This window comes from Camellia sinensis, chromosome 2 (assembly GCF_055761805.1).
Source record: "Camellia sinensis isolate YWXY chromosome 2, ASM5576180v1, whole genome shotgun sequence".
Taxonomy (NCBI): domain Eukaryota; kingdom Viridiplantae; phylum Streptophyta; class Magnoliopsida; order Ericales; family Theaceae; genus Camellia; species Camellia sinensis.
Window position 1 is genome coordinate 148,181,720 of NC_138962.1, and position 72,089 is coordinate 148,253,808.

At 38.1% G+C, this 72,089-nt stretch overlaps 1 protein-coding gene across 1 annotated transcript; it reads left to right on the forward strand.

Moving 5' to 3' along the window:
* The first annotated feature begins 26,964 nt into the window (after nt 1-26,964).
* Nucleotides 26,965-57,654, forward strand: LOC114291210 (putative disease resistance RPP13-like protein 1). The gene is made up of 5 exons (XM_082915783.1): nt 26,965-27,114; nt 30,787-30,816; nt 31,655-31,746; nt 49,985-54,199; nt 57,143-57,654. The coding sequence occupies exon 4, from the start codon at nt 49,992-49,994 to the stop codon at nt 54,180-54,182; it is 4,191 nt and encodes a 1,396-aa protein (XP_082771909.1). The 5' UTR covers nt 26,965-27,114; nt 30,787-30,816; nt 31,655-31,746; nt 49,985-49,991; the 3' UTR covers nt 54,183-54,199; nt 57,143-57,654.
* The last annotated feature ends 14,435 nt before the right edge of the window (nt 57,655-72,089 follow it).

Below are 72,089 nucleotides of genomic sequence, written 5' to 3' on the forward strand. Positions count from 1 at the left end.
AGTGTGTTTGAGATCCGCAGTTTTCTGGGATTAGCTGGGTATTACCGTCGGTTTGTGAAAGATTTCTCCAGGTTAGCGTCACCGTTGACTAGACTAACTCGGAAGGGAGTCAAGTTTGTGTGGAGTGAGACTCGTGAAAAGTCGTTCCAAGAGCTGAAAGTTAGATTGACCACCGCTCCGGTGTTGATTATTCCGGAGAGAGGGTTGGGTTATGCGGTTTATTGTGATGCCTCACGAGAGGGTTTGGGTTGTGTGTTGATGCAGGAGGGGAAAGTGGTAGCTTATGGCTCACGTCAGTTGAAAATACACGAGAAGAATTACCCCACACACGACCTAGAGTTAGCAGCAGTGATCTTTGCCTTGAAAATCTGGAGGCACTACCTTTATGGTGAGAAGTTCGAGGTGTTCTTGGACCACAAGAGTTTGAAGTATCTATTTACACAGAAAGACTTGAATCTGAGGCAGAGGAGATGGATGGAGTTCATCGAGGATTATGATTTTGAGTTGCATTATCATCCGGGAAAGGCCAATGTTGTGGCCGATGCCCTTAGTAGGAAATCCATTAGTGATGTAGCTTGTATAGCCATCCGGGAGTGGGAGATGTTGGGAGCACTTGGGGAGTTTGATTTGCTACTGGCGAATCGGTTGAGGCTGCGGCCTTGTTTTCTGTTGTTGCACAGCCTACACTTGTGACCAGAGTGTTAGAGGCACAGGGAGGTGACCTTGAGGTAGAATCCCTTCGAGAGAAGATCTCTAGTGGGAAAGTTGAGAAGGGTTTGACAGTGTATCCCGACCTGAGTGTGAGATACCAAGACCGTTTGTTTGTACCGGAGTCTTGCCGTGAGGAAGTACTCCGAGAGTTTCACCATTCGCGCCTTGCGGTACATCCGGGAGGTACTAAGATGTATCAGGATTTGGGTCGCCAGTTTTGGTGGCGGGGTATGAAAAGAGATGTGGCGGTTTTCGCATCGAAGTGCCTTACTTGCCAGCAAGTGAAGGCCGAGCATCAGAGGCCAGCAGGTTTGTTGCAACCCTTGCCTATTGCCGAGTGGAAGTGGGAGCATGTCACTATGGACTTCGTTGTAGGTCTTCCGAGGACTCAGCGGGGTAGTGATGCTATTTGGGTGGTTGTAGACCGGTTGACTAATTCGGCGCACTTTATTCCTATGCGCGTGAGAGATTCGGTGGATCATCTTGCCGATTTGTATATTCGGGACGTAGTGAGATTGCACGGGGTCCCAGTGACGATCATCTCAGATAGAGATCCTCGTTTTACCGCCAAGTTGTGGCAGAGTTTGCAGAGTGCCTTGGGCACTAAGTTGACCTTTAGTACGGCTTATCATCCTCAGACTGACGGGCAGTCCAAGCGTACTATCCAGATCCTCGAGGATATGCTTCGGGGTTGTGTCCTGGACTTCAGTGGGACGTGGGAGAGGCACTTACCCTTGGTAGAATTTGCCTACAACAACAGGTTTCAGTCTAGCATCGGTATGGCACCGTTTGAGGCCTTGTATGGCCGACCGTGTAGGTCTCCAGTATGTTGGGCCGAGGTGGGTGATGCACCTTTGTTGGGTCCGGAGTTGGTTAGGGAGACGACGGAGAAAGTTGAGCTTATCCGTAGGAGGCTTGTTACAGCCCAGAGTCGGCAGAAATCTTATGCTAACCGTAGGAGGAGGCCTTTGGCGTTTGAGGTAGGTGACCATGTCTTTCTGAAGATATCACCTAGGCGAGGTTTGATGAGGTTTGGGAAGAGTGGGAAGTTATCCCCTCGGTTTATTGGTCCTTTTGAGATCCTTGAGAGGATTGGCGAGGTTGCTTATCGGTTAGCCTTACCGCCGCAGTTGTCCGGAGTGCATGACGTGTTTCATGTGAGTATGCTTCGGAAGTATGAGCCAGATCCATCACATGTGTTGGATTGGACCGATTTAGAGGTAGATGAGGATGCCTCGTATGAGGAGAGACCGGTTCGGGTCTTGGATAGGCGGGATCAGGTCCTGCGTGGCAAGACCATTCCTTTGGTGAAAGTCTTGTGGAAACATCACGGAGTGGAGGAAGCCACTTGGGAACGTGAGTTGGAAGTCCGTGAGAAATATCCGGACTTGTTTGTTGATATGTAATCTTGTATTTAAATTTTGAACTATTGTTGAACTTAAGAGCTTTTATATATGTCTTAAGTTGTGAAACATTGAAAATGTTTTGGTTTATTGGAAGGATGTTTTGGAACTTGCCTCATATGGAAGTTGAATGTGACACTATATGTGTTGAATGTATTGTTGAAATTGGAAAGATAATGCGTAATGTTAATGCATGTTGAAAGTACATATGTTGTTTACATATTGTGAAATGCCTCTTGTTAAAGGGAGGGGGTGACCGGTAATGGGTCGAATTGTTGAATGTTAAAGTGTAACATTATTTAAAATGGAGGAAAACCTGTTTTGAAAACTTGTGCTTAATTTCGGGGACGAAATTCTTTAAGGGGGGGAGGTTATAGCGATCCCGGGTTTACCCTTGTTGAACAGTGATCCGGACATGTGTCCGTGGATGTTGGTAGTTGTTTATTATCTTGTTTGCATCCTCTTAACTGGTATATTGAGTTATAGGATGTGTTGGGCAGGTTTGTTTCAGGTTGGTTGTGTTTGGGAGCCTAGTGTTGCTGCCCAGATTTTTGGACCTTCGCTCGAGCGAGGAGTTTGTCGCTCGAGCGAGAGTTGAGTTCGTGTCTGGTGGGTCGAGCCAGAGTGGCTTCGCTCGAGCGAGCGATTGCGTTTGGTTCTGGACCTGAGAGTTGCATTGCTTGGCTCGAGCGAGCTTTTCTTGGCTCGAGCGGTCTGGTTTGTTCTTCGCTCGAGCGAGAGGTCTGTCGCTCGAGCGTGCTTCTGGTTGCAGACCTGAGGGTTTGAGTTGTTGGCTCGAGCGAGCATTCTTTCGCTCGAGCGCACTTTTGAGTTTTTGGCTCGAGCGAGACCTTCTTGGCTCGAGCGAGAGTTTTCTGTGTCTGGTCGCTCGAGCGACAAAGGCTTCGCTCGAGCGAGCGTGTTTTATATCAGCGGACAGTAGCGTTTTTGAACATCACTTTTTCACTTCCTTCTTCTTTTAAACCCTTGATCCGAGACTCTCTCTCTCTAAACTTACACTCTCTCTAAGATTTGATCTCCCTAGAGTGTGAATCTAGCCTAGGGCCTTTGTTAAAAAGATAGAGGGCGTTGAGAGCTTTGATTTAATCTGAAAAAGTTTGGAGTTGGAGCACGTTGATCTTCGAGTCTTCATCTCCTTTTTGGCTTAAACTTCGAGGTAGGGATATCCTACTCCTCTCTATGGATTTTGTCTTTAAATTTTGGTATTTTGAGATGTTGGGGTTGGTTTGGTAATTTTGTGAAAATTTGGGGCTTTTGTGTTATTTTACAAAAGTTGGGGTTTTATTCATAATAAACCTAGATGCATGTTTGGCATGGAGAAATGGGATAAATGTTGAATCATTGATGAAAATGGGACCTAAGGGTTGAAATGTTAATTATGGAAAATGACCTAATTACATAGTTTGATTAATTGGGATAATTAATTGCGAGAAATGAGGGAATGAAATGTTGATTGAATATCCATTGTGCATTTATTTTCTGTTTAGAAATAACTGCTTTGGGCTATCGGTGGAGGATAGTCGTGATTGTTGTAGACAATGCATGATGATTAGGCAAACAGAAACTAATCAATGGAATGTGTCATGGAATTTGACGGTTGATAGAATACATTAACTGTATGTATTGAGTGATTGTATATAGAACCAATGTGTTTGTATACGTTATGTGTAGAGGAGGAGATGGGGGATGTACTCCGCGGTTTAGGAGAAGATGGGGGATGTACCTCTAAACCGGATAGTGTTGGGAGAAGATAGGGGATGAACTCCGTAGATACAGCTCATATGCTTGTCTAGAGAAGTGAAGATAGAGCTTATATGCTTATCTTTGTGAAGTGTGGATATAGCTTATATGCTTATCTGTGGATATTGTTGTTATACATATCTGTTGTAGAATGTGGATATAGCTTATATGCTTATCTGAGAATGTGGATATTGTTGTTATACATATCTGTTGAGAATGTGGGTAGTGCTTATATGCCTATCCGTTGAAAAAGGGAAAATGAAAGGTAACTTGGACTCATAAGTCGTGTGACATAAATATGTGATTTATGTGAATGTGTCAGTGTTGACCATCTATCAATTGCTAATCTTTTAGTCATTGTTCATGGTTGGTTTAGTATATTTCTGCTGGGCTGTGGCTCACCCTATATGGGAATATCATTTTCAGGTACAGGTAGCATGCCACCTCCAAGGACATAGCTTGGGAGGCTAGAGGCGGCACACTTTTGTTATTTTACTTTTTGATGTATTACATGTAAATTCAAGCCAAGGGCTTAATGCGTATGAGTTAGTACTCTTTTGTTGTAACCAAGTGTTAACTTGGAAAGCTGTAAGCCCGTAGGGCATTTTGCTTTTGTTGTTATCATGTAATACTTATGTAATAGAATTCTGATAAATGGAAGAATGTGAAACTTTTACATATCAACGCATGTCTTATTTAATGGGTTTAATGTTATTATTTTGAGGGCGTTACATTAACCCTTAATTTTAAATTTTGCATCAATTTAGTCCAATTGATAATATCGTTAGTGTATTTTAAGAAAAATTATCACTAAATTAGTTGAGGGTACATGATAGTTATGTGCATATTTTTCATTAAAAAAAAAATGCTAAGAGTTGTAACCAACTGGACCAAATTGAGACAAAACTATAAATTCAAGGTCAAAATCGAATTAATTGAAATTACAGGAACTAAAATGACACACGGATCAAAATACATGGACTACCGTCATAATTTGTCCTATTATATTTTAAGTATCATCTAACAATAATTATGTTAAAACCTGATTAATAGATATTAAAGCAATGAAAAATTTCACTTGTTAAAAATAAATATATTGTTTCACGTCAATTTCTTGTCACGTGACGATCTGAAGCTTTTAATTTACAATTACATATTGAAACTCAAATTAGAGAACGAAATGAAAGAAAATTGAGAGGAAGTAATACTGATACGTTTTCTTAAGTCTCTCTCTCAAATCAAATTCATCTTATCCTACATCAAGCCCTAACTATAAATCATTTCGCACTCCCTTCTCACCGCTGACAATTGCCTTTTTTAGTATCTTTTTCTAGTGCCTTTCTCTAATCGCCCTTACAACTTTCAACCCAACAACGCAATTTGCTAGAGCTCCTACATATATTCTCCAATCTATACTTCTGTTAACTAAACTAACTCTTTGTGAATAATATCCTCAAATTGTTAATTTTAAAGTTAAAGGAGATATTTGTAATTTTAAAGTAGGAGATTTTTTATCCTGATATGGTTAACTTTAGTTTGACATAACTGAATAGTACAATATTTGAGCCAATTTCTTTTGCCCCAAGTTCAACTATTTTAAGTTATATATATTTTTGACATATATTTGAAATAATTACATAACATTTTAACCATGACATTCTTTTGTATGACATTTATGTTTTGTGTGAATAATGAATTTAGGAGAAATAAAATGAAATTAACTAAACAAAAAATATTTTACTTTTTTTTATAACAATTATCTTTTCTTTTCTTTCACTTCATTTTATTTTCCTACGGTCTTTTTGTTTTTCATGATTCTTTTATTATGTAAATCCAAGATCCAAACAAAAATTTAAGTCCATGATAATAAATTTATAATATTATAATAATTCCAATTATTTTGTCTTAACATGAAACATAAAAGTGACAGATTAATCTTACCTTTTTTTTTTTCTTTTTTTTTTTTTTGAGAAGCATATTTGATTGTTGTAGTAAAAAAATCATATTTTCTTGAATTAATTTATCTAACAATATTTAGTTTGTCTTAGACTTATAACTGGGTATCATAAGATTAATAAGAAATTTTCAATTTCAGACAGACCATTTTGGTCGAGTGAATCATTTGACTCTTTAATAATAATTTATAAGAACATGTTAATATTGCAAAATAAATAAATAATAGGGGAATGCACCAATAAATCCCAAATTAATAACTTATACACTGTTTAGTCCTAAAAGTTTTCTTATAGACTGAAAGGTCCCATTACAATATTTCAAACATCAGATTAATGTTTCGAACATTAGATTTCGAACATCAGATTAATGTTTCGAACATTAGATTTCGAACATCAGATTAATGTTTCGAACATTAAATTGATGTGCAAATGGGACTAAAGGGAGCATAAGAAAACTTTTAGGACTAAATGGTTCAACTTTTCAGAAACTAGGACTTATGGGTAAATTTTCCTAAATAATAAGCTTATCCAGGCTCGTTTACTTAAAAAATTAATTTCAAGCATATTAGAGTTACGCTATAATTTTAAGTCAAGTTACTTGGCTCATATTCATACTTAATTACATGAAAATTATGATTTTGGGATCAAACTAATTTTTTTATGAATGATATATATGAAGGGCCTACAAAATAAATTGTTTGGATTATTGGGTTTTGTGGTGGATCCCATGGACTCTCAAGTTCTCTCAACTTCATATTTAAACTTGAGAGAAACCTACCCCAATAAAAATCATATGATAGTATGGCTAAACTCAATTTTTATACTCAATTCTCTTGTATTTTAAGGGTATATTATTCCCTTTTTTTTTTACTCTTTCACATTATTTGTTACCATTAATCACTTAATTTATAATCAAAAATGATAAAAAAAACTTGTCTTTTTCTTATATTTTTTTTCACCAACAACTGCATCCAAACAGAGTATTCCTCTAATTTTTTCCTTTTCTTTTTTGTTGGTTTTCCAATTACGCTGTCATGACTGTGATACAAGCAACAGACATGTAGATCTAGCTACTAGAACGAGGAGGAAAAGAAAAGGGCGGAGGAACAAACTCACTCTTCGGTGCTTGGCGCAGAGGACCTCCGGCAAGTTCTTGTAGAGATCTTCATCAACAGCTTTCGGAGCTTTTCTCTGCAGCGGAGGATGCGATGGCGAAAGCAAAAACAGGTCTCGGCAGTGGCAATGGGCAACGGCGATGACCGAGAGAGAGAGAGAGAGAGAGAGAGAGAGAGAGTAATTTCTGAAAACGTTTGGGCTGAAGAAGGGGTCAGGGATTTGTCAAAAACAATTAAGAGGGAATTTTGATTTTGACCAAATTTAGAAAATTATTGGGAAAATTAGTCTAGGATCCTTCTCCCACTTTTCGTAATGGAAGAGATCCACAAAATTATTTTTTGATGTCTAAGGTCCCTAAACATATATCAGAGAAATTTGACTTTTGTCTCTCTCTCTCTTTCTCTTTCTCTCTCTCTATCTACTTCATTTTGATCACTACCACCAGATGCCCTTCTTTCTTCGACTTTCGCAAATCGCTAATCACAAAGCCTCTATCTTCTTTCTCTTTCGCAAATAGCAGAGTAAAGAACAAAAGTAGATCGCCGAGTTCGATGGATCACCGCCGACTACGCCGCCAGGTGGAAACAACGACTCTTGGGATCTGATTTACGAGGCCACGGGACAAGTGGCAAGGTTGAAGATGAACGATGAAGGGCCTTCCAAAGCCAGAGGCCTTCCCGGCCCTCCTTGGTCTCTCTCTCCACCGCCACTGAAAAACATTAACACCTCTTTCTATGCCAATCAGTGCCTCTCTCACAACCTCTCACAGTCCAATCATGTGAGTGAGTCTCATAATGTGTGTATATACTTGTTCCCTCTTCTCATCTAGTTTGTTGATTTTTGGGTTTTGTTTTTGTTTTGTTTTGCAGTTTGAGCAAGCGAGACATGACCAAATGATGAAACAACAGTGCTCTTCTTCGATTTGGAGAAGGCAAACCAGAGAAATTTTGTTTTCACTGCAAAACCAGCTTCAGCAACAGATAATGGGTCAAAACAGAGGAGGGAGAGTTGTTAATAGAGGTGGGTTCGAGAATAATAATAGAAGAAATGCGAGGCCACTGGGTTTGCCTCAGTCTGCATGGCCTCCTTTGATGGATGAGGATTTTGATGCTGTCAATGCTTCTATTCAGAAGTGTCACGCCCCACTTTTTATTACTCGAAGCCATTACCAAATTCATTAACTTAATTCAATTTCAGAGATAACATGCGGAAATAAACTCATACATTCAATCCATAGAAATGAATATAAATACTCTCATTCGTATGCAAAGTAAATGTTACATGAACATACTCAATAAATTGCCCTTGGGCTTACAACCTTTAAATAAACAAAAGAAGGGGTGTAACCCTTTTACACATATGGTGTTCCACCAACAACAAAGAGGCCCGAGGCCAACAAATAAGAAGATCCAAATCCTGTAGCACAACCTGCTAAACACCTGAAAAAGATTCAACAATGTGGGATGAACATAAAGTCCAGTAGGGATCTCAACATGATCCTCAACAATAACAACTTACAGATAGCTATGATCATGCACACTCATTCTCGTACTAGAATAGTAATATGACAGTTTATACAAAATATATATATACATAAACTTTTCTTGAAAACAACCGTTTCATTCAACGCTATGAGCGATTTATCTTTCCTTATTCCTTTCATTAATCCCCATTCCCAATCTTTCGTAACATTAACAATTACTTAGGAAAATAATCTCACTAAGCCCGATACTCTCTTCCACTTCCTATACATACACAGATGTACCTTTTCAAAACATGTTTATCGTTAAAACATTCATTTTCCTTCACACTTTCCAAAAGACAAGAAAAGACATTTTGGTTCATTTCCACTACTATCATACCTATACATGCATAACCTTGTAAAAATATAAATTTACAACCCACCCACATGTATACAGTCAATCAATGGAGTAACTCGGTTCTCCGAACTGGAACCAATCAAATCTATGATATTTTCAGTTACAACTAAACAACAACAATTCCATCCTGCTCAACTAGCTATGCGCTTAGTAAGCCAAAGATATACTGAAATAACTACAACCAACTTCGCTCTACTAGCTATGTGCGTAGTAAGCCAAAATACCAGTTTACCAGGCGCTAGCTGGAAGGGTATGGTGCCTTCTATTATCAGCGCATACAGTTCTCCAGGCGCTAGCTGGAAGGTAACGGTACCTTTGATTATAAGCGCGGCATATAACGCCAACAACAACCATGCAACAAGGCATATCCAACATGTATATTGCATATACATAACCAACAAGAATCTAACAACGAGTTAAAGTAGATAAACACATAGGTGTATTGTATACACACAATTCAACGCAACCATGTCATCCTCCACCGATGACCAAGGACAAAACCTCTAGATGCATGTATATTGTACATCTATTAACAGATTCAAATTTCATGAGATCCTCAACTTATCACTAATACTAACATAGTAGTATAAGATACAACAATCCAATATTCATACTTATTTCAAAGTACCTTTCCCATTTCACAAAACCAACTCTCTTTATTTTTCAAAACCGGTTTTATTCCTTTTGTTTTTCACAAAATCAAATCCAAGGACAATAAAGCCAAAGCTCATTTTAATCTACTACATTCATCTCCAAGCCATTCCAATTTAATTATACGAATTAAATCATAATCACTAAAATAGGATTTCCCTCCCCTTCTCCCAATATTGATAAAAAGGTTCAATCATCTACAACAAACAACAATGGCTTCATTCAAAACCCAAAATACCCAAGTATTTACCCATTGATCAAAACTCCTCTATTGAGTTATTAAACCAAATAAATATTAGGGTTTCCTCTCCTTACAACAACAACATGCTAATTAACACCCAATTAGCCCCAAAACACATCTAATGATCATAGATCTAAATCCAACAACTAACCCAAAGTTCAACCTCATGAATTTATACAAAAATCCAACATAAATAGTTTTCATGCAATACAAAAATTACCACATGTCTATCTATAGACGTAGTATTGAAAAAGAACAAGGAGAATCCCTACCTCAAAGGAGAACTCAAAAGGAGATGATGACCCGAAATCAAAGTGCTCCAAATCCACACTTTTTCTGATTAAGACGAAGCCCTCGACACCCTCTACCTTTTTAACAAAGGACCTAGGATGGATTCATACTAGAAGGAGATGAAATCTAGAGAGATAATAAGTTTAGAGAGAGAGACTCTCGGCTGCTAGGGTTTCAAGAATGAAAGAGGGAGAAAAATGATCATTTTCCCCGCTACTGCCTACTGAAATACGATAGACTCGCTCAAGCGAAGACCTGGTCGCTCGAGCGACCAGACACAGAAAACTCACGCGCGGGCAAACAAACCAGAAGCTCGCTCGAGCCAAAAATTCCAGTGTTCAGGTCTTAGTACCAGACGCAACGCTCGCTCGAGCGAAGCCACCCTGGCTCGACCCACCAGACACAAAACTCCACTCTCGCTCGAGCGACAAAAAGCTCGCTCGAGCGAAGAACTAAAAACCTAGACAGCAACCACCTGCTCCCAATCACACCCAACCTGGAACGAACAAGTCCAAAACATTCTATAACTCAAATTTAAAGAATTGAAGGACAGAAACAAGTTCAAAACAACAACCGGAATCCACGGAACTAAGTCCGGATACTACAACCAAAGGAGAAAGAACCGGGATCGCTATAAGAAGGAGATTTAGTTGGTGGGTTGGTGTGAAAATGAAGGTATGGGTGAGAAAACGAAAGAAAATTGTGTTAGCTTTTTAATCAATTTTTTCTGATTGAGTCAACGTACAAAGAAAATGGTTAGTAAATTAGAGAGAAATTCTGGAATTTTCAAATTTCTCTGGGTTCATTTATAAACCAGAGAAAATTTAAATTTCTCTGGATTCATTTTAAGTAATTTTCTCTAGATCAAAAAGACACATTATTTTATGAAATCCAGTGAAATTCCTGAATACATCTTCAAAAAACTAATCATCATATAAATTTATTCCAACAACTGTTAATAAGTTAAAACAAATCAAAAATCAAATTTGAAGTTACTTATGATTGTTTATTTTCCCTTCCTTTCTCAAATCAGAGAAATTTAAAAGTAGCTGTGAGAATTTCCCAAGCTACAAGTTTCTCAGTGAAATTTCACACAATTGTGAGAGATGCTCTCAAAAAGCTTCTTTCACAGAACCAGAACCAACAACAACGCTCCATATATAAATCAGAGAATTAATTAGAAATTTCTCTGGAGATGTAATTTTGTGAAAAGGCAGAGAAATTTCTCTGGGAGAGTAGGAAGTATATGGAAGGTAGAGAAATTTGGAGAAGGGGAAGGCAGAGAAATTTACAGTGGGAAGCTTAGGGAAGATTAGAGAAATTTTCAAAATTTCTCTGGAAAGTCCAGAGAAATTCTACCAATTTTCTCTATGATGTGAATTTTCTCTGGACAAATTTTCTTTGGATCAACTTGAGGGACCTTAGACATTATGAAAATATTAGATGTCCTTTATGCTATAAAATCTTAATATGAGGGACCTTAAAAAAAAACCCCAAAATTATTTGCGGGAATTATGGTAATAACAATTATAAAAAAAAATTATTCATGAATACAGTCTTATAATAAAATAAATTATTTTATATTCAAATTTTTGTGTTTATTTTTAATATAAATCATTTATTTATTTTTATCAAGTAAAATCGACAATAAAAAAAATTACTTATCAACTACAAAATGCATAACTACACCACTAATTAGCATAATAAAAATATTTAAAATTTTATAAATCTCAAATATCATAATCAAGTCACAAAATTTTGTAACATAAAACACAAAATACATAACGCCATCAGTTATTGGTATAACAAAATTGTTCAATATTATATAAAACCACAAATGTCATAACTAAGTTACAAAATTTCGTAACATCAACCAAAAATTGCGTAGCTATCCACTAATTGACGTAACAAAAACATCTAAATTTTTTAAAAACTACAAATGTCATAACCAACTCACAAAATTTAGTGACATCACCTAAAAAATACGTAACTATACCACTAATTGACATAATAAAAATAATCAAAAATTTTACAAATCACAAATGTCACAATCAATTTATAAAATTTTATAATATCAATCATAAAATGCATAACTAATTGACATAACAAAAGTATCCAAATTTGTTATGAACCACAAAAGCAACAAAGTTTCGTAACAATTATTATAAAATGACTAACAAATCACTAAAAATCTTAGAATCACCAATAAGGATCTCTCATGTTCCAGAGAAAACAAAATGTAATGATAATCATTAAATAATTTAATCAATGACTTAAAGCCCTGGAATAGAAAACGAGAGTCAAAGAAGATTAACCAGTAGAGCGACAGGAAAGGGAATATGAGAAAGAGAGACTGAATGGGCTTACCGCCTGTGAAAAGGACATCAAAGATGGTGTCGTTTCCAAGAAGGAACATCGGAGATATCTATAGTGACAGTAAGGAATGAGAGAGATCTTGAGGGATGAAGAGGACTGAGATAACGGAACAGTACAACAAAATGCGTAATATTCATTTTTCAATAGTTCTATAACGCATGTGTGTGTATGTACAAATTGATAATAACAAAACCTTTCAAATCATAAATAGGGCCAAAGGTTTGTGTATGTATACCATATTAATGTGAAAGAGCTAGAGTTTCAAGATAGATGCATTTAGTAGATAGAGAAATATCACCATCAATAGTGTTGAAATAGATAGAGAGAGCAGTGACGAGTTCAAAGATCTATTGCAGAGACACAGGAGTAGAGACAGAAAGAATCCAGCGAGGAAGAACTATCAACGATGGTCGTTCAATAATCTGAGTGAAATAGAGAAGTCTGAGTAAGAAATAGAGAGAGCTCGAGCATAACTAATACAAATCAAGGGAAATAAATAGAGCAAAGAAAAAAAAGAAGAAATGTTGGGAAAAAAATTTAGAAGGAAAATGATTTAGTAGAACAAAATAAAATCACGTCGTAGATAATTTTTTCAACATATTTTTTTATTAAAATTTAGTTAAATTATATATATATATATATATGTCTATATGTGTATATAGTTATTTTAAAAAGTATATTGTTTGTATATTACTATTTCTATTACATTCAATAATGATACTATGACTAAAAATAAATCTAAAATAGAGATATGTGATCAATTACAACTGTCACTTAGGGATGAAACTTTAAAATTAATTGAGAGAGTTGAGAGTTGAGAGAGAATGAGAGTTTGAGAGAGAGATTTGTTTGTGAGAAATAAAATGAGAGAGGGGTGGTATTTATAGAACTTGAGGGAGAGAGGGGTTAATTTATAAAAAATAAAAAATAAAAAATTGGTTGTTGGTGGAATTAATGGTCATATGACCGTTTCAATTTATTTATTTTTTTTAATTTTTGACTGTTACACTTATAGGGGGCAGGGAATCGGTGAGGTCGGGTTGGGCCAAGTGAGGGAAAATTTTTTAGGCCAAGTTCAAGGGTTAGGTCGCGCTCCACAACACAGTCGGGCCAGGCTGAGCTCTAGAACACAAGGCCTAGGGTCTCAAGTTGGGCTTAAGTCCGGGCCTAACTAGGCCCACCCAGGGCACGGGCGGGCTTTTGGTGTGCCGTGAGCTTGTGGGCCAAATGTACACCCCTATATGTGGGGAGTGGTTATGGGATATGTGATTAATGGTTATGAGATATGTGATGTTGGTTATGATCAAAGTGGTATAGTTATGAGCCAAATGGTATTGGTTATGAGATATGTGATTAGTGATTATGAGCAAAGTGGTGTAGTTATGAGATATGTGATATTAGTTATGATCAAAATTGAGTGATTATGAGTCAAAGAGTGTTGGTTATGAGATATGTGATTAGTGTTTATGATATATGTAATGTTGGTTATGAGGCAAATTGTGTTGGTTATGAGATGTGGTTATCACATATGTGGATAAAGGTTATGAGATATATGATTAGTGATTATGAGATATGTGATTTTGGTTATGAGGAAAGTGGTGTAGTTATAAGTCTAAGGGTGTTTGGTTATGAGATATGTGATTAGTGGTTATGAGATATGTTATGTTGGTTATGATCAAAGTGGCGTGGTTATGAGATATGTGATTAGTGGTTATGATATATGTGATTTTGGTTATGAACCAAATAGTGTTGGTTATGAGATATGTGGGTAATGGTTATGAAATATATTAATAGTGATTTTAAGATATGTGATTTTGGCTATGAGCGAAGTGGTATGGTCATGACATTACAACATATAAAAGTTTTAGAAACCAAATTTTTTGGTCCCTAAAAATGAAAATTTTGTTGCAAAAGACATTTAGGGGCCAATTTTTATCGTCGTGAAAATAGCCGTTAAAAGGTCGTCTCAAAAAGTCAAAAACAAGACTTTTAACGACAAAATTTTAAAAATGTCACTAATAAAGACACTTTTAGGGACAATAATTTGGCCTAAAAAAGGTTTATTCTTTTAGACAAAAAAAAAATTTGGTCCCAAAAAGATAATAATTCATCACTAATTTTCAATTTTCGTTGCTAAAAATATAATGAGGACACTTTTCGCAACAAAAATATTTAGTCTCTAAAAAATAATTTTGTTCCTAAATTTTGGTCTCTAAAAATTTAATTTTTTGTAGTGTGAGTCAAAGGGTGTTTGGTTATGATATATGTGTTACTGGTTATGAGATATGGGATATTGGTTATGATCAAAGTGGTGTGGTTATGAGCAAAAGGGTGTTGATTATGAGTATGTCACTAGTGATTATGAGATATGTGATGTTGGTTATGACTTGTAGCACTTGTGTCCTTTAAATTATTAGAGAGTGTATTTAATTCCTTTACTTTCATTTTGGAAGTCTTTGGAGTTGTTGTATCTTGGTTTTGAAGGAGTACAATTCGATTTAGACTTGTTGGAATTGTTTGTTCGCGCTTGTTTACGTTGCAAAGTCCTTTGGGAACTTGAAAATTTTGTTCTGTGTCAACACTAGTCTTCCTGAGGGTTAACACCACCTTGTTGCTTTGCTCTTAGTGTCTCTGCTGGTTTGTAGGGTCGACACCACGGGTCCCAGGATCGACCGATGTCTACTACTGTGTTCTGGGTGTTGTTACTGAAATATAGGGTCGACCCCACTGGTTCCTAGGGTCAACCCTTGTCTACTGCACACATTAATGTCTTAGCTTTTCTTCTTGAGGGTCGACCCCTATGAGTTATTTTCAGAAATTTTGGTTCGGTTTTGGGCCCAACTTTTGGGGGTTTTGACTTATTCTTTTCATTGACTTTGGGGCTATTATTCTATTAGTACTTAGCCACTATAAATAGACTCCAAAATACTCTTCCCTCATTATTTCTTTTCTCTTTCCTTCTCTTTTCCCTCTTTTCATCGTGAATCTCTTTCTCTCTCTAAACTCAACTTTTTCACTTAAATCTCTAGATCTACTAACGTAGAGGTATCTTTTCACCTTAGTCCTTTGAGAAAGGTTGTAGATATCATCAAGGGCTTTCTTTTGATCCAAGAGTTTTGTGGTTTCATCGACTTTGAGTTTTCTAGAGTTCTCCTCTTCACTTCAAGAGGGAGGATCTATTTCTTAAACTCAAATATGAGTTCGGTAGCATATTTGCGGCACATTTTTTTATTTATATTTGGTAGTCATTTGGTATGATTTTTACCCTAGTTATTTGTTATTTCAACAAATCTATGGATATGGGTGTTTTGAGTTAAACTTAGGGTTTGGATTTGAAATTTAAAAGATAGATTTTTCAAATGGGTTCTTGAACAAGGCTATGATTTTGTATTGGTGGTTGAGATATGTTGACATGGTGACTTTCCTTTACTCAAAAGTGATTTTGAAAGAAAATGAGGTTTTGTTTTAAAACCATGGATTTTGGCTTGTGTTGGAAAACAATGAAAAATGATGTTGGTTTTGTAAGAGATGGAAAGAAAATGGTTGTGGGACTTTGAAAATGGTTGTTGTTACTGTTTTGGAAAATATATCTATATTGATATCTTTTGATTATTGCATTAGAAATAACTGTTTTGACTATCGGTAGAGGATAACATTGCTGTGTGTTAGAAATTGCATGTGGATTAGGCAATTTAAAATCATTCATATCATGAAGCATGTAATGGATTTTGGAAATTGAAACTATATGTTTTGGAAAGAGGTTTTAGAAATTCTCAAACTATGTTTCGGAACATTTGCATTGTTTTGAAAAAATAATATGTTGAGTTACATGTATTGTGCTATTGAAAAGGGTAAATAAAATGGTGAATCTAGGAAGTAAGTATTGTCTTGTTGAAATAAGTTGGTCTGAGTGTCCATGGTGAAAGTCCTAAAACCCGCACGTATACATGGGTGCCGATCCCGTGGACGAAATTTCTATGAAATGGCAACAGTAATGCTTGTATAGCCTACGTTTACATGGGTGCTGGTTTACGGTTTCCTTCGGACGAAATTTTCGTGAAATGTTGTATTTGTTTTGGAGATTTACCTATTTTATTAATTATTATATAGGTTTTGGAATAGGATGTTTGGAAATGTTTTGAGCAATGTATTTGCTTTTGTTCAACGACGTAGTCGCATTTGATTTAGCAATGTTTTTTTGCTGGTTGGTATTGAGATGCCTGGATTGGTTTTTGGAAAGGGGTTTTATATCAAACAAATGTTTTGAACTTGGGAAAAATGTTTTGATTAAACGTAAGGTTTTGGTAATTGGAAAGAAAGGACTTTGTTGAGAAATCAAATGGATTTGAAAATGCATTTGGGCATATTGTATATATGTATTGTATCATAATCATTTATGCTAATGGAGCATGTTTAGTTTTTGAAATATTCTCTACTGGGCTTTGTGTTCACCCTACGTGGCCGAAAATGTTTTTCAAGTGCACATGCGTGGATGTGGATTGAGACATAAAGCTGTGTTCGGAACCGTGTAGGGTGGTTCTGTTATTTGTAGGCCAAGGGCCATTTATGTTATTTATTGGCCATGTGTCATTCTTGTAAGGGTTACACCCTTGTGTATGATGTAAGCCTCCTGGAATTTAATTTGATTTTGTAACATCTGTGCATGTTTTAGTTACAGAACATCCATTCGACTTTGTATCTAGGAATGTATAAAATCGAAACACATGTATTGTGTGACTATATTATATTCATTTGCATCAGAGTTATTATCTATTGTTCATCGTTTAGTGGTTTATTCACGTGAGCCGAACCATGTAAATCCGAGGCGTGACAACTTGGTATCAGAACTAATCGGGTTTGAAAACCTTGGGCTTGTGAGAAATGGTTAGCCATAGTGGGTTTATCATGCTCGGTGAGGACTTTTGTATGCTGTGTGCTAAATGATAACATGCTTATGTGTTGCATTTTATGTGGGTATGGTGTTGAGACTCATAGATATTATTCGGTGTCTAGTGGACTAACTCAGAGGTCTTGTTAGAAACGTGCTTGATCAACGTTATTTCTAATGGAAAATCTAAGCGAGCGCTAGAACGGATAACTATCTTTGTAGACTTAGCACGATTATGTGTTATGTGTTATGTGGTACGTGATGTGTGATTTGAGTGGAGTCTCAATGTGGTTGTTCGAATAATCATTATGTGATTGTGTTAGTATTTTGGGGAAGGGTACCAGTGTTATGTATCCTAGGTAGTGGATATTCTCTCCTTTATAGAGACGTCTGGATAAAAGTAGTGAACTCAGAGTGGGTACCTCGGTGTGTGCTAGATCAATTATGTATTAGCGTTGGTTGTGAGTTAACGTTGGTTGCCTTGGTGGCGGTTAGTACACCTTTGAAAGACGATATTGTTTTCGAGTCCTTTGTGACGACGTGTGAGGATTGAGTTTTGATGCTCACTTGGGTGATATCGTGTACGTTTTTATTTTTTTAGCTGCATCTAATCTAGATGCATCTATAATGTAATAATGTTTATGAATAAATTTTAAAAAAAAGTTCACTGAAGACTAAAAAAAAATTCCAATTTTTTTGTTTTCTATAGTGAATTTTTTACATCACACATGGAGCTTATGTGTTAGTGATATGACAGATTCTGTTAGTTTTTTAGATAGAAGTTCCTCTATGAATGAAGTGGGAAGGATTGCAAATATGAAGGGCCAAAGTAGGATGGATTGCAAACATGAAGGGCCAAAATGGGAAAAATTAAACTTAAAAGGCCAAAGTGAGAAGGATTGCAAACATGAAGGGCCAAAGTAAGAAAAATTAAACTTAAAGGGCCAAAATGAGAAATGGGTGAAACTTTAGGGGGGCAAAGTGTAATTTACCCATAAATAAAAGTATTTTGATCTTTTCTTTTCAAAAAATAGTGTGTTGCTTCCATATGACAAATTATTAATCTTAGGTCTCCTACAGAACTAAAGACATAGCTTCTAAAATTACGGTATGAGGTAAGAAATGAAATAGATATGTGCTAAGCTTGATCTAAGAAAGGAAAAGTTAAGGTTAGCTACCTTTATAAACTGGAAGCTTGCCAATGCCAGATGTAGACACTCCAATTTTGATGGACCGTAAAAATTCGGGTTCTTGTAAGCTTCCCGATGATGAAATGGTAATTATTTATCCTTTAGAGATGCTTAAGGTCGATGAAAGCTGCTGTGTAACCCCGTTTTAGCCAAAAATTATGTTTTTATGAAAACGACCATTTTGCCCCTAAACCCGTTTTTATCCAAAATTAACCTTTTGATCCCTGCTAAGGAAGTAGAGGTCGATTGAGTTTGAGTCCATAGATATTTTCAAAACATCGAATTATTTCACACACAAATGTTAATTGGAAGTCAAGCAAACCCACTTAGGCGAACGAAGGGTCCAAAACCATAGAACCATTTACTTGTGCATGCATGGCTAGCGTGCATGGAGGATATGTGCACCTGCATCTGGAGGCCAGGCCGTATGTTCGTGTGGCTGCACATGCTATGCGAGCAGGTTATGCGGTCGCATATTTTATTGCCAGTGCTGAGTGAGTTTTAGCTTCAAGTTGATCGGGAGGCACAAAGAGAAAGTGATGGGCAACCTAGGGTGTTCCAGAACCTCCCCTCTTAGCCTATATATACCCCCTTCCTACCCTCTTTTGGGAGGACCAAGTTTTTGCTAAGTTTTGTAGGTTTTAGACAGCTAACACCGCTTCCCTTCAACCCTCGAGCCTAAATCCAAGATTGCTAATCCTAGCTATAGTTTTTTACTACCTAAAATGCATTTAAGGTTTGAAACAAAGCAACTAAAGTGAAACTGAAGCTGAAGGGAAGTTTAAGCAAGAATTCTAAGGCGTTTCTTGCTTTTTTTTCTCACTCTTTCTTGCTTTCTCTGCAAAACAGCAGGTAAGTTTACTATTTTTAATTTATTTCAATAGTTTCTAGTCCCTTATTTCAGTACCTAATCATGTTAGGGTGTTAGCTTTGCATGTTCATCATGTAGTCTCATAGTTTTGCATGCTTTTTTGCATGTTTTGTTGAGTTATATAAACAACATGTTTAGGTTATTGTAGCTTTGATATTTGCATGCATATGGCCCGGTTTAAGCATCATATATATTACTTTAGCATTTTTCTTTGTTATTTGCTTTTTGCGCATTAAATCATGCTTATACCCTTAAACAGGGCCTAGGTTGCATGTTGTGTTGTTTAGTAGCATGTTTAGGGTTATATTTTATTTTATTCATATCATGCATGGTAAGACGCTTAGCGATGGAATCTGGTGAGTTTTCCTTTCTTTCATGGCATGTGCTTGTTTTTGGTCATTGTTTTCAATAATCCAAGTCTACATACTTTTTCATGCAAAGATGTGTATTTTGAATATTTTCATGAATGTTGCTTATTTTAGATCTTGTTTATGACCACTGGGAGTTAAAAAGTTGTTTTTTATGGAAAATATGATTATTTTATGAAAATATATGGCTATATTCAATGGATCTAAATTGAGTAATATTTATTTATTCAATCACCTAGTCTTAGGTTTAGTAATGGTTTTTAGGGTTAATAATGAAGTTTGTGAAACATTTAATCACTAAAATCACAAATAAAAAGTTAGAAGAGGCTAATCTTCGGATTGGGCAAAAGAGGTGCTTTCATTCAATAACTTTCTCCTTTTGTATCTTAATTCCCGAACCTTGATTATTTGGTTATGACGGATCAAGTCTTGTACTTAGTTTTCATTATTAAAGGTTTCTTAATTTTTCTTAAAATTAAGTAGTGACTCTCGAATGCAAGTTGGTACCACATAGGTGGAAAAACGCACCTTATACTCAAAAAGGCATGATGTCCATACCAGAGCCCTACACTAACTACGCTCAGGTAACGGTTAAAGTCTTTAGATGCTGTTCTTATTTTGGAATCATAGTGGGCCTAAAATCAAAACATCTTACAAATATAAGAAGTAACAAGAATAAGAAGTTTTTTTTTTATTTTAATTTTTTTAATTTTTTAATTTTTTTTATGAGTATTTATCGATATTCTTATGTTCAAGATCTGTTGTTAAATTGTAATCGATTACCAGTACTAATAGCCAACTGTTAGCAATGTCGTAATTTTCTATGAAATCTACTAAATACTGGTACTGCTAAAGATATAGAATACACTAGAAAATGAGTTAATAAAATAACTCAACAAATTATATATTATCAACAACAAATAAATTTAGTGTCTCAAGTATATAAAAATTAAAATAAATAATAATTAATTTATTTTCAACATTAGCGCCACATAATCCGTCAGGAAAAGTTGAGCTACTAAAAACTCGGTGGGTCTAGCACCACTCTCTAGAAAAATAAGTTGTAGATTAATGGAAAGTTCTGATAATTTCAACACAACTATAATCTACAACTTTAATGATAAAAGGGTAAAAATTTTCAACACCCTCACACACTTCCGAGTCACTCTCTTTCTATTTCTCTCATCCTTTTCTTTATTGCACCTTTCTCTCTTGGGAAATTCTATTTACACACCACAAACTCTATTAGTAGACACCATTTACTGATCGCACAACACACCCAATTTGATTTTCTATTTTTTCACTCAATACACACTATTAATTTTCAAATATTCCAAAAATATTCCCATCTTCTCTAACTCTAACCCTAACCCTAACTCCACCACACCATTGCCGCTGCCTCCATTAACCGCTGCTGCCAGCCCTTCCATCTCTTTCTGCCGCTACCACTCTCCAATAAACACCATCTCTAGCCTCACCCCAATACACATTCTCTCTTCTTTTTCTTCTTCCAGTCTTCATCGCGTCTATTTTTCTTTCATCTTCTGTAACTGGCGTCACCTCTTGCCGCTGTTACTGCTACAACTCACGTCGCCCTTCTCCACCACCGCCACTGTAATTCACGCATTCGTCTGAAAACCCTAAGTTTATTTCTCTCTCTCTCTCTCTCTATATGATGCAAGAGGTTTGGATTGCGATGGAGGTCTAGGGTTGGGTAATAGGTAAAAAAGAAAGAAAGAGAAAGAGAGAAAATGAAGAGAGAAGTGGCATGAAAGAACAAATACAGAATGAAAGATAGGACAAGAGAGACATAAAGAGAGCGACAGGGAAGTGCGTGAGGGTGTTGAAAATCTTCACCTTTAGAGACCCGAGTCCAGATCGTCGGTCGCCTTCTCCTGCCGCTCTTCCTGCGGCACCCCAAAACGATGTCGTTTTGGGGCCAAATTTTAATTAAAAAAAAGACAGAACAGAAGCAACCTAGAGAGGGAGAAGAAGGAAGGCAGAGAAAGAGAGGAGGAGGAATAGAGGAGGAGAAGGAAGAAGAAGAAGAGAAGATGCCGGCGATGGCTTCGCCGGCTTAATGGGAAGCCGCAATCTGGCCACTTCAAAGAAGGAGAAAGAGAAGGGATAGAAGAAGGGGAGAGGAGGAGGATCGAAACTTTTTTTTCCCTTTAACAATGGAGTTCGTAGATTTACCCAAACCCGGTACTAATTTCTGACCCAAGTCCTTCAAAATCGATCTTAACAAGGCCCTTTGAACTCCATCGATCTCAATGGAGTTTGCAGATTTTGGTGTGTGGTGGTTGCGGGCTACAAGTTTGTCTCTCTCTCTTTCTCTCTCTCTCTCTTTTCTTTTGAATTTGAAAACCCCGTTTTATGTTTCCGTTCACTGTGTTTGGATGTGGAGCAAACCAACCCAAATGAAAGGGAAACTTTGTAATAAATGTTTCTTATTTTGGTCTCTGAAAATTAAGACACTAAAAAAAAAAAAATTTGATTGGACCCAAGATAGTTTGCTCTCAATATGGAAAATTCAAACCCATATTTGTTGTAACGCCCCAAAATAATTCTACATGAACTACCCACATTATTAAGCATTCATTAAACAATGACAGTAATCCTTCCTTCTCTATACATTAGACATGAGAGTTTATACAAAAGTTTCACATGCGGATATACATTCAATGATCAAAATACACATAAATCTATAGCATGTGAAGCACCTAATCTCAAAACAATAAAATGCCCCTAAGGGCTTACATCTTCCATGGCAATAGCCAGGTTACACAAAAGTGCTCTTTCAGGCCCATACACGTTAGCCCTTGGCTTTACAAAAAGAAATCACAACAAAGGAAGAGCCATGTGCTCTTTACAATTATCCGCGCCCTCAACTTGGCGAGATCACCACATCTTTACCTGCACCAAATCCCATAGGAGTGGGCATAAAGCCCAGAAGAAAAATACCAAACAAAGTATATACATTTATGTTAGGTGGCCAAAATTGAATGCAAGTGCACATGCGATGCAATACACTTTTCAAAACATTTTTCATGTCTTTCTTGAGAAACACCATGCATTTCATTTACAATTACAATCTCATCAATTTCCAAATTTCAATTTTTTAATCACAAGGGGTGGTAAATACGACACTGATAATCCCCTGGCTGGTGTCTGCAAGTAGACTCTACGAGTACTACCAAACTGTCATTTTTACCGGTATTAACCGAAAGACTCGACACCTATCCACACGGTTTTCTGGTCTTTCACCATGGATACTCAAGCCAACTTATCAAACTCATCTACACCCCCTAACCAGACTTACCACCGTATTTACCCCATACAAAGTTTCATAGTTTTCATTACAGTGTAATCCTTCTCAAAATAAACATGATGAGAACGTGCAATAATAAAAATAAATCAAATGGGAACGTGATGCAATCCAAAATACCTCAAAGCATTTTTCCGTTTCAAAACATTTCTACAACAAAATCAATTTACTACCTTATTCATTTCTTCTCGTCAACATTATTTTACAATGGTCATGCTATCAATTTATCGCAACAACAATCTCTCAACATGCCCAATTCACAACAAGGCAATCCCTTCAAGGTCACAAGCGATGTCTTTCGACCAGCACTCTAATGTTCACAATTTTCACCATTCAAGATGCAAAATCATTTGCTATTTCATAACAATGCACCTTCAAGTGTTTAACAATGAGGTTAGAGTAGTATTTCATTTCTCATACATCAAGTAAATTGTCATTTTTGCTAAATATAAGATGAAAGTTCACTCCCTAATGACAAAACAACAAAATGCCCCCAAACCAATTTTCATCTTTCAAACTCCCCAAAATTTTTAGGGTTTTTATGTCAAAACCAAAGCAAACATCTCCCCCTCTTTCGGAAGGGTTTTTCTCTCAAGACAACAGCCCCTCCTATTATGTTAGTTAAAGAAAATTTTCAAGAGTTAATTTAGGAAGAGAGAGAGAGACCAATCCCATCATCATAACCCTAGCATTTATGAGGCACAACCAAACCTTCAATATCATTGATGAAAGCCTTAAATCAACCAAATCTAACATAAATATATATATATATAACTCAAGGAGATTTCCTAACCTCAAGGTTTGATGGAGAAGTGGAGTAGAAACCCTAGAATTCAAGAATGAGAGAGAGCTTGGATCTTCACCACAAGTGAAGTTCTTGTTCTAAATCTTCTAGATTGAGAGAGATAATGATGATCTAATCCAAAGATTGCAAGAATTAAAGTATTTTGGTGTTTGAGGAGATTTTCTATAGAGAATGAAGAGAAAATATGACTTTTAGAGTGAGAGAGAAGGGTTAGAAAATGAGATAATTTCGGCCAAAATAAGAACAAAAAACAGGGTTTTCGGACTGATCCCGCCCCGTACATGCGATACGTGGCTCCGCACATGCGGCTGCTATCTCTTGCACGTGCGGCACTGATCCTCGCACGTGCGGCTGGTCCCGCACTTCCCCTTCCACACCTGTAATTTAAGCAGAGAGCAAGCCAAACAATCCCCTGAATTCCGCACGTGCGACTTCACTACCCACACGTGCGGCCCTAGGCCCCCACACGTGCGGCCAGCCAACCTATCCAGAAAAATTTCTGGTTCGACTCCCGGCCACTCCGGGCTTGACCTGACACTCTCCGAAACTAGTGAAAATCGACAACCAAATAAAACAAGATCAAGGACTCTATTTAGAGAACTATTTCTGATCATTTTAAATCCAACGAAGTAAAGGAGAATGGGATGATGAGGGAAAGAAAAGCGAAGAAAAGAGAAAGAAGGACTTGGTCGTCGCATCTCTGAATTTTTTTGTTCTGTTGCAAAATTTTTATCTTTGTTTTTAGGGTTATTCAAATTTGTATGATTTGCAGAGGGGACACTACAGATAGAGATAGATAAAGCCCATGAGAAGAATAGAAAGATCTCTGCTTCCATGAGAGCCTTGAGCATTGATCAGAAGACACTGTCTCTTCTCCATTCTTTCTTCTCCTCCCTCTCTAGGTTTCTCCTCCCTCTCTAGGTTGCTTCTGTTCTATCTCTTTCTTTTTTTTAATTGAAATTTGGCCCCAAAACGACGTTGTTTTAGGGCGCCGAAGGAAGGGCAGCAGGAGAAGGCGACTAACGATCCGAACTCTTATGGTGTGTTTGGTTGGGGGATTTGGGAGGGATTTGGAAAGGAAAAGGAAAAAGGTGTGTGAAACTATGTGAAATATATACATATTTTATTCACATTTCACCTATCTTTTCCATTTTCCTTTCCAAATCTCTCCCCAAATCCTCCAACCAAACACAGCATTAGAGACTCCAAATGAATTACCAAATATTCTACCAAACCTTTCACATGGGTGTGGGACCCACACAAATCACATGTGTGTGAGTCCTACACCCATATGAAAGGTTTGGTAAAATATTTGGTAATTCATTTGGGGTCTATAGCATTTTCCTTTATGAGTTATCCTTCCTTTATAATTAAAAGGGTTATTTAATGAAGACTCTTAAATTATTAAAAAATATTATTTTGACTCATTTATAAAAAGTATATAAATAGATCTTTTAAATTATTAACAAATATCACTTTAACTCCTAAATTAGAGAAGTGCATAAATAGACTATTTAAACTAGGGCAAATTACACTAATAGTCTCTATAGTTTGGGACTCGCGTCACTTTGGCCTCTAACTTTTCAATTGTGACACATTTGACACTGAATTTTGAATCTTGTTCCAAATAAGGACAATTGAAGATATAATTATTTAATTTCAAGGGAAAAATCGTAAATTTAATAAAATATAAACTAATTTGACAAAAATAAATGTCAAAAAAATATTTTTTATTTTTAAAAAATTATTTTTATCCACCAATGATAAAATTATGTAAAATTGATAAAAATTAATAAAAATTACATGATTAATCTTTAAAAATTAATTTTACATGATCATTATCCAAACACATAATAAAAATTAATTTGGTAAAAAAAAAAAAGTAAATGTCTAAAAGATTTATCAATTTTACATAATTTTATTTTTAGTGAGTAGAACTAATTTTTAAAAATTCAAAAATATTTGTTCGACATTTATTTTTGTCAAATTAGTTTATATTTTATCAAATTGACGATTTTATCCTTAAAAAATTTAATGATACCTTCAATTGTCCTTATTTGGAACAAGATTCAAAATTGAAGGTCAAATGTGTTACAATTGAAAAGTTAGAGACCAAAATGACACAAATCCCAAACTATAAGGACTATTAGTGTAATTCACTCTTTAAACTATAAAAACGAACCAACTACATCCTTTAATGGAAGGAGTAAAAGTGAAACACTACAATAATTTAGGAGGACATTTATATACCTTTATAATTTAGGGAGAAAAGTAATATTTTTTTTTAATTATTTAGGAGACTTATTTATATATTTTTATAATTTAAAGTATCAAAATAATATTTTTTAATAATTTAAGAAGTTGTCATATAAATAATCCTAATTAAAATTGTAGATCACATTCGTGTTGAAATTATCAAAAGCTTTCCACTGACGTGTAACTTGGTTTTTATATGCCAGATTGCCAGTGACAGGTAAACTACCCCTTATTTTATATTTTCCTTGTTCCGATGATGCAACTGCTGAGCATGACATTATTCTAATTGAATTATTTAATGAAAGAATATCTCCTAATTTTATTTTTTCAATTTCACATCTACTAATGTGGAATTAAGAAAATTAAAGATAAGAGGGAGAGGAGCGTGATATCAATTCATAAGGGAGTGTGTCACACTATTAGAGGTGAAATTAAGGAAGTAAAATTAGGAGATGTAACATTGCTAAAAAATATAGAAAAAGATTCTCATTTATTTTGAATAATTAAAGAGGTAAGAAATAACAAAAAAAAAAGAAGAAATAATCAAATTAATTAATTAATTAAAACTCATATTTATTTCTCATCAAATTAGTGAAATTTTTTCTAAAAAAAGTACAAATAATTATGTATAATATTTTTATAATATCTAAAATAATTTATCAAACATGTATAAAATAAAAAGAGACGTGTACTATTTTAATTCTTATCTTGTCCAAATAAAATTATGAAACATCACAATCATTTTTTATTTTATTTTTTCAAAGTTTGGTGAGAAGTCACAATTTTTTATTTTATTAATCTAATAATTTACCAAACGGACTGGCCATTTTTAAAAGACAAAAAGAAAAGACAAACACAGATAGACAAGTAAGAACAAATCCAATTATTAAGTTCTCTCCTGTATTTGTCACTTGGTTATTATTCTCTTATGCTACTACATTTCTCAAGCAAGCTCTCTCTCTCTCTCTCTCTCTCTCTCTCTCTCTCTCTCTCTCTCTCTCTCTGAAGTTGATTTGCTTCCAGGTACTTCTCGTTTTCCTTAATTTCTCTCTTGTATGCTCTGTATATAAATTATGAATTTAAATAAAAGTTTAAAAAAATAAATAAATAATTAACTAACATTTTATTCATATTTGTCTCATTACTTTTTTCTTTACTTATGTAAATCTTCATCAAAATTCATGATACAAGCGATGTCTAAATATAGCATCAATAATGCTTGATTCTTGTTAGGAAAATATACATATATATGAATGCATAAGTTTTCCGGCCCAGGATTAGCTTCTCTCTTTTAATTTGATTTTATTATTATTATTATTATATATCGCAATATATAAAGTGAAGTGTATACATATACATGCATCTAGTTTTATAGAGTGTTACTCCATTTTTTATGGTGCTCAATTTTCCGAACTTCATTATTATTTTATTTATTTTATTTTAATTTTGGCTGTTGAATGTTGTGTTTTTATTTTTTAGTTGGTTTGATATGGGTGTCCACTCTTTAGACACGAATTTGTAGCAGCACATATGTTTGAAGTGTTTAAAAGGAAAGCAATTTTCGCGGAAGCATTCATATATATTTTTGTTTTGGAGATGGATAACGTGAAATTGGTACAAGAGTCTTATGTCGTTTTGGTGAGGATTTAAAAAAATAAAAAGTAAAAATATGAGAAAAATGTAAATAAAATATAAGTTAAATTTTTTGTGAATTTTGGATTTGAAATTTTACAAAAATTTCTATCATTTTTTGGGTCCACATAAATTCAGAAATTTTGGATGGTGTTTGGTTAGTTTTGAAATTATGTTTTGTATGTGGATTTGTGATTTGAGTATGGAATTATGAGTTGAATTTTAAAAAGAAAAAATTTGTTTGGTTATGAGTGTTAAAAAGAGTTTTGAAAGGAGTTTTTGAATTTTAAATTTTGAAAAGAGTTTTGAGTTTTAAAAAGAGTCTCAAATCATAACCAAACATATAAAAATTATTTTCAAAACTCATAATTAAACATGAAATTTCACACTACTTTCAAAACTCTACACTCAAATAGTAACTATACATATAACTAAAAAAAAAATATTTAAAGATATTTTTATAAAATAAAATAAAATATTTAAAATAAAAATTATATTTAAAATAAAAATTATTTTTTTTCAATTTTTTAATATTTAAAAAATACAACACAAAAATGTATGAAATAGAGTGCACATTAAAATAAATAAATAAATATTTAAAATATAAAATATTTATCCTAAAAAAATAAAATTAAGAAAAAATTTAGAAATTTATAAAAAATAAATCCAAAAAATTTTAAAAGACAATTCAAAACTCAAAACTTAAAATACAACTCAAAACTCTTTTCAAAACCCATAACCAAACAAATTTTCTTTTTTCAAAACTCATGACTCAAAACACGACTCCACACTCAAATCATGATCTTAAAAATAATTTTAAAAAACAAAATAAAAAAATATCTTTTAAAAATAGAATTTTAAAAAGAGTTTGGTTTTGAGTTTTGAATTGTGTGTTTAGTTATGAGTTTTGAAATTGAGTTTTGAATTGAGTTTTGAATAATTTTAAGTGATGTGTTTGATTATAAAACGGGTTTTCTAAAACCATTTTTGTATTAAGAATATTTTTGGTCAAAAAATATTTATGTTGAAAATATAAATTAAAATAGCCTTTAATTTGATAATACAAACATCACATCGAACTATAAAAAAATTCAATTATATTTTTAAATACAAAAATTTTAATCTGCTAAAATAACTTACTAAAATAACTTCTTAAACCCTCACAATATATGTTTGGTAACCATTTCGTTTTCAGTTTATATTTACAAAATTTAAAAAACTGTCATAAAAATTTGTTTGATAATTTTTTTGGTTTATAAATGGTTGTCTCAATTTGTAAATTCGAGAAAAAAACGTAAACTAAAAAAATGAGCTTACGTTGGTTTTTAATCAGAAATTTAAAATTTTGGTTAACAAATTTTTTTTTTCAATTAATTTTTTTTGTCAAATAAATTTTTTCAAATAATTTTTTTAATTAAATTTTTTTTGAATTAAAATGTGTATGATCCCATTATCATAAATAATAAAAAATAAATATAAATATTTTAGGCCTTAATAAACATATTTTTTAGTTTATATTTTTAAAATTTTTCAAACATTTTGTTTAAACTAAATACGTTTATAATTTATATTTTTTTAAAAATAAACAAAAATTAATTTATAAAATTTTTATAATTATAAATAAAAAACGTAATCATTACCCAACGCTACCTTGTAATGTGGTCAAATATTCTGATTTTACAAAAACCTCCCTAAGCTTATCACACTTGTCATTTCTCACATCAACCTCCAACAACACCCATGATGAGCTCCCCCCAACAAACACACACACACACACACACACACACAAAAACAAAAAAAAACCCAAGAATTTATCGAGTGGAGAACTTTCTTGACAGAGAAAAGGAGACGGTGGAAGATCAGGAATGCGTGCGTGATTTTCACTTAATTTATACGGGCTGTTTGGGTAGTGTGATTTTCACTTAATTTAGGTTAAAATTTATAAAAAAAAATAAAATAAAATAGATTAAAATAATTAATAAGATAAAATATTATATCAAATTTATAATCATTTTATTTTTTTTTCACAAATATCATATTCAACTATAAAAAAATTCAATTATCTTTCTAAACATAAAAATTATAATTTACTAAAATAGTTAAAAATTAAAATAATTTACTAAAATAACAATTTTCCAAACCCCCGCAATATATGTTCTATATAATAAGTAATTGAACGTGATTCTTGATGAGATTTGTTGGAATATTATATGGATTATGTTTTGTATGTGCTGTAATTTTCTAAAGAAACTCATCTTTGAATGCATTGGAATTGCTGCTCTCTCTCTCTCATCTTTTGGTTTCCAAGTCCAACAACCTTCTCACATGAAGAAAAAAAAAAAAAAATTGTGAAAACGGTTTTTCTGAATCCATTTAATAAAACAACTTTTCTAAAATCATTTTTGTATTAGAAATATTTTTGGTCAAAAAATATTAATGTTAAAAATATAAATTTAAAAAAAATTAAGTGTAAAGAGGGTTTTATCAAAACTGTTTTTAATTAATTCATAATTAATTAAAATGTATTTAAATTTTATTATTATTTTAATTGCAAAACGCGGTTCTTCAAAAAGTCGTTTTCTGAGAAACAATTTCAGTAAAACCGTTTTATCCTCCAATTAAAAACAAAGAGAAAAACCCAAAATTTTGAAAATCTCATAGTCAGGAAAATCAGCCGAGAATACCGTGCTTTGAAGTTGTTGTGCCTGTCACATGTGGGGTTGAGAAAAATGCTAAAAAAAAAGGTCCCGCCCACCTAAGGACAAGAGAATACAATTGTGCTTTAACGTTCTTGTGTGTGTTGATATTGTGTCGATTTAAATTATTTATATGGTAAGATTCGATTATTTATTAAAAAAAATTAATAAGAATAAATAAAATGTAAAGAATAAAAAAATAATTTTTAATTTTTTTATATGAATTTAATTTTTTAATTTTTTAAATAATTCTTTAATCTTTTAACTAAAATCCTTAATTGCCAAACAACCCCTTAATTTGAGTGTCACCTTATTTTCACTCTTTTCTGTATGGTTGGAAGCTCACTTGGTTTATTCTCTTCTACAGGCTCCCTCCCTTCCCTTCCTTTGCTTCCAGGTACTTCTTGTTTTCCTTAATTTATCTCTTGTAATTTTCTCAAATTGTGTATTTGAATTATGAATTTAGATAGAGATTTTGAAAATAAAAAGAGAAATAAAGAAAAAATTAAATTATATTTTATTCACATTTATCTCATTTTTTAATTTTTTTTTAAGTTTGTATTTAAATTTATGATCCAAACACAACTTAAATATATGATTTCTCATATTGGTTTGAATTTTAAAATTTGAAATCATAAATAATTAGAACTTTTATTTTTTATTTTTTTAGTTTAATTAACTAATCAATAAATTTTCTGTTTACATTTTAAATTATAAAAAAAAATTAGTTTGAAAACTTAATTCTCACATTCATTCTCATTAAAAATCTTTTTTTTTTTTTTCTTAATATATATAATTAGTATAGACGCCATGGTCAGTGGTTCAATGAGAACAGGGAAAGGAGAAAGATAGTGATGAGAAAAATGCTAAAAAACAAGTCCCGCCCACCCACCTACCTATACCTAAGGACAAAAGAATACAATTGTGCTTTAAACTTTAAAGTTGTTGTGCCTGTTGATATTGTGTCGATTTAAATTATGTATATTGTAAGATTCAATTATTTATAAATAAAAAAATTAAAATTAATATGAATATATAAAATGTAGAGTGAATAAAAAAGAATTTTTAACTTTTTTATATGAATTCATATTTTTAATTTTTTAAATATTTTTTTAATCTTTTAACTAAAATCCTTAATTGCCAAACAATCCCTTAATTTGAGTTTCACCTTATTATCATTCTTTTCTGTGATCGGAAACTCACTTGGTTATTCTCTTCTACTATTTGTCAAGCAGGCTTCCTCCCTTCCCTACCTTACAAGTTCTCTCTCTCTCTCTCTCAAGTTAATTTGCCTCTCTGTGTGTGTTTCAAGTTAATTTGCTTCCAGGTACTTCTCGTTTCCTTAATTTATCTCTTGTAATTTTCTCAAACTCTATATTTGAATTATTTATTTAAATTATGAATTTAGATAGAGACTTCAAAATAAAAAGAGAAATAAAAAAAATTTTAACTTATATTTCATTCGCATTTATCTCATTTTTTAATTTTTTTTTAAAAATTCCTACTTAAATTTATGATCCAAACACAATTTAAGGCGCTGTTTGGGAAGTGCCTAAAGAGGCTATTATAGCCTAAAAATTTTTTTTAGCCAAAAAGCCACTTTTGCAAACTTTTTCAAAAAAAAAAAAAAAAAAATAGGACTGCATAGTCGGCAGTGTAGGCACAGCCTACACTGTCAGCTTTGTCACTTGTTCCATCAATGAACATTTTACGATTTTACCCCTTCATAGCAATTTAAAAAAAAAAAATTTAGGGACAAATTTGTCATTTTAATTTCAAACATCATTTCAACACATTTTTTAATACAACAACTCAAATAAAATCCATCTCATCTTCCCACACATAAAAACTAAAATAGCCTATTAAAATAGCCAAAAAGCCAAATAACCTATTAAAATAGCCACTTCCCAAACGAGACCTAAATATATGCTTGTATAATGTTTGATTCATTTTAGAAAATTAATATACATACATATAAATGCATAAGTTTTCCTGCCCGGGATTAGCTTCTCTCTCCTATTTTATTTTTTTTATTATTATCATAATGTCTCAATATATAGTGAGGTGTATATATTATACATGGTGTATAACTTTATAGTGTCGCTGCATTTTTTACGGGTACTCAATTCTCCGTACTTCATAATTTGTTATTGTTGTTGAATGTTGTGTTTTTGATTTTTAGTTGGTTAGATATGTGCGTCCACTCTCTAGACACCAGTTTGTACTTAGGGATGGCAATTTGAACCCGGCCCGACGGGGACCCGACTCCCGTCCCCGATAAGAGTGGTTTTTTCCCGAAAAATACCCCCGACGGGCCGGGGATGGTATTCAAAAATAAATCCCCGGTGACATTCGGGCCGGGGACGGTGATACATATTTTATCCCCGGCCCCGACCCGGCCCCGGCCCCACCCCCGCCCCGGTTTAGCCCCGATTTGTATTATATATATATATATATATATGTTTAGGGTTTGGTTTTGAACAGCAGCTCCACTTTCTTTAAATACTATATATATATATATATTATATGTTTAGGATGGTCTTACACAGTGTAATGGTTTTGAACAGCAGCTCCACTCTCTCTCTCTCTTCTCTTCTCTCACTCTCTCTCCTCTCCACACAGACGCAGTCGGAGTCCAGTCCACCACCGCCTCCTCCTCCTCTAGGCCACCACCGCCTCCTCTTCCGTCGCCTCTTCCTCCTCTTCCGTATCCGAAGTCGTCAACTCGATCCTTCGACACCGTTGCCTCTTCCGACGCCACTACCTCCTTCGATCGAGCATGGTGGAGTCAGATGCTCTCAGATCTTTCTGTCAAAAAAATTTGTGATCTTTGTGCAAATGGATTTTCGCCTATTGTGTGAGTTTGTTTTGTTTTGTGTTTTTTAGGTGAATCTTTTGTTTAACTGGCATGTGGGCTTGTTTTTATTCTCAATCTAAGACTCAATTCTGTGTCTTAGATGCTTGGATCCTATGAATCTTAGATAAGATATGAAGTTGTAGTTGATTTCTGAGAGTGAATATGTTTAATTTTGATGCACTTTGTTTCTGGTTTTGATGTGATGATGAGGGTTTAGTTGATCTTTATGTTGTTGTTGTTGATCTTTCTGTGTATGTTGTTGAAAATGTATGTGTGATGTTGTTGAAAAAAATTTAGGCCGGGGAATTTTCGGGGTCGGGGAAACCCGATCCCCGATCGGGGGCGGGGGTAGGGAGAGTGATAGGTTCCCCGTCGGGGATCGGGGCCGGGGACGGGGCCATGTTCACCATCGGGGATCGGGGACGGGGAGTGTGATCCCCGGCCCCGCCCCGCCCCGTTGCCATTCCTATTTGTACTAGCACATATGTGAAAAAACAATTTTCCTGAAAAACCAGTTTGTACTAGCACAGATGTGAAAAACCAATTTTCTTGAAAACAATCATATATTTTTGTGTTGGAGATAGAAAACGGTAAGTTGGTACTGACCATTTGAATAAGAATTTAAAAAGACAAAATAAAAATGTGAAAGAAATGTGAATAGAATATTATTTTTTAATTTCTTTTTAAATATTTTAATCATTCTTTAATATTTAGATCCATTTAAAATATACTTAAAAAGTATAAAAATTATATAATTTTTTTTTTAAAATTCATTGAATACAAAAAAATATAAAAATTCAATATTTTTTAATATTTTTTTATATTCAATAAATTTTTTACAAATTTTTGTACTTTTTAAATGTATTTAGATTAAGTGGATCTATAAAATTTATAAAAAAATTTAAATGTTAAAAAAAATACGAATTAAAATTTTCAAAAACTATTTTTAAAATTTTTAAACCAAACAGATGTTTTTCACAGTGAAAGGTTGATTATATTCCAAACACAGTGTTTGAAAATAAAAGAAGTGTAAAAATTTGCACCTTTGTGTCATTCAACAAATGAAACCTTACACCCGGCGACTCCACATTGGAGGTGATAGGTTCCATGGCCCATCAAGCTATCAAAATTCTTCATAAAAGATGTATTTATATTGATGAAACAATTTATCCCGGTGAATGGATCGGACTAATTCAAGTTCCTCAGGTCCACGTCCAAATGATCGGGCCCGCCAAATAACTTGCAAACAAGTTCAACGGGGAATGAGATAATCCCCCAGTGAACCCTCCGACGGGCAAGTTAGAAAGAGAAGTAGAATGTAGAGAGAGAGATTGGAGATAGAAAGCTTAACCTTCTTCTTGTCTTCAATGTTTGCTTATATCCTGTGGTAATCATTTCGTTGTCCCTTCCGACCTGCCGTCTTGGCCGAAAGTCTATGCTGTAGCTTACCTTGTTCAAGGTAAGGGGGTGTTGTTCCGACAAAGAGGTGTTGTCGTAATAAATGCTGTGATGGGCTGCATTAATGGTGATGTGCAGTGGCAATAACTTTACAGATCTTTGTCTGCTGATGTGGCCTGTCCTTTACCTGCCATATATCTGAATGTCATTGGTTCTTTATGCCATGTTGGATTTCAACTGTTCTGGACGTCACCAGCTGGGTTATGTGTTAGGCTCCGAGTGATGGGCTTGGGTTGTTCATAGTGGGCTGTGGCCTTGAAGTGGAAAAGACAAGGAAGTGGGAAGAGACAGTGGATCGTGGTCGTATACGTGGCAACATCTCGCGGGGGGAGATTAGGCGTTGGGTCAAAAATGAAACGATACGTCATTATGGGTGTTGAAAAGATAGTTTTGGCGGATGTTTTGAAAAGTTTTCAAACTGGCGAAAATTAATTGGGATCCTTGGAATACGGGCAAACCGTGGGCTTTTGGTATTATTCGATTTACCTACTTCTTTGCGAAAAATCAAAACATTCCAAGTGTTAATTCCTTTGTTGCTCATGATACACCTCTGCAACACTTTTTCGATTTCCTTGTACCCGCATCTGAAGCGATTCGCAGACATACCATAGAAATGGACCAAGAAGAAGCTGCGAATGCCAGGGTGGATCTGCTTGGTGATGACGATGCGGTGGAGTTAGCGGAGCAATATAGGACGGAGAGGCAAATGGAGAGGGTGGGTGAGCCGGTGGTACGATCTCATGCCTCCACCATAATGGTAGCTCCGAAGCCAATCAACCAGGCGAAATCAGATCACTGGCACACGAAGGTTGACAAATCAACGGTTACTGCAGCGGAGTTGGAGGCTATTCGCGAAAAATACCAGGTTCCTGTTGAGATAGAGTTATTGTTGTCGATGTCGACGGAAAGGCCATCCGACGCCAAGCCAAGGGAGTTTGCTCTTTATGAGGAAGCATTGAAGGGAGGCCTGAGGCTGCCAGTGCCGCAAGTGGTGGTAGATGTCCTAAATCGTTTGGAGGTAGCGCTGGGCCAACTAATGCCCAATGCGTGGAAAATCGTACTGGCCTGTGCAAGTGCGTGGCCGAAGGCAAACGAAGGGGTGGCCATGACAGTGATCTGGTTCTGCCTGGTTGACGCTGCAGGACAACAAGAGACTTGGGTGACGCTGCAGGCGGCGGCAGTGAGGGGTCTGGTGACGGGGCTGCTGTCATCAATTAAGGGTTGGAGGCTGCGGTGGTTCTACGTGTCCGCGAATGGAGAGGTTAGGGTTCGCACGGTGCGGAGAGTGCCCACCAAATCTGTAAAGCCAAAACTGGGGGCGGCAGCGGAGGAAAGGGTGAAGAGGGTAAAGGAATGGAGGGAGAAGGAAGGAGCCAGATGGGACGAGCTCGTTTAGTCGTCGGCTTTGTTTGCGGTAGGGTTAGGTCCACAGCCGAGCGGTGGGGACCTCGACCGAGCGGAGTTGGAGGCGAGGAGGAAGGCTCAAGAGGCGGAGGATCAGACAATCCTTGCTAAAGCCCAAAAATTCAAAGAGTCTCAGGCAGACCGACCACCAAAGCCGGTTGCGAGGGAGAGGATCCGACCTCGCCCCAAACCCTTAGGAGAAAGAGACTTAGGTGAATTTGTGCCACGACCGCCCCCAATAGATCCTTTGAAGGAGAGGGCTTTGAAGGAGATAGAGATGGAGGGTGTAGTGAAGAAGAAGAGGAGAGTGAGGGGGAGTGAAGAAGAGCCTGCCTTGAAGAAAAGGAGGGAAGTGAGGGCAGAAGAGACCAGTATGGCCAAGGAGGCAGAGAGGGGGGGAGTGGAGGAGACCCCAAGAAGGGTGGTCGTCCTAGAAGTGGTGGACATCGCGTCGGAGGGAATAGAGGTCGTCCCAGTAGTGGTGGGGATTGCCGCAGAGGTCGCGAGGGTCGCCCCCGAAGTGCAAGTAGAAGGTGGGGCAACTGGCCCTGAGCCAAGGGGAGGAGAACAGCCCTAGGGGGGTCCTACGCCCCAAGGAGGGGGAGTCAGTCTGACGACTGCGATCTACCACGCTTGCGCAGTGGCTGGGCGGCTGGAGGGAGAAGAAGGCCCAGCCAAGGTAGGTGCAGATCGCCTTGTGGGGATCATGGAGGAGGCGGCCGTGCGCTCAGCCGCCAGATTCAATGAGGCTGAGCTGTTGAGGGGGTTATGCTTTGCTCAAATGGAGGTAACTACCTTAGCAGGGGCTCTGCTGAGAAAGGCAACAGCTGCAAAGATGAAGGCAGACGAGGCCAAGGCTCAACTTGCGAGTTTGAAGAAGGAGAGTGTAAGCTGGGAGAGTGCCCATGCTGAGTTGCGAGCGGTCAAGTTGGAGCTGGAGAACGAACGTTGCTAGGTTGTGTCGCTCGAGTTCCAACTGGCTGGCGAGTAGAAGAGGCTGGAGGAGGCCCAAAAAGCCTGCTCGGTCACGCTTGAACGACATGAAGAGGCGATGACCAGTAATGAAGAGCTGGTCAAACAGAAGGATGAGGCAGACGTGAAGATTGGTGGTCTGCAGAAGGAGCTGGAGGGCGAGCATGCGAAGATAATGGAGGAGATGGAGGGCCTGCGGAAGGAGTTGGAGGAAGAGAGAGCCAAGGCAACTGCTGAAAGGGCGACCCTAAAGAAGGAGTTGGAGGAAGAGAGGGCCAAGGCAGCCTCTGAAAGGGCGACCCTGAAGAAGGAGTTGGAGGAAGAGAGGGCTAAGGCAGCCTCTGAAAGGGCGACCCTGCAGAAGGATCTGGACGAAGAGAGGACCAAGGCAGCCTCTGAAAAGGCGGCATACCCCGATCTGTATGTTGTAGCAGTGGATCAATTCAAGGGGTTTGCTGAATTTCAGATGGCAGTTGATGCTGCGATCGCCAGCAGCTTGGCTAGAGAGGAGTTTGGGGGGGCGGGCCCATCAAGGACGACCGCTGGGGATAGGACTGTGGCAAAAGTCATTGAGAGCTTCCAGCGGTCAGACTTTTATAAACACGAAATGACTGAGTTCTGGGACAGTGGTTGGAAGATGTTCAAGCGGAAAGCTGAGGTGCTGTTCCTAAACTTAGACTTGAGTAGTGTAAAAATTGACGACGACGATGTGGCCCAGACCCCCCTGGATGAGGGTATTGAAGAAGAAGACCTCGTGGCCAGGGAAGAGGAGTAATTGAAGAAGAAGAAGAAGAAGACCTTGTACTTAGAGTTGTGTTGGCGTGTTCGTGTTTGTTTGTTTGTTTTTTTTTTTTTTGAATTGCTGTAATGAACTTATGTACAAATTTATGAATAAGTAAAATTTCAGTTGTGTTTTCATTGGATTGTCTGTGCTTGTGCAACTGAAATGAATGAGAATGTATAACTCATTGTGAAGTGCAAAGTGGAGTTAAGCTTGTAATAAAAACTTAATTTAAGAACTCCTTAATGCAGTGTGAAATTGAACGTGTAATAAAAACTCAATGCAGAGTAAAGTTAAAAACTCCTCAATACAGAGTGAAATTGAACGTGTAATAAAAACTCAATGCATTGTAAAGTTAAAAACTCCTCAATGCAGAGTGAAATTGAACGTGTAATAAAAACTCAATGCAGAGTAAAGTTAAAAACTCCTCAATGTAGAGTGAAATTTAAAATGTGTAAAAATTATGAATTTATGCGTGCCACATTGCTGCAGTGGATGAGAGTGGTTTATTAGAGTCATGCTTGACTAGTAAGGAAAGAGGCTGACTTGTAAAAGTTGATAGAGAAGAAAATAATCTGACTAGTAAAGGAAACATGTAAGAACGTCTTTGGAATTTGACTAAGTAAAGAGTGGTGTAAAAACTTAGACCTAGAATTGTGACTAAGTGTGTCTATTAATGCCACAAGCATGAAGTTTGTATGGATGGCCTTGTTATGCTTGGTCTGGTGGGGGCTTGGTCTGGCCGAGTGCTTCATGCTCAGTCTGGTTGAGGCTTTTTGTCGCTCGTCTGGACGGGGCTCTTTGTGCTCAGTCTGGCCGAGGCTCGGTCTGGCCGAGTTCTTCATGCTCAGTCAAGCTGAGGCTTGGTTTGGCCGAGTTCTTCATGCTCAGTCTGGCGGAGGCTTTTTGTTGCTCGTTTGGACGAGGCTTTTGGTGCTCAGTCTGGCTGAGGCTTTTAATGCTCAGTCTGGCTGAGGCTGCTGAGGCTCGGTCTGGCCAAGTTCTTCATGCTCAGTCTGGCTGAGGCTTTTTGTTGCTCGTCTGGACGAGGCTCTTGGTGCTCAGTCTGGTTGAGGCTTTTAATGCTCAGTCTGGCTGAGGCTTTTTGTTGCTCGTCTGGACGAGACTCTTGGTGCTCAGTCTGGCTGAGGCTTTTAATGCTCAGTTTGGCTGAGGCTTTTTGTGCTCAGTCTGGCTGAGGCTTTTTGTGCTCGGTTTGGACGAGGCTCTTGGTGCTCAGTCTGGCTGAGGCTGCTGAGGCTCAGTCTGGCCAAGTTCTTCATGCTCAGTCTGGCTGAGGCTTTTTGTGCTCGGTCTGGACAAGGCTTTTGATGCTCAGTCTGGCTGAGGCTTTTTGATGCTCAGTCTAGTTGAGGCTTTTTATGAGTGCTGCAATCAAAATGTCATTGAGACACCATGTAGATAACTGAGATATAAAATTGTTGTCAAGGAAAGTGTAGCCCAGTTAATCAAAAAGTTACATTATGTGAGAGGAGAACAAGAATGTTCAAGTGTGTAAATTTGTCGAAAAGAAAATACAATAACGGAGCAATACAAAAATAGGAACTTATTGAAAGTAACGTTTCAGATGTTCGGCGTTTCACGGGTGGGAGGGGTCTCGACCTTCCATGTCCTGAAGTCGGTAAGTGCCTGGGCGTGGTCGGGCTTTCACAACGTAAGGTCCCTCCCATTTGGCTGCCAGTTTACCCTTAGTCGGATTTTTGGTGGCAAGAGTTACTTCTCTTAGGACAAGGTCCCCTACAGCAAACTCCCTTGGTCGGACTTTGCGGTTGTATTGTGTTCTATTTTTTTGTTGGTATGAGGCCAATCTGACAGCAGTGGTCTCTCTAAGCTCTTCGATTAGGTCTAGGTCTGCCCGACGAAGCTCTTCGGTTAGTTCTGGATTCGGATGTAAAACCCTTGAGGTAGGCAGACCGACTTCCACTGGAATAACCGCCTCAGCGACGTATGTTAAGCGGAAAGGGGTTTCCCCAGTGGGAGTCTGAGCTGTAGTTCGGTAAGCCCAAAGTACATTCGGTAGTTCCTCAGCCCAAAATCCCTTAGCAGCTTCTAGCTTAGTTTTAATGATTTTCAGAAGAGAACGGTTGGTAACCTCAACTTGGCCATTGGCTTGGGGATGACCTGGGGAAGAGAAACATGCTTGGATCCAGAGGTCTGCGCAGAATTTCCTGTACTTGGCGTTGTCGAATTGTTTGCCGTTGTCGGAAACGATAGCCTGAGGGACGCCAAACCAGCATACGATCGACTGCCAAATGAACTTGGTCGTGTTCCGCTCGGTAATGGTGGCAAGGGGTTCTGCCTCTACCCACTTAGTGAAATAATCAATGGTGACAATCGTAAACTTGGTCTGGCCTTGACCGGTGGGTAGTGGACTAACTAGGTCGATCCTCCATTTGGCGAACGGGTAGAGGCTGCAGAGTGTGATCAATTCAGTAGGAAGAGCATGGGGGATGTTGGCAAAACGCTGATGTGAGACCATGAAATATCCTCTCACATAGATGTTGTAGAGATCCAATGAAGAGGAGTTTCACCCCTGTAGATCTGCAATGAGGAACATAGTCGGTGCCACCCAACCGGGGTTTCCGGCCGGGAGTACTCTGATGATGAAGTCAGTCCCTGAATCAAGAAATAGTATATATGTATATCAGAAGGGGTGAGTGTGTGTGATGGAGGGAGAACAGACATACCTTTAACTTGGGATGCCCCCCCTTTATATAGATAGGGGGTGTGATCTTTATTTGGGATGGACCTTTGTAGGTTTTGTTTAGGTTAGGCCCAATAAGCTAGTATCTATAAAATTCTGGCATCCACAATTGCCCCAAAACTTTCATTGTTTGGGGTAGAAGGAATGAGAGTTTTTTCTTGCCAAGTTACGCTATTCAAATAGCTGTTAGGTTTTTTGATAAAGAACACTTTGGATAAATGAATAAAATATATGAATGAATGTCTGCATGTATGCGTGAATGTATGCTTGAATGTATGTATAAATGTATGTATGTCTTGAATATATGTATAAATGTACGATGTACGTATAAATGTACGTATGTCTTGAATGTATGTAAAAATGTATATATGTGGATCATAAGATGTGGGGGGTTGAGCTAAAACCCAGAAAAGAATACAAATAAATCATAACGATAGGCCGCGGTACTCTAACCCCCGGGCATGGGTGTAAGTCGCAGTATTCTAACCCCCGGGCATGGGTGTAGGCCGCAGTATTCTAACCCCCGAGCATGGGCGTAGGCCGCAGTATTCTAACCCCCGGGCATGGGTGCAGGCCGCAGTATTTTAACCCCCGGGCATGGGTGCAATATTTTGTCAAGTGCAAAGATTGCTTCCAAATATGGACTTTTATGCCGAGCTAGAAATATTTCTATAGGCCGAACACGGAAATGACTACCTGAACCAAATAAGATAGATATATCAGTAAAAAATTGGACCACGGTATTATTATCTCCGGGTGAGGGTGTAGACCTATGGTATTATAACCCTGGGCAAGGGTGTAGGCCTTTGCTAACGGCGCTCTGTGCTGAGTGCGAAGATTGCGCTGTACTCGGAGACTTTTGCTGATTTTAAGTGGCAACTAAGTGCCGATGTGGCAAGGACTTTGAATAATGTATCCTGTACTGAATAAGGTGGACGTGTTAATCGCCAGTAATATTGCTCCGCTTGTATGGAATTGCCAAGTAGATATTGGGTCAACTATTTAATTGCCGAGTTGCTCGGTTTGCGTTTAGTCCAAGGTAGACTTGCCCCATTGCTTTCGAATGCCAGGTGTTAGTCGGAAGGAATGCAGATTCCCATTACCCTATGTTGTAGGGAAGGTTCGGCTTTGATAAAATGACGGCACGCAAAAATATGCAAACTGCTGTCTGCCAAGAGTATAATGTATTGCCTCAAAACGGGCGCTTGCTTGAAGCTGTGTGAAAAGGTGCGGAAGTTTGTAACTCGAGTAATCATCCTTGTAATGTTTGTACCAAGTTGGCCGAGTATTCATGCATATCAAAGGTGCTGAGATGATGATCGGCTAATGTGCCCCAATTGGAAAGCAAAAAATTGACTGATGTCCCAGTGATGCACGGCCGAATAATGATCATGCATAATGTTGAATTTAATAATGGTCGAATAATCTTGCCGGGTTAGGTTTGCTATCAATTTAGTGGAGTTGAGCTTCTTGTCCAACGTATATTTGCCCCATTGCTTTTGAATAAGATTGGTTATTCGGAAGGAATAAATTTGACTTGGGCCAAAGTTGCTGAGAAGGCCGATAATGATTTGAAACGGGTTTCGTGCCCCTGCTCGGTGCCGTGGCAAAATTAGAATGAAGCCGAGACAAAGTAGGGTACTTACTAATATCATAATCAAATCTGCAATTTATTTGTATTTTTATTTATTTATGTCTATATATATATATATATTGCGAGCTGAAATGGCAAATTTTGATTGTACGGATGGAGTTGAAATGCGTTAAATAGCTGGAAAGGGCTATTGGATCGCTGTGATCAGTCTCCTGATGGCGTAATTGTAGCCAAAATAGATTTAACGGCTTAGATCAACAGGGTGTAATGCGACCGCGGAGCACATGATTATTTCTTCATAACTTGCCGGATCATCTTCTCCAGCGAATGAATTTATTTTATGGGCAAACTTTGAGTGGCCCGTACGGCTTCGTTTGAGCTCCGATTTTGACGCGGTTTGTTGCGTTGGAATCGTCTCAATGAGTACTTCACGTTGGTATGGGCAAAACTTGAGTTTGACAGCTTCAAAAATTTTAGTTGTCAGAAAATGTGAGCCGTATCGCAACTTTCGGCATACTTTGGTTACTTCTTGACTTCTCGGGTTGGTGAGTTTGGACCCTTTGGGCCGATACGAATCCTGTGATATGTTCAGATGTGTATTTCGGCAAGCCAAGATGATAGTTCTGAGTCGAGATATTAGTGCCGAATAAAAAATGTTGCGGTGTAATTTTTGCTGAATACGTTATAAGTCGAGTTGATCATATGCATGCAGCCTGAATGAAAATACAAATTGCCGAATAAGTCAATAGGTTTACCAAAACTACTTGTTTGATAACAGGCTGAGTAAGCCAATAAAATTGCCGAATTGTTCGTTGGGCCTATGGATGTAAGTTGGCTCGTTGGTGGTTGCCGAATATGCATAGTTGTGTTAATATGCAGTTGATAATAGGCCGAATGATATACCAAATCGCAGATAAGTAATACGATATGATGTTTGCCGAATAGTAGCGCCGAGCAATTTTGTACTTCCGAGAAATGAATCATGAGATTTTTGCTGGAGGTGAATAATTTAATAATTTGTAGTTGTTCCGAGAATGTCCAATGTTGTGGAGTGGACGTATGTGTGGCCGAGTAGGATTCCCGAGAAAGGTGAAAGAGATGCTGAGTAGCTGTGTTATGGCACCGCCGAATAGCTTTGTAGCTTTGCCGAGCGCGCTTCCATAAGTTGCAGTGTTGTCGAAATGCATTTGCAATGGCACCGCCGAACAGCTTTGTAGCTTTGTCGAGCGAGCTTTGTATGGTCGGCTTGTTCTGTCTTTGCCGAGAGCTTAGTTGGCAATGGATGGAAGGGAAAAGAGTTAGTTACTTTGTGCGATTTCGGCAAGTTGGTAGCCATTCGACATGCGCAAGTAACCTATATGCTGCCGAGGAGGATGGCTAAGCTTCAACGCACTGATGGGCCAATGGAAATGTTGTCGAAGGTAGCCAATGACTGAGAGATGATCTGCCGGATGTTGGGTCATCGAGATGGTCATTGTCGGCGGCAACAAAATTCTCCTATCATGACTCATCTAGTCAGCAAAATACTACGCAAGGTCATTGCTTGATACTGCTAAGTAGAGGAAGAGGGGCTCGCCCGTGATTGCTTGGGAAAGAAGGGGAGGGTTGGCCATGCATTGCTTTAACTGTTGGAAGGACTCTTCGGATTCAGCTGTCCATTCAAAAGCCTGCCGAAGGACTTTGAAGAAGGGTAAGCACTTGTCTGTTGCACGGGAAATGAAGCGGTTGAGGGCCGCCACTCGACCGGTGAGTCTTTGAACTTCTTTGACCGTCTTAGGCGACTGCATCTTAATCAAGGCCTTGATCTTCTCAGGGTTAGCTTCAATGCTGCGCTGACTGACCATGAAACCCAAAAATTTTCTAGATCCTACGCCGAAGGCGCACTTCTCTGGGTTGAGCTTCATCTGGTATTTGCGCAAGGTGGCGAAGGTCTCTCGTAAGTCAGTGAGGTGATCGGAGGAGTGTTTGCTTTTGACTAGCATGTCATCGACGTAGACTTCCATATTCCGGCCTATTTGGTGATGGAAAACGACATTAACCAACCGTTGATAGGTGGCCCCAGCATTCTTCAACTCGAACGGCATTACACAATAGTGGTAGGTACCTCGGTCGGTAATAAATGATGTGTGTTCTCGATCAGATGTGTGCATCAGGATCTGGTTGTACCCAGAGAAGGCATCCATGAAGCTGAGCATTTGATGACCAGCCGTGGCGTCGACCAGCAGATCTATGCGGGGAAGGGGGAAGCTGTCTTTGGGGCAAGCTCGGTTCAGGTCAGAGTAATTGACATAGAGTCGCCATTTGCCATTGTGTTTGCGGACGAGGACCACGTTGGACTAGCTTATCCTCGTCTCGGACGTCAAGCCCTTCGATGATCATGGCCTCTTTTAGCTTGACTTCTTTGAGTGAGGCGACATAACACTCCCTGGCCACGGTCTGTTCTCCTTTGACAGTTCTGATACCGAGATCGGTAGGAAATTTGATGGCAAGGTGATAGGTGGATGTGATGGCTTGGAAGGCGTTTAGGGCTGTGCGGCCAAGGATGATGTTGTAAGCAAAGGGGCAGTCGACCACAAGGAAGGTGAGCAACTTAATGGTCTGCCTCGGGTGTTCGCCAATGGTGATAGGTAGATCGATGGAGCCGATGGAGGTCACACGGGCGCCGGTGAAACCAACCAGAGGGGTTTGGAGAGGAGACAAGCTTTCTTCCCCAATCTTGAGCTGGCGGAAGCAATTGAGGAAGATGATGTCTGAAGAGCTGCCGTTGTCTATGAGGACTCGTCTGACCTTGTAGTTGGAGAGGATGGCGGAAATGACAAGGGGGTCATCATGTGGGTAACGGACTCCTGTACAGTCGGTGTCTGTGAAGGTGATGGGTTCGATCCATTGTTTTGACTGTTTGGGAGGTTGGTCCACCGTCGCCACTGCTTTGTCTGAGCCCTGCCTGATTTTTCTGAGCTCTGCCTTCTGAGCCGAGCGGGATGGTCCCCCGGAAGCGAGGCCGCCTGAAATGACTCTGATTTCTCCGACTGGTGAAGGAGGATTGCCTGGAGGCCGAGGCTGTGGTGGTGGGCGATTGTGGCCTTGGTTAGGTGGGGCTTGATTGCGGGGTGGTGTATGTCGGCGATTGTTCCTGGGAAGGTCGGTTCTTTGCCTCTGTTGAGGGTGGGTTTCTGTGAATCGGCTGAGGCGGCCCTGACGTATGAAAGTCTCAATTTGATCTTTGAGGTTGATACACTCATCGGTGGTATGGCCATGGTCCTGGTGGAAACGGCAGTACTTGGACTGATCTTTGCGATTGGAAGAGTTTCGTGAAGGTAGGGGCCACTTGAGGGGGTAGTCCCGCTGGATCTGATTGCGGACGTGCTCCATGGGGGAGTTGAGTGGTGTGTACCGCTCGAACCGACCAGGCGGTCGGGTCGGAGCCGACCGGTCGGCTCGGTGGGGTCGGTCATTATATTGGGGTGTTTGGCCATTATACTGGGCGGTCCTGGGTTCTGAGTCTTTCCTCTTGTCTCTGGGGGTCGGATTTTTAGTGATCGGCTCTTGCCGAGCGGCCAGGGAATCTTCAGCATTCATGTATTTCTGGGCTTTGGATAGTAGGGCAGCCATGGTGGTTGGAGGGTTTTTAGAGAGGGAGAAAAGAAAGTTGGACGACCGCAGGCCGGCCATGAAAGCCGTGAGGATGACCTTGTCGTCATTCTCCGCTACTTGAAGGGCTTCGGTGTTGAAGCGGGTGACAAAGCTACAGAGTGACTCCCCCTCGGTCTGACGAATGTTAAGGAGTTGGGTGGCTGGGCGTCTCTGACGCTGGGCTCCGATAAAATGGCTCAGGAAAAAGTCACTGAGGTGTTGAAAGGTAGAGACGGAGTCCGCCGGTAGCTGGCTAAACCACAACCGAGCTGATCCCTTCAGTGTCACGGGAAAAGCTCGGCACATGATCTCATCAGGGAAAGCATGGAGGATCATGAGGGTGCGGTAGGTTTCCAGATGGTCGACTGGGTCCGTCGTGCCATCGAAAGAGTTAATGGTGGGCATTTTGAACTTGGCGAGCAATGGTTTGTCGCGGATGGAGGCGACAAAAGGCGAGTTTGCGGTGACTGAGGGCTTGTGCTGGATGTTCTGCATGACCCCTTGTAGTTGGAGCTTCATGGCGCGGAGTTCAGCGTCCCAGAGGGGAATGTTGTCGCCATAGTCGGTCAATGGAGGCTGGACACTGCTAGCTTCCCCCTCAGGGGCTAGCATCACGACTGACGGCCGTGGAGGTGGAGGTGGTAGGGTCATATGTGGAGGAGGAGGGGGTTGTAAACCTTCTGGGTTGAGCGGAGGGGGTTGTGGAGCAGTGTGGCCCGGGGTTCTTTCTTGGTTGGGTGGAATATCGGGAGGTGGAGTGGGGAGGTTTCTTTGGAGTAAAGCACTAATCAGCGCCTGGTTTTGCTCGGCCATGCGGTTATGCTGTTAGTAAGTTCGATGATGTATTGTGGTGGGTTATTTGGATGGGAAGGGTCTGTTTGATGATCGGCGGTATTATGGTGAGAAGCCATGGACCTAGTCGTGACCATACACCTGGACGGGTGAGAGGAAAAGGTAACGGTGAGAAAGGAGGGCTCCGGCGATAGTGAACACAACTAGCGCACGAATAAACCACAAAGTTCCCACAGATGGCGCCAACTGATAATGCAGTCCGTCCTGGGTGGATGGGTCGGGCTGGTCCAAGCTCTTCAAGTTCCGATTCAGGCTGATGATTCCTCCAGATGACCTGCAAGCAAGTCCAAAGGGGAACGGGGTAGTCCCCCAGTGAACCCTCCGGCGAGCGAATCAGTAGAAGAAGAAGGGAAAATAGAGAGAGAGAGAGAGATAGATAAACTTAGCCTTCTTCTTGTCTTCCATATTTGCTTATATCCTTTGGTAATCATTTCACTGTCTCTTGTGACGTGCCCCGTTCCGCCGAAAGCCTGTGCCGTAGCTTACCTTGTTCAAGGTGAGGGGGCTCTGTTTCGACGGGAGGGGGGGTGTTGTCGTAATAAATGCTGTGATGGGCTGCATTAATGGTGATGTGTTGTGGCAATAACTCTACAGATCTTTGTCTGCTGATGTGGCCTGTGTTTCACCTGCCATGTGCCCGAATGCCATTGGCCCTCCATGTCCAGGTGGCCTCCAGCTGTCCTGGGCTTTGCCAACCGGGTTATGCTATGGGTCCCAAGCAATGGGCTTGGGGTTGTTTGCTGTGGGCCGTAAGCCTTGTGGGCCTATCCATGTCATAATGTATAGGACCTAAATCAATATGTACATTGCACACAAACATATGTATTCAAACATATCATGTATAAATTCGTTCAATCTCTATTATAGTGAAAAATAAATATGAAGAGAGAGGTGTGGCTTTGCATTTTAGGGCAGAGGTTAAGGAGATATATGCTACGTTTCTGGTAGTTTAGCAGAAATAGAGGCTTTCCCAATACTATATAAAGGGCTATAAGTGTGACATTCAAAGGGTCCTCAACCAAACACTCGATCAAGAGTCTTTCCACACATGCTTTTCAAAACATTTATCCTACTTGATAGGTCATTTATCTTAGTTTCATAGCTTCATTACCTTAGCTTAGCTTCATAACTTCAAAGCTTAGTTCCTTTAGCTTTTCAGCTTAGGTATCTTAGATTACCAATTGTACTTGATTTCTAATCAATGCAAGTCACAATCTTACTCTAATTATCTTTGGCACCTATAAATTTGTTAAAAGTCCTCTTCATTGGAGCAAGATCCGAACCAATAGGGGTTCCTCTTAGCCACACAGAGTCATTTTTCTGTGTTACAAGTCAGAAATGTTTAACAATTCCCACACCTTGAATTAGGTTTACAAGTTTTGGCACACCCGCAGGATTTCTTGAGTGGCCACAAAAATTTTCGAGGAGTGCAAATAGTAATATAAATAAAAAAAATTTAGAAGTGTAATTTACCCTTCAAGAAATCATATAGTAATCTCCGGAATTTTACCAAACAAGTTTTTGATAAAGAAAGAGTTTCATTATTTTGAAATTTGACCGGCATAGCGGTCTTATTGAACTTTCTGCTTTTATAAGCAACATTCTTAACTTATTATACAAGGCACATCACCTAAAAATTCATTTATCACCTCTTGATAAAATTAGGATGATTAGCAAGTTTAGACACTGCCTTTATTTTTTGATAATTACAAATTGTTATTTCAAATTTTCACCCAATGACATTAAACTAAATAAATAAGAATAAAGTAATCTTAGATAGCATGGGAGTATTGTCATTTTAGTTACTCCATTGGTTTTTTATTTATTTATTTTTATTTTTAATAACTCGTGTTCGAGTCAAATTTGCGCGTATCTCGACAAATCCCACAGTCTTGAAATTAACAACTGGATGAACCTCCAGTGATCCTTTGAACTCAATGATATTTTAAAAGACAATTTACCTATTTTATTGAACTATTAATCTATCAAATACATACTTAATTGCTTATAGCTAGTGAATATCTTGTAATTAATTGGCAATGCATTATCTTCTAATAATTATAAAAAAGGTTAGAGATCTCAAAAGTTTTACCAAAATTTCTACCACATGTCTCACATGAGTGTGGGACCCACATAGAACCCACGTGACATGGGTTCCACACTCATGACATTTGATAGAAATTGTGGTAGAACTTTTGGAATCTCTAATATTACTCAATAATTATTTTTGTTGGACTATAATATAGTGACCTCATTAACTGCACATTACTTTTGTTTGGGAAGGAACATTGTATTTATACTTGTGCATTGTGTTAGAGTATCTTCAATGGATTCTTTCAAATTTGCTATTATTTAGTCTTATCCTACTTTACTTCCTGCGATGGGTTAGTTACTATATTAGTCATTTTAACAAATTGTTTACTAGCTGGCTACATTTAGAGAGTCTTGAGAGACTTTTAAATAGTTTGAATAAGTAAGTAAAATAAATAGTAGTGTTAGAGCATATAGACAAAAAAGTATTTAGGCAAAATAAAGAGCATTCCTTTATTATACTTTAACTAGTGAAAAATAAAGAGTAATGTTTGACTTCATTATGTATTTTTCAAAGAGACATTGTTTCCTATTATTTTAAAAAATAAAATTTTATTAAAATGATTTTTATTTTTAAGAATATCATTATCACATCATCTTTATTAATATATATGTATAGATATTAGGTAGTCTCGGAGTACAATGTGATATTACTTATGTGCTCCTCTTGACAAATGTGAAACCACAAAATACACTTCACGGGCCATTCTTTATTTATCAAGTACTTAATAAAAGTGCCTTAGTATGGTCTCACCCATAATGGTTTCTTATATGGTATTTTATATAATACTTTTGCTTGTGGATCATACAAGACATTTTTTTTGCCAATAATTTTTCTTTCGGGCATGCAGAATAGTTGGTAAAAAAACTTGAGCCATTGGTTTTGATAAGATAATATATATGCCTCTATGTAAACACATAATAGTAGCTACAATACTGACTCTCCATTTTGTTACCCTCAATTGTGAATTCATTCTAAAACCAATCAAACTTTCACTCTCCTGCTTTTCTTGGTTTGTTTGTGTTTTTCTCTAAATCTGATATAATATTGTTTCTTGCTGACTCTCCATTTTGTTACCCTCAATTGTGAATTCATTCTAAAACCAATCAAACTTTCACTCTCATGTTTTTCTTGGTTTGCTTGTGTTTTTCTCTAAATCTGATATAATATTGTTTCTTGCTTCCTTATTTTCACCAGGGAAACAATGCCTATAGGAGAAATCTTTCTCGCTGCTTTCATTCGGATGTTGTTTGAGAAGTTGGCCTCAACTGTCCTACTGAAGTTTGCTCATTGGGAGCAGGTTCATACTCTCTTCAAGAAATGGAGTGGAGAGCTAAAAGAAATTCAGGCATTCTTAGATGATGCAGAGGAGAAACAAATAAAGAATAGCGGTGTGAAAATGTGGCTTGAGGATCTCACAGACTTGGCTTATGATCTGGATGACATACTGGACGAATTTGCCACTGAAGCTTTGCGGTATAAGTTAACAGTTGAGTCTCAAGCAGCTAGCACCAGCAAGAGCAAGCTACTGGCCATGATACCTACATGTTGTACAAGATTCAATCCAACGACTCTTCTTTCTGATTTTATGAGTTCTACTTCAAAGATAGATGAAATCATTACCCAATTGCAAAGTATTTTTGAAAGAGGAAGTCGACTTGGTTTACAAAAGAATGTTGTAGGAGAATTTGCTAAAGCTTGGCATAGACCACCCGCCACATCATCATTGATACATGAACGTTGCATATATGGCAGGGATAAGGAGAAAAGGGACATAATTGATTTTCTCCTAAGGGATGAGTCAAATGATAGTAAAGTCGGCGTACTTCCCATAGTAGGTATGGGTGGGCTTGGCAAGACCACCCTTGCACAGATGGTATACAACGATGAAGTGGTGAACAAGCATTTTGATTTGAAAGCATGGGTCTGTGTTTCTGATGAGTTTGATACTATGAGAATATCAAAAGTAATTCTTGAATCTATTACTTCCAAGGCTTGTGAATTTAAAGAATTGAATCAAGTTCAAGTTCAGTTAAAGCAGAATTTGACTGGAAAGAAGATTTTAATCATTTTAGATGATGTATGGGACAAGAAATACAATGATTGGAACATTTTGAAGGCCCCCTTTAACGATGGAGTCTCAGGAAGTAAGATAATTGTAACAACTCGTGACAGAGATGTTGCATCGATTATGGGAACCGTTCAAAACCATTTGCTACAACATCTATCAAATGATGATTGTTGGTCAGTGTTTGAACAACATGCCTTTGGGAATAGAAGCATGGATGCGGATCAAAATTTGGTGTTTATTGGTAGGAAAATTGTGGAAAAATGTAAAGGTTTGCCTTTGGCTGCTAGGACACTCGGTGGCCTTTTACGGTGCAAAGAAAGAGACAATGAGTGGGAAGTTGTATTGAATAGTAAAATATGGGATTTAACCGAACAAGGCAATGAAATTCCCCCAGCTTTGAGATTAAGCTACCATCATCTCCCTTCACATTTGAAGCGGTGCTTTGCATATTGCTCTATACTGCCGAAGGACTATGAATTCGAGGAGATGGAGTTAGTCTTCTTGTGGATGGCAGAAGGCCTTCTTCAGCAACAAAATGGAAATAAGCGAATGGAAGATTTAGGAGTTCACTACTTTCACGAATTACAGTCGAGGTCTTTTTTCCAACCATCGAATGGTGGTGAAAGCTTGAAATTTGTGATGCATGACCTCATCAATGATTTGGCTCAGTCAGTTGCAGGATATACTTGTTTTAGATTGGAGGATAAATTGAAGGATCAGGAGCAACGTACAAAATTGAAGAGTGCTCGACATTCATCTTACATGCAAAGCGAATTTGATGCAATCAAAAAGTTTGAAACTTTTTATAAAGCTGAGAATGTAAGGAGTCTAAGGACCTTCTTACCATTGTCCTTAAGTAAATATAGACATTGTTGTTTGACAAGCAAGGTTCCCCTTGATCTGTTGCCAAAGATGAAACGCTTACGGGTGTTGAGTTTGAATGGATATCAGATTTGCGACGAACTCATTCCAAAATCAATTGGAGATTTGAAACATTTGCGATATCTTAACTTTTCCTACACAAATATCAAAACAGTACCTGAATCATTAGGTACCCTATACAATCTACAAACTTTGATGCTAAGAGGTTGTCCAGAATTGAAGAAATTGCCTGCGGACATAGGAAACCTAATCAACCTACGTCATCTCAATATGATTGATTCAAATTCCTTAGAAGAAATGCCACAAGGAATTGATAAGTTGACAAGTCTCCAAACACTATCCAATTTTATTGTTATGAAAGACATTGGGTTTCGGATAAGAGAGTTGGGGAACTTGATTCATCTTGGAGGGAAACTTTGCATATCAGGAATAGAAAATGTGGTTGATCCTCTGGATGCAAGAGGGGTGTGTTTAAATGACAAGCAAGGTATAGATGTGCTAACAATGGTATGGAGTAGTGAGAGCTTGGATGGTTTACGAAATGAAATGGTTGAAACAAAAGTACTTGACATACTACAACCTCACAAAAAGTTGGAAGAGCTATACATCAGAGGCTACCATGGTACGAGATTTCCAATTTGGATAGGAGATCCTTTGTTCTCCAATATGGTGTGCATGAAGTTACAAAATTGTAAAAATTGCACTTCCTTACCGCCACTTGGACAACTACCCTCTTTGAAAGACCTTCACATTGAAGGAATGAGTGCTGTAAAGCATGTGGGTTGTGAGTTCTATGGGCAGCATTGCGTCAAACCTTTTCCATTACTCAAGACATTATGTTTTGAGAATATGTCAGAATGGGAGGATTGGTACATTTTTGGAATTGACAAGAGAGTTCAAACCTTCTCTCGTGTTAGTAAGCTCTCCATCAAAAAATGTCCCAAACTTGTGGGAATGTTGCCGAGTAATCTTCCTTGCCTCAAAACTCTTGAGATTATAAATTGCTCGCAGCTGCTGGTTGAAGCTTCTAGCCTTGTTCTCCCGTCACTCACCTCCCTGTCCATGAGTGATGTTTGGCTTCCAAGCCTTCTAGTGCTCCTTGAGACATGTAACGTGCTTGAACCCAGTTCCCTTACTGGCTTGAATATTAGCAATGTTTCAATCCCTGAGTCCCTGTGCAATCCAAGCATAGATGATGAAGTGATGTTTGCAAATGCAATGTCTAAGAATCTGAGTTCAGTAACTTCCTTGAGCATTGAGAAGATTCAAAAACTTGCATTATTGCCAAAATGGCTTACCCAGGGGCTTAAAGGACTCAAAGAATTGAAGATTTCTGGTTGTAACGAACTCACAACACTGTGGCAGAATGAGGCGGGACCACAACACAGTCTCCTTGCATTGGAACGTTTAGAAATTTGGTTTTGTCGGCAACTTGTTTCATTGTTTGAAGAAGAGGAGGATGTAGAAAACGAAGGGCAACATCAACAAGAGGGAGTGTCTTCCATGGTGAGACTTGAGTATCTAAAGATACATGATTGTGAAAAGCTGGAGACACTGCCACGGGGGCTACATACCTTCACTTCTCTTCAAGAGATGGATATCAGTGGATGTCCAAGTCTGGTATCTTTTTTAGAGACAGGCTTTCCGCCTAGCCTAAGACGACTTTGGATTAAGGAATGTAAGGCTCTGCGGTCCTTACCTGGGTGGATAGCGCACGATTCTAATCTGGAGGCCTTGCAGATAGACGGGTGTGATAATCTGGAGTCCCTTCAGGAAGAATGGGTCCACCACCCCCCAACAAAACTGTCATTATTGGTTATCAGGAATTGTAAAAAACTAGAATCGGTCCCTAGTTTGTGCGACAACAGCCTCCTCGCTTCCCTTGAATATCTGTGGATAGAAAGTTGGCCTGCAGGAGGAGGAATCGTCCGTTCCTACATTCTAGAGAAAGGGAATTTCCTCACCAACCTCACTAATCTTAGCATCGAGGATATGAAGATTGGTAAGCCCCTATCAGAGTGGGGTTTGCATAGATTGCCCTCTCTTGATAGTCTCTGGCTTGCAGGCCCAAGTAACGTATCAGAAGAAGAAGAAGAAGAAGAATATTATTCGGTGTCTAGCTTTCCAGTAGATGGGATGTTGTTGCCCACTTCTCTGACGGAACTATGGATTAGGGATTTCCCAAATCTAGAGAAGATATCTTCTTCCATGGAGACCATTCAAAACCTCACCCATCTTGATTTCAAAAATTGCCCTAGGCTCGCATCTTTTCCCGAGCAAGGAGGGCTGCCTCCCTCGCTTTTGCAACTTGGATTTAGAAATTGTCCAATAATGAAACGGCGGTGTGAAAAGGGGAAAGGCCAATATTGGCCCCTCATAGCTCCCATTCCTGGAGTATTCATAGAAGACAGACACATCTTTGAAGGGGAAAGGCCAATATGAGCCATCAAAACTAGCAGGTACTCAAAAATCACCCAAACTAAATATATCAAAATTATTATTTTATTATTTTTATCAATGCCAAACAGTAGGCATGTTTAGTGCAGCTTAAAAGTTGTTTATTTCAGCTTTCAGCTTAATTTAAATTATTTTGATGTGTTGGTTTAGCTTATAGCTTATAGCTTATAGTTTTTTGGAAATCAAAAATAAGAAATCAGCTTATATTCATAGTTATAAGTTATAAGTTGTTTAGGCATAAGTTATAAGCACTTTTCCACAGCTCTACCAAACAGGGCCAGTGTCGCATCTCCTCATCTCATCGGAATGGAGCCTATGTATTACTTATAATATATATATATATATATATACATATATCTATCTATACTATATATTAAGCAAAAGAGGGTTTTTAACCCAAAGCCTTGTGGGAGCTCCAATCTCCCAATCTAAATTTCTTGATTTTTTGATTTTTTTTTTTTAAAAAAAATCTTAACATTTATTAACATCTCCTAACTCCCAAGTATTACCCTCATAATAATACTTTAATGCATTAAGAACAAGCATAAAAAAAATTCTTTAAAATCCAACACATATGAATTCATTGAAAAGTCCCAACACATATAATTATTATCCCTCATAATAACACTTTAATGCATTAAGAACAAACATAAAAAAAAAAATTCTTAAAAAGTCCAACACATATGATTATTATCAAAATATTAAACTTTAATATAATATAATAAAAAAAAGACATTTAATTTCTTGAAAAGTCCAACACATATGATTATTATCAAAATATTAAACTTTAATATAATACAAAAAAAGAAAAAAAGAAGACATTTAAAAAAAAAAATTTAAAAATCACAATTCACATATATAGATAATTGTAAACACAATAAAATAGGAGGGCATTCATGTCTACACGCTTTTTTATAAGATCTCCTCCATTATAATAAGATAGCACTTTATGTCTCTCATCTTATAATCTATATATATATATATATATATTATCTATACTATATATTAAGCAAAAGGAGGTTTTTAACTCCCAAGACCTGTGAGAGTTTCAATATCCCAATCTGAATTTTCTAAATTTTTTATTTTTTATTTAAAAAAAAATCTCAGCATTTATTGATTTGGTCAAAATTTCCTGATCAGCATTTATTAAATTTTTTCAATCCACATGTTTTTCCACATGTCTGCATTTATTGATTTGGTCAAAATTCCCTAATCAGCATTTAAAATCCCATCATACAAATAATTATAGATATAATCCATGTATAGTTACTGTAGTACTCTTTTCAACTTCTCCCATACACTATGGTTAGTGATAAGATTGTTAAATTATTTTTATAAAAAATCTTTAAAAAAATTTAAAACAAATATAAAATATCTATAATTATCCTGTGCATAACACGGGTGATAGGCTAGTATATATATATATATATAAGAGGCGGTTTGCTGCTTGTTGCTAGCCATTTTTTTTCCCCTATTTTGCACTTATTAGTTTATTTTCAAATTGTTATTTTGTCCTTTAATTTGGTTGGTGAAACAATTTGAGTGTAATTATGGAAATATTATTGGTCAATTATGTAACATAAATTTTTTATTTTTTAACAAATTATAAATACACCCATAAAATTTGTTTAAAATATGAATTAGTCCTATAATACTAGAAATTATAACTATCGTTTATTATAAATTTTAATTTAACACAATACTCAAGAAAAAAAAAATTATTCTCCAATTCAATAATAAATTATCAAAATTGTTTATTAAAAATTATTTCTCATATCATTAAAAACTATTAATTTCCTTAATGATTTATTTATTAACAAAATGGCTAACTAAAATATTTTTCATATCATTAAAAATTATTAATTTACTTAATGATTTAATTATTAATAAAATTGGTTATTTGCTATGCAAGTATGATTTATGTATTAATAAAATTAGTCATTTGTATATACATGTATTTTGTTCTGCTTCTTTATTAGTTCAATGAATTATCTTAGTAGTTTTTTTTAGATGAGAGAATTATCTTAATATTTGTTTTATATTTATGTGTTGAGAAAAGTTACACACATTATTTTTTTTTTTATAAATTCGGAAGAAATGTTAAAACCTTACAAATTCACCCAAAATAATATGGTCATAGAATTAGAGTCTACATGTATAACAAATCAAAAAATAATACATATCTTACTACATAATTCTATCATATATATAAATATGATTTATTTTGTTCAATTTCATAGAATAATATTTTAATTTTTAAAAAATTATCAAAATACAAAACTTAAATAGACTTAAATTATCAAAACTTATATATAGAAGGGGAGGTTGGGCTATGTTTTTTTTATTTCAAGTGTTCTTAGTGTTGGTCTCTTGCCAACCAACCACTGCATTCTTCTTCATAAAGGGGTTTTGGGTCTATTTATTTTTAGTTCGGAATTTAAGGTGGTTTTGTATGCTTCCTATTTTTTTTTCTGTTCTTTATTATCTTTTCCCCTTGTTTATTTATTGATTGTAATGATTCACATTATTATTCATAAACTCTTTTTATTTTTTGATAAAAATAAAAATCATATTGCAGAATGGTAATTTGTTTTATCACTTTAACACTCCAGACATAATCAGGATCACATGCCCAATCACAATAATCAACCATATCTTTTTTTTTTTCTTTCTTAATTTTTGGGTCGGAGCATCGATTACTTACCTAGAATTTATGTATTTTCAACATGAATAATTGGTGTCTTTTTGCTTCATCTGCATATGTTGTTTGATCTCCGTTTTGTGGTAGTCACTAACCCAATTACTTTTCAATTTTCAGCAATTATTATTATTATTATTTCCCCTGTGGTGTTTTTAGGTTTTAGTAAGAGTTGTTCAAGGTGTAAGTTTCGGTAGATGCTTGTCAAATGTTTATTTGTCATCGTTGTTATTGTTTTCATTTCCAGGTTCAATACATTCATTTATCTGCTTTTCCCCCAGCTACCGCTATTCTTGGGAAACCAAGAGAGCTACCAAAGGATGGTATCAACTCTTTCAATCATTTTCTGTTGTGTCTAGTGAAGTAAATGTTGCATTTGATTTAAAGCAATGTTGCATCTAGTTGAAGACCTAAAGAATGCAGTGGCTTGATGATTCTGTATTGTTGTTGATGTTTCCTTGCTTCTAGTCGTGTTGCTTCTTTTTTTTTTTTTAGGTAAACCAAGTTGCTTCTTTTATCATACTGTATTTTCTACTATTGCTTTTGTACGTGTCATATATAAAAGCTCAGTGGTAAATTGACTGGTTTATGCTGATGCTATTGTTGTTGCTTCTTTGGTTTTCTAGACTTTCTGTGCAGCTATTGCTATCTTCTCATGGTCTGTATGTTGTATTTGTTGCACATATGTTCATGTTAGATGTAAACAATGCCTAGATTGGCTAAATGGTATTGTCCTCATCTTTTGCTTGCTTTAGACAATTCCCATCGTTTGTATTGCCCATGTATGCTCCTTGTACTATGTATTTACTTTTGATCTTTGGTTTATATTGACTTCCCAAAAAAAAAAAGAAGTTTTGTTCATCAAATAATCTGGGTGTTGAAATTTGATTCGTATTGTTTGGCTTCAATTACACTCGGCATCTTTTCACATTTTGCAGCAATGATTGCTAGATGTCCTTTTTAGGTTATTCAACGGAGTTTTTCCGAGAGAGAGAGAGAGTGAGTGAAGGAGCAAACTAAAGATTGAAGTATCTAAGACTTACAAGTTCTGCTGAGGTGATGTCTACCTGGAGAATTTTTTTTCTAAAAGAGATGGATGAAAAGATTTCACCTTCTAAACTCAATCATATGAACAAAGTTACTGCATAAATTTGTAATTTTTTGCCTGAAACGGCAAAGGAAAGTAGAGAATACTTTATAATCTTTCAACAACCTCTTCAGCCCTGCCTACTATAAGTTTAATGCGAGTCTTTTGTTCAAAACAAATCAAGCCAATAAACATTGAATATTAACCTTGTGACTACAATTACAGTGAGCACAATCTCATATGATGAAAGATTCATTACATAGATTTATGGTTCTGGGTAGTTCTAATCTAAAAATTAAGAATGAAGCTCTCTTGATTAAGTGGTGGTGGAGGTTTGCATCTGAGCCAAATCCCCTTCGGAAAAGAGTGATTTTTGAAAAGTATAATTGGGACAACAAGAGATGGGATATTTCATTGCTTAAAGGATAATGCAGTTTTTTTTTTTTTTTTCCTGTTCCCTTCTGAACATGTCCCCATTAATGTGCTACTGAAATTGGGGAAATGGAATGAGATTTCTCTTTTTGTTTGATAAATGGGTGTCTGATGTAACAAAGATGGTCTCATTAATGATTTCATAACATGCGTACCTCACATAGGAAGACTTTGTTTGTATGGGACGAGGAGGAGGAATACCTTCATAGATTATTGAAAATCCTGCCACAAATTGATCAGCTTAATGCCAATCAATGGATCAATTAATTTGGAGGAGTGATCCATCAGGTAACTTCTCAGTAAAATCTTTACATAACCTGTTTGGCTCATCTGGAGATTGTATTATTCCTACAATAGAGTTTATGTGGAAAAGGATTGCCCTCTTTTGAATTCTTGTTTTTTGGTTAAAATGAATGCTCTAGATGAATCCTGTTCCACCTCGGTTTGGCTGGTGTAGGCGGTTGAGTCATTGTTGATTTTGTTTTTTAGCTTTGTTCTCCTAGTTGGTGTCTTGCTGTCTGTTATTTTATTTTTATTTTTTTCTTGGAGTGGATTCCGACATTATGAAAAGTTGTCTAGTTGCTGCTATGCTACAATCTTGGTCAGTGTTCTGCATCCGTCTTAGTAGGTGTTTTAGGGGTTGTTGGCCTTTGGCTTAAGCATATGATTGGCTTAGTAGCATGAGTCACCTAGTTGGCATATATATATATATATATATTTGATGTTCCCTTTAACAAAGAAAAAAGAAAAGAACATTACCCATTAGACAACCAGAATTTTGAAATTTGAGTCTCAATAAATTTCATGATGTTTCAGTTTTGTAAAATGGTTATTTAATTGGACGTAAATTTGTCAAATGATGGATACATTGATGTTTTGAACATTTCAACTAATGAGTAGTGATAGAAAAACTTTCACCTTTGAGCAGTTTTCATCCATAAATTGGTAAATTATCACAAATCATCCATTAATTGGTAAACTTCTGTTCTTCAATGAATGGAAAGGAATTTGTTAATTCCTATATCTTTTAATGAGAATATTTTGTGTTGAGAGATCCAAGGGGTCACCTCTCCTGCTATCATCCATTTCTATACCTTCTAACACTCAGCAAGTTGGTTTAAAACCACTCTAAAAACTTTTACTTTTATGCCTTCTTTCATATTTTCATGCCATTCTAGATTGCATTCCTTTTCTGTCAATAGGTAGAAAAAACAGATAGATAGGTGTAGTCTACTAACTTTCAAAGCATTTTTCACCCCCAAACTATACCACACAACAGCCTGCACAAACATAAGCACAGAAGCAAGATTTAAACAAGAAGATATGAAGACTAATTTGTGTTCAGGATCTAAAACTCATATCTAAAAGGTCTAGTAACATGAGGTAGTTTTAGTTCATTAGAATTAAAGTGGACCAGAATAGTTGTTCTATCCAAATGTTCATTCTAATATTTACTTTACTTTAAAAAATGTTAAAAAATATATTGTAAATGAAATGAGAAATTAACATTTCATTCTATTCTACTTTTATTCTAATGAATCAAACATAGAACTAATGTTACATTAGACTCTCTTAAGGTTCAAATTCACATAACACTTAGTTGCATTTTTATAAAAAATTATTAATCATATGAATAAAAAAATGATATTGTCATATTTTTTCATCACTTTTATACTGAAATGTAGAGTTTATATTATATCTTTGTATCTTTACACTATTTACACTAATCAAGATCGCTTTAGCTTTGCTAAAATAAAGGTCGATGTAATTATACTAAAACTGTAGGCCTTACTATATTTTTTCAAAACCGTAGGCGAGGTTAATGTAATTTTCCCAATCATATAGTTATCATTATTGGATTAATTCAGTTTTTCATAGATAATTTACCAATATAGGCCTAAAAAATAAATGATTTAGATAATCAAAATGAAACCTATGATGGACCCAGAAGTTCGGACTAGACCAATCGAGTCCAAATCTCGGACTGCAAGCAATCTAGTGGATAATTTAGTGAAAGTTACCTCACAAAATTGAAACATGACTCTGTTACAAAATTTAATATCTAAGATCCCTTGGCATTGATTTTTTGAGAGTTTAAGGACACATTGTGAATTAATCAAAGGTGTTATTTGGTGCAATAGTAAGTTAAAAATTGATAATGCAAAAGTAGAAGTTAAAAGCACTCTTCGCTTAACTTTTAGAAATTAAATTTTTTATTTTATTTTATAATAATTTATCAGTAAAAACTGTACCAAATAATCCGACATACTCAAAAGTTATGAACTGTTTTGGTCCTTCCATTTGTGGGTAAAGTGTCGAGAACCATAAAATACACTAGTATTAAATTAACGAGGTCAAAATCTCCATGGAAGATCACCATCAACATCAATTAGCTGGGCATAAACTCTTGTTACTAATTGTTACAATTCCTGTATGACAGACATGCTTTCTTAACCATTTAGATAGTTTAAAAAAAGGATAAATTACACTATTAGTTTGTGTACTTTGGCTGTTATGTTATTTTGATCTTTATAATTTTAATTGGATCAATTTTAACCAATTTTTTTTTTTATTTTGTCTTAAATTAGTCAAATTGCTTATAATTATTAGTATTTTTTTTTAAATTATAAATGTGCACATGAGTGGCATGTGTTATGCTTTTAAAAGTAAAATTGGAAACTTAATCAATTGAGTGACTTAACTTCAACCAATTAAATGAATTTTTTTTGTCAAAAACCCTAACAACGTTATCAATTAAACTAAATTGACACAAAATTTAAAATTAATGGTCAAAATTGAGCCAATTAAAACTGTAGGGACTAAAATGTGTGTGATGGTTTTGTAATGCTAGTGGTGAAATTTTAATGTTATTAACACACTAAAATTAACTCCAATAGAGTGGCGTGGTGGTCAAGGCCTGGAATTTGGGGTGTGCTCCCTTCATGATCTCAGATTCAAAACCTGCTAAGTACAAATAATTTCTTGTGGTCAGTTCATATGGGGCTTTGCCTCAACTTTAATTGGAGTAGTGGACGGTGGGATTGATCCCTTAGATTAATCTGTTCATTACGAAAATTGAATTATCAAAAAAAATTAACACACTAAAATTTTATTTGTTAATATTGTTATTTTATTATTTTGATAAAAAAAATTAATATATCCACTGATAATAGGTAATTTTGATAAAAATTATTTTGTATAATAATGAGTATAAAATTTTCCATCAACAATGCTAGATGGAAGTTGTTTTGTTACTGTTTCGGTGGGGCAGGTTGCCCCAGTGGTTAGGGCGTTGCCTGGGTTGTGTGGGTAAGGCGCACGTCCCAGGTTCGATTCCCCACTGGGTGAGTGCCCGCAACAGTTTGTGCAAGGGTGTCCGGCTTCCCACCGGCTAAATACCCCTCAGGATTAATCCTGCCTTCCCTAAAAATCGGAGGGTTGGAGATACCTGAGTTATCAAAAAAAAAGTTTTACACTGTTAATCTTATTATTTTACTGTTTTGATAATGATAAATTTATTTTTAAATATGTTTATTGGTGATAGTAATGATGGCAATGAGTGTGGTGGATTGTGATAGTAGTTGTGGAATTTTACTATTTAATCTAAGATTAACATAAAAAAAATTTATTTTGTTAACATAATCATTTTTATTATTTTGATAAATTATTTCTTTAATATTTTCACTAGAGATGTAATAGTATGTGTGATGGTTTGAGATGGTGGAGGTAGTAGAATTTTATTATTTAAATGTTAAACTTAGAACAATAATATTTTGGAAAAATATAAGTTTGACCCTTGTAATAAATTACACTTTGATTTTTTTTTTTTTAATTTTGTCAATTTAAACCCTACTATTTTGTTACAAATAAATTGAAAAAAATCAAAGTGTAATTTATAACAAGGTCAAACCTTGATTTTTTTTTTTAATTTTTCCTAAAATTTCATTGTGTTTGTTTGTTTTTTTTTTTATAAAGAATTCCATACTCAATGTGAATATAATTTGATAGGATTCGACAAAAGAATTTCAAAAATATCTATTTTATTAAAAACAAACATCTCTGTTAAAAGTTATAAATAAATTTAAATTTAGAAAGTAGAACATGAATATTTTAATAAATAGACTAACTAAAATAAATATTTGTGATCATTTGGGGAAAATGTTTGTAAAGATTTTGGACCTCACATGAAAGTTTGAAACTTTTAACAAATGTGGTGCAAGTATGTCCACCTTTCGAGAAAATTTTGAGAAGATTTCTTTGGTAGGAAAGAATTTTCAAGGAAAATGAGAAGCATATATACATATATATATATATATATATATAAATTGTTTAACCTTACATAGAGATGTTGTGTAATGAACTCTGCATGAATTACTAGCTTGTAGATATGCACTTTGTTCTTGGTTGAGTAATGGTGTAAATCTAGAATTACTTGTGTGTATTTGTGTAGCTAGTTCTTGATAGACTAGTATCGTTAAGGCTTCTTGTACTAGAAAATCATATTTGTGGACCTTACTTTGTAGGAGTGACCCTTTTCTTTGTGAGAGTTGACTGAGAGTTTCTTGTGGTGAGTGTGATTTTATCCTCAGTGTTTGGGGGTGTCGAATGCTCTGATGTTGTTTCAGTGTTTGCATGCGGTTGGGAAGTGGTTGACATATTGGGTGCAAGAGAAACGCGTTAATTGAAGTCTAGTCTCGTAGACTCTATTGAGTAATATGGGTCGTAGAGACATTTGTGGGGGCCGAATATTGGGACACGTAAAGAGGCTGAATAGTTGGACCTGGAGAGTCGGAATTGATATATCGCATTCGGCCCCACCTTATGCATGCAAATCTAGCAGTACCTTATTCGGCCAAATAACCAGTTGAGTAAGAGGCCGATTGAAGAGCGGTTTGCAGCAAAAGGAGGCGAGTAAATAGTTATACAACGAATTGAAGGTGAGCCCAGCCCAAGAAAGAGAAAGATATAAATAGAAGAACATCATCCAGAAAGAGGTATGTAAGAATTAGTATTCTTAACTTAAGATAGAATGAATCAAGAGAGTATACACTGACTTATCCATTAAAGTGCTAATTCTAGCAACCCCCGACCGGAGTGTTCATCCTTTTTCAGGTTACTAGCTGACGATCACGAGCGTCCCATTGGATCTAGAGAGTATTTCCAAACCGAATCACCACAATTGGTGCCGTCTGTGGGAATACTCAACTACATCCATGGCGGGCGTAACGGAAGATCCTCTAATAGTCGCTGACGAAACCAACCAGAAAGATGACCTCACTCCAACGAACATGCTGGGACTGGAGAACATCACCGCAAGACGTGCCTTGAACTTCGACTCCGTTGCCTATACCTCACCCTCAACTTCAGCACATGAGACAATGCAAGCGATCATGGAACAGGCGAAGCAAAATGAACAGAGGTTGGAAAACATGATTGCTGATAACGAGTGCCTCCGACAGGATTTGGCTTTGGAGGTGGCAAAGTATAAACTAGTCACGCGCCAAGATCCAGGACGACCTTTGAGAGCAGAGGGTCGAAGACCTCCAGTTCGGAGACAAGATAGTGACAGTGACTCTGACTCATTATCCCCGTAGCCCAAAAAGAAGGGACGACTTGAAACTGCCAGTTCCTCTGAAGAGAATCCACGTGTAAGGCATAAGCGAAGACGAAATGGTTCAGACGAAGAAGACCAGCACGATCCCTTTGTGCGACGGATCGCAAAGGCAGTATTACTCAAGAAGTTCAAAGCCCCGTCGTTCACCCTATACGATGGGAAATCAGACCCCACTGATCATATCCGTCATAATAAGCAAGCCATGACACTGCATGCAGATGACGAGGCTCTCATGTGCAGAATATTTCCGAGCAGTTTGGGACCGTTAGCCGTCAGATGGTATTATAAATTGGAGCAGGCATCGATTAAGAGTTTCCATCAATTACAGAAATCATTCAGGGCAAGATTCATCACCAACGAGGTCTAGCCGAAGCAAGTCGACTCTCTCTGCTCAATGCAGATCCAGCCAGGAGAAACCTTACGAGCGTATTCGGTGCGCTATTAGGAGTGCTTTAATCTTGTCGATGACGCTTGCAACGACTCAATGGCCACCACCGCCTTTAAAATGGGTTTGCATCCTGATAGTGCTTTCCGCAGTTCCTTGACTAGAAGGCCTCCCAAAACAGTCTGGTCATTGATGAAGAAAGTTGAGGAATACTGCAAAGTCGAAGATGACGCCTTGCGGGTTAAAGCCGGGAACAGCGCCAACAAGACTGCCCCTTCCGAAATTGTTTGGCCGGTAAATTTTGTACCACCTCAGAGCCCTGAACCACAGCATCGGGCTAAATGAGACAAGAGACGGGAGTCACACCGATCAAACGATCAATGTTCCCACCGAGCTAGTGAACAACTTCAAGTAGATAGTAGGTGCACAAAGCGCGCAAACAAGAAATATACGGAGTTGTCAGAGCCGATCTGCATGGTTATGTCTAAAGTCCAACACCTTCTGTTCTTCAAGTGGCCATCCACAATGGTGGGACCTCCCGACACGAGACGACAGGATAGGCGATGCGAGTATCACAAAGACCACGACCATGATACTGAGAGTTGTTATGCATTGAAGGATCACTTAAAGGAACTGGTACAAGATGGTCGGCTAAAACAGTACGTCCAAAAAGGTAACTCAACCAAAGCAATAGCCTTATGGCAGGATTCACCTCCACTCGTCGTGATCCACATGATATACAGCCTGCCAATGGCTTCCGTGGTGCATACGATTCAGTCGCATCCCGACCCTCAAAATCAACTCACTCTGGCTAAACGGGTCCATGAAGCTGTGAACAATGCTTTTGATGATTCAGATTTGGCCGGAGTGACACTTCCTCACATCGATCCCTTGGTAATCGAGTTATGCGTAAACCGATTCACCTTTGAGCGCATACTCATTGATCCGGGGAGCACGTCAGAAGTTATGTATTACAAGACATTCACCAAACTCGGTTTCACCGAATCTGATCTTTCCCCAGCTCCTTATCCACTATTCGGCTTCAACTCTAATCCAGAGTACCCGTTGGGTAAAATCACACTACCAGTTTGAGCCGGCTCGAGAACAGTGGATATGGAATTCTTGGTTGTCAAGCTGCCTTCGCCGTATAATCTCATCATGGGACGAACTTGGCTGCACACCAGCAGGCCATGCCGAGCACCTATCATCAATTGTTCCGCTTCCCAACTGATCGCGACGTTGAACAAATCCGCGATTCCCAATAATCGGCACAAGCATGTTATCTCCTTGCCGCGAAGACACCAAGAGAGCTGGAAGTGAATTCTATTGAGGTTCCGGATCAAGAGAGCCTCGATGATGTTGGACAGCTTCCAAGTGAAATGGTCACAGAAGCCCTGGATCGAGTCGAAATTGCCGGGAATCCCGACAGGCTCTTCATGATTTGTGCCTCCTTGAATGAAGTCGACAGAAAGCAGCTAATTACCTTCTTACTCGGCAACCTGGACGTATTTGCATGGTCACCGTATGAAATGCCGGGGGTAGATCCATCTGTCTCTCAGCATCGTTTAAATATTGACCCCAAATGTAAGCCGATTATACAGAAAAGCTGGCGATCAGTCGCAGAGCACACTGCCGCTGTTGTTGAAGAGGTTGACCGGCTGCTTGACATCGGGGCAATTAGGGAAGTGACCTACCTTACGTGGCTCTCGAATATTATGGTTGTGAAGAAAAAAAAAGCTACTTGGCGTGTCTGCGTTGATTTCACCGACCTAAACAAAGTTTGCCCCAAGGATTGTTTTCCCCTTTCCGGAATAGACCAACTTGTAGATGCGACAGCACGTCATCAGCGTATGAGTTTCCTCGATGCCTACAGAGGCTACCATCAGATTGCCATGCATTCGGAGGACCAAGATAAAACTACATTCCTCACCCCAAAAGGAACCTATTGTTATAAGGTTATGCCTTTTGGGCTGAAGAATGTAGGGGTAACTTAGCAAAGACAAGTTACTGCCATGTTCAAGGAGCAACTCGGCCACACTATGGAATTGTACATTGACGATATGGTGGCCAAGTCCAAAGAAGAGCAAACTCATCTAGTTGATCTGGAAGAGACATTCGGCATTTTACGCAAATATAGAATGAAGCTGAACGTTTTCAAATGCACGTTTGGGATCGACTCTGGCAAATTTGTGGGTTACATCGACAACCACCGAGGAATTGAAGCTAACCCGAGGAAAATCACAGCAATCCTAGAACTCGGCTCCCCTCGATCGGTTAAAGAGGTTTAGAAGATGATGGGGATGGCCGCCGCACTCAATATGTTTATCAGTCGTTCCACGGACCGCTGCCGACAATTCTTTCATACGCTACGGTAGGGTAAAGCGTTTGAATGGACCTCTGAGTGCGAAGCCGCTTTCAACGGTCTAAAGACTTATCTCCGATCAGTTCCACTATTGACAACACCATCGGCAGGCGACCCGTTCATTTTATATCTAGCCGTCTCCGACCGGGCCGTCAGTGCCGTACTGTTAAAAGAAGAGCTTGGGGAGTAACGACCCGTGTATTATATGAGCAAGGCAATGGTTGACGCCGAAACATGTTACCTTCTATTGGAAAAACTCATCATAGCCCTCGTCATGGTAGCAAGAAAACTGATGCATTACTTCGAGGGGCATAGCATTGGGGTACTAACAGATTACCCCCTCCGGTCAGTACTACGTTGTGTAGAAGCATCAGGGCGCGTTTCAAAGTGGGCTCTCGAACTCGGCCAGTACGATATTCAATTTCTGCCTAGAACCTCAATCAAGGGACACGTGCTTGCTGATTTTGTGGCCGAATTCACGGGGGGTCTTGCCGACTTCAGGTCTGAACAAATTCAAACCAAACCAAACTGGAGAATTTATGTTGGGGACATTTGGCAGTTGTATTGCGACGGGTCATCCAACCAACGGGGCAGTTGAGCCGGGTTAGTGATCATGTCTCCCGACGGAGCAATAATTGAGCAGGCCGTCAAACTCGGCTTCGGAGCATCAAACATTGAGGCCGAATACGAAGCCCTGCTGACCAGCTTGTGGAATGCACATCTGTTGGGTGCTCGGTGGTTGCTTGTATTTTGCGATTCGAAACTGGTGATCAATCAATTAAAGGGGAAATACGTGGCCAAAAATGACCGTATGACAGCTTACATGAAAACGACAAATTCCTTGCTGGCAAAATTTGACCACCATGAATTGAACCAAATAACCCATGACCAGAACACACATGCAGATGCCCTGGCTTGCCTAGCCTCTGCCATTAACTCAGAGATTAAACGGACCATCGAAGTAGGTTTCATCCCAGAGCCGAGCATTGCCTCTTCGGAAGAAATCCAGGTCAATGTCATAGAGTCAGGACCGAGTTTGATGGACTCCATTGCTGCATTCCTGTCTTCCGAACAGCTCCCATCGGGCAAGAAAGAAGCGCATAAGCTGCGAAATAAAGCCCTGCGATACTACTTGGATCCGCAATGAAAGCTTTACAAAAAGCCCCTTTCTGGTCCATACCTAGAATGCGTTTATCCGGATAAAGTCAAGGAACTCCTGACAGAAATACATGAAGGTAGCTGTGGTGCTCTTTCTGGCGGGCGTTACTTGGCTCATCGAGTTGTGACGCAGGGGTATTATTGGCTGACGATGAGAGCTGATGCCGAATGCTACATAAAAAAATATGAACAGTGCCAAAAGTTCTCTCCTTTAACCCACCTGCCTGCTGAGGAGTTAAGCTCTATAACCAGTCCTTGGTCGTTCGCCCAATGGGGACTTGACATTATCGAACCATTGCCTCCTGCCCCGGGGAACAAGCGATTTTTTATTGTCACGACAGATTATTTCACAAAATGGGTAAAAGCAGAGGCACTAATGCACATCTGAGATACCAATGTGAAGCGTTTTGTATGGAGAAATATCATAACATGATTCGGTATTCCAAGAGCACTTATATCAGACAACGGCACCCAGTTTGATTGCGGTGTCTACCGAGAGCTGTGCAGCAAGTATGGTATTTGGCCCTATTTCTCCACCGCGGCTTATCCACATAGTAATAGCCAGGCGGAAGCCTCTAACAAAGCCATTTTGGATGGCATCAAAAAGAGGCTAGAGAAAGCTAAAGGCAGATGGGTCGAAGAATTGCCGAGTGTATTATGGGCTCTTCGTACTACCCCGAGACGATCCATCGGGGAAACACCATCTGCTTTGTGCTTTGGAATGCAGGAAATCATCCCCTTGGAGATCGGACTCCCAACTTTGAAATCAAAAGTTTTTGGTATGGGCCGGAACGACATGATGCTAGCCTTGGATTTGATTCTGATTGAAGAACGAAGAGACCGTGCCCTTGCATCCATGGCAAAATACCAGCAGCAGCTTGCCAAGTCATATAACCACCGTGTTCAGCTACGCCGTTATGTACCAGGAGAATTTGTCCTGAAAAAAGTGCTTCCAGCTGCCAGAAAGCCGGCTGATGGAAAATTAGGTCCTAACTGGGACGGCCCCTACTAGATCGACTCAATCGCGGGAACGGGAGCTTATTGGCTCAAAGACATGTTTGGCAGGAGTCTACCACGCCCTTGGAAGTCCATGCATTTGCGTAAATTCTATCACTGAACCCCACTTGTGGGGCATGATACTTGTTTTGAGTGATTCGCCAGGTACGGATTTCACTTTTGCATTGCAAAGTCCCTTATTTTCTCATTATGAAATTCAGTTCAAAAGTCTTTCAAATAAAGCCTCCGGATTCGGAGCGTTCTTCGTGGATATCACGATTGGCCAAGTAAAAGGCCTCTGGATTCAGAGCGCCCTTCGTGGATATCACGATTGGCTGAGTAAAAAGCCTCCGGATTCAGAGCGCCCTTCGTGGATATCACGATTGGCCAAGCTAAGACTCCGAATTCAGAGCTCCCTTCGTGGATATCATGATTGGCCAAGCTAAGACTCCGAATTCAGAGCGCATTTCATGGATATCACGATTGGCCAAGTAAAAAGCCTCTAGATTAGGAGTGCCCTTCGTGGATATCACGATTGGCTGAGTAAAAAGCCTCCAAATTCGAAGCGCCCCTCGTGGATATCAAGATTGGCCAAGCTAAGACTCCGAATTCAGAGCGCCCTTCGTGGATATCACAATTGGCTGAGTATAAAGCCTCTGGATTCGGAGCGCCCTTCGTGGATATCACGATTGGCCGAGTAAAAAGCCTTCGGATTCGGAGCGCCCTTCGTGCATATCACGATTGGCCGAGTAAAAAGCCTCCGGATTCGGAGCGTCCTTCCTGGATATCACGATTGGCCGAGTAAAAAGCCTCCGGATTTAGAGCGCCCTTCGTAGATATCACGATTGGCCAAGCTAACACTTTGAATTCTGAGCGCCTTTCGTGGATATCACGATGGGCCGAGTAAAAAGCCTTCGGATTCGGAGCGCCCTTCGTGCATATCACGATTGGCCGAGTAAAAAGCCTCCGGATTCGGAGCGTCCTTTCTAGATATCATGATTGGCCGAGTAAAAAGCCTCCGGAATCGGAGCGCCCTTCGTGGATATCACGATTGGCTAAGCTAACACTCTAAATTCAGAGCGTCTTTCATGGATATCACGATTGGCCGAGTAAAAACCCTTCGGATTCGGAGCGCCCTTCGTGGATATGACGATTGGCCGGGTTAAAAGCCTTCGGATTCGGAGCGCCCATCGTGGATATCACGATTGGCCAAGCTAAGACTTCGAATTCGGAGCGCCTTTTGTGGATATCACGATTGGCCGAGTAAAGAGCCTTCGGATTCGGAGCGCCCTTCGTGGATATCACGATTGGCTGAGTAAAAAGTCTCCGGATTCGAAGCACCCTTTGTGGATATCACAATTGGCCGAGTAAAAAGCCTCCGGATTCGAAGAGTCCTTCGTGGATATCACGATTAGCCAAGCTAATACTCCGACGGAGCGCGCTTCGTGGATATCACGATTGGCCAAGTAAAACGCCTCCGGATTCGGAGCACCCTTCGTGGATATCACAATTGGCCGAGTAAAAAGCCTTCGGATTTGGAGCGCCCTTCATAGATATCACGATTGGCCAAGCTAAGACTCTGAATTCGGAGCACCCTTCGGGGATATCACGATTGGCCGAGTATAAAGCCTCCGAATTCGGAGCGCCCTTCTTGGATATCATGGTTGGTCGAGTAAAAAGCCTCCGGATTTGGAGTGCCCATTGTGGATATCACGATTGGCCAAGCTAAAACTCCGAATTCGGAGCGCCCTTCGTGGATATCACGATTGGCCGAGTAAAAAGCCTCTGGATTCGGAGCGCCCTTCGTGGATATCACGATTGGCCAAGTAAAAAGCCTCTGGATTCGGAACGCCCTTCGTGGACATCATGATTGGCCAAGCTAAGACTTCGAATTCGGAGCGCCCTTTGTGGATATCACTATTGGTCGAGGAAAAAGCTTCCGGATTCGGAGCGCCCTTCGTGGATATCATGATTGGCCAAGCTAAGACTCCGAATTCGGAGCGCCCTTCGTGGATACCACGATTGGCCGAGTAAAAAGCCTTTGGATTCGGAGCGCCCTTCGTGGATATCACGATTGGCCAAGTAAAAAGCCTCCGGATTCGGAACGCCCTTCGTGGACAACATGATTGGCCAAGCTAAGACTTCGAATTCGGAGCGCCCTTCGTGGATATCACGATTGGTCGAGGAAAACGCTTTCGGATTCGGAGCGCCCTTCGTGGATATCATGATTGGCCAAGCTAAGACTCCGAATTCGGAGCTCCCTTCGTGGATATCACGATTGGCCGAGTAAAAAGCCTTTGGATTCGGAGCGCCCTTCGTGGATATCACGAGTGGCTGAGTAAAAAGCTGCCGGATTCGGTGCGCCTTTCGTGGATGTCACGATTGGCCAAGCTAAGACTCCGAATTCAGAGCGCCTTTCGTGGATATCACGATTGGCCAATTAAAAAGCCTTCGGATTCGGAGCGCCCTTCGTGTATATAACGATTGGCTGAGTAAAAAGACTTCGGATTCGAAGCGTCCTTCGTGGATATCTCGATTAGCCAAGCTAAGACTCCAAATTCAGAGCGCGCTTCGTGGATATCAGGATTGGCCAAGTAAAAAGCCTCCGTATTCGGAGCGCCCTTCGTTGATATCACGATTGGCCAAGTAAAAAGCCTTCAGATTCGGAGCGCCATTCATGGATATCACGATTGGCCAAGCTAAGACTACGAATTCGGAGCGCCCTTCGTGGATATCACGATTGGCCGAGTAAAAAGCCTCCGGAATCGGAGCGCCCTTCGTGGATATCACGATTGGCCGAGTAAAAAGCCTCCAGATTCGGACCGCCCTTCGTGGATATCACGATTGGCCAAACTAAGACTCCGAATTCGGAGTGCCCTTCGTGGATATCACGATTGGCCGAGTAAAAAGCCTCCAGATTCGGAACGCCCTTCGTGGATATCACGATTGGCCAAGCTAAGACTTCGAATTTAGAGCGCCCTTCGTAGATATCATGATTGGCCGAGCAACAAGCCTCTGGATTCGGAGCACCCTTCGTTGATATCAAGATTGGCCAAGCTAAGACTCCGAATTTGGAGCGCCCTTCGTGGATATCACGATTGGCCGAGTATAAAGCCTCCGGATTGGGAGCGCCATTCGTGGATATCACGATTGGCTGAGA

What these genes read in the sequence shown, in the direction of transcription:
- LOC114291210 (XM_082915783.1), top strand. Translation starts at nt 49,992, where the DNA reads ATGCCTATAGGAGAAATCTTTCTCGCTGCTTTCATTCGGATGTTGTTT.